The 72,089-nt window shown below is 36.7% G+C and overlaps 4 protein-coding genes across 4 annotated transcripts; 1 reads left to right on the top strand and 3 right to left on the bottom strand.

The window, feature by feature from the left end:
• Positions 1-11,679: 11,679 nt before the first annotated feature.
• Positions 11,680-12,278, bottom strand: LOC146954225 (uncharacterized). The gene is made up of 2 exons (XM_085743976.1): positions 11,795-12,278; positions 11,680-11,684 (listed from the first exon to the last, which is right to left on the bottom strand). The coding sequence occupies exons 1-2, from the start codon at positions 12,276-12,278 to the stop codon at positions 11,680-11,682; spliced, it is 489 nt and encodes a 162-aa protein (XP_085600102.1).
• A 26,383-nt stretch (positions 12,279-38,661) lies between these two features.
• Positions 38,662-39,216, bottom strand: LOC146954224 (protein OXIDATIVE STRESS 3 LIKE 4-like). The gene has a single exon (XM_085743951.1). It carries the CDS (start codon positions 39,214-39,216, stop codon positions 38,662-38,664), a length of 555 nt encoding a protein of 184 aa, XP_085600077.1.
• Positions 39,217-48,591: 9,375 nt separating this feature from the next.
• On the bottom strand, positions 48,592-51,888 carry LOC146954223 (large ribosomal subunit protein uL4z). Its single transcript, XM_085715339.1, has 2 exons — positions 50,756-51,888; positions 48,592-48,949 (listed from the first exon to the last, which is right to left on the bottom strand). Exons 1-2 carry the CDS (start codon positions 51,860-51,862, stop codon positions 48,836-48,838), a joined length of 1,221 nt encoding a protein of 406 aa, XP_085571465.1. The 5' UTR covers positions 51,863-51,888; the 3' UTR covers positions 48,592-48,835.
• A 6,715-nt stretch (positions 51,889-58,603) lies between these two features.
• LOC146954222 (glutamate--tRNA ligase, cytoplasmic-like) lies at positions 58,604-61,815 on the top strand. The gene is made up of 5 exons (XM_085715331.1): positions 58,604-58,749; positions 59,168-59,321; positions 59,471-60,591; positions 60,736-61,203; positions 61,442-61,815. The coding sequence occupies exons 1-5, from the start codon at positions 58,660-58,662 to the stop codon at positions 61,658-61,660; spliced, it is 2,052 nt and encodes a 683-aa protein (XP_085571457.1). The 5' UTR covers positions 58,604-58,659; the 3' UTR covers positions 61,661-61,815.
• Positions 61,816-72,089: the final 10,274 nt, after the last annotated feature.

The following is a 72,089-nucleotide window of genomic DNA, read 5'->3' as shown; positions in this document are numbered from 1 at the left end:
TCAATGAAAACGTTACTCACTTCATTACTCATCTAGCATGCTTATCTCAACAAGTACAATTCGTCATATCGAAGTTATAAGCAAGCCATCATCATTATCAAAGAACATCACCACATCATATATGTATATATACATATACAAATCTCACCTCATCATTATTATTAAAATAACCATCATCAATTGATTCACCAAGTGTATAAGCACAAACAATTAAGACATGCAATTAGAGCATAATACAATTAGTCACAACCATCCACAAAATTCACCAATGTACATATACACCAATCCACATAATCACAACATTCACCAAATTTCACCAATACACAAATTCACCAAGTCATATATTCAATTATGACACAACTCATCATTTATTCAAATGCATGCAATGTTCTAGACTCTTCTCTAGATGCATGTGGTACCAAATCACCTCAAGGTCGTCACCTTCGATGCAACAAAAACATCGTACTCACCTCAATTGGATATAAAATCCGCCACCATCAGTCTTGGATATAAAATCCACCACCATCAGTCATGAACGCATGAACATATGACTCAACTACAAATGCATATGTTCACACAAAAAATAATCACCTCACCATCACCAATACTTGTATATATGCAATCATCAACAAGTCACCACCAATTTAACATATATACAATCACCAACAATCATCAAAAATCACACAACATGAATTTGTCACATAATTATACCACCAACAATCAACATTTAACATGTTCAACAAACAACATAACATAAACATGTTCATCACCATTCAATTAGTATATATGCATTGACAACAATTCACCACCACTTGACATTTTTACAATCACCAACAACATCCACAATTCAATCAACATATAATTGTCACATATATACATCATCAATCATCTCCACATAAATCAACATATAGTTGCCACATTTCCACATAATTCCTTACAATCCAAATAAAGGAACAATTATAACATATGATCACAAACATCATATTCATCACTCAACAACCATTCATACATAATCTCATAATCATATTAATCTATTCATAAAGTGTTCATAAGCAATTGGTTCTAAAAAATCATTTTTCTACCAAGTTCGTCTCCAAAAATCACAACATTGAAAATAATTGAGCACCTAAGCCGAAACCAATTGCCTATGCCATGTATCCTCACAAATCACACATATGTGCAGTAGAGGTTACATAAGCATTTCATCGGCCAAATACGATGAATTCATAAAAATCACAAAGTTCGTCTCACCGAAACACTTTTCAAGAACTTTTCCATTTTCTAAGCAAAACAAGTTAAATCCCTCACCTCATCGTTTAAATACTACTAAACACCTTAATTGAACTCATAAAACATAAGTTTGAAGTTTGGAAACAATCCAAAGGGTTTGGGTCGATTTAGAAATAGTTATGCGGATTTTTCGTAAAATTTTCTCTAAGACCTCCTTGGAGTATTTTCCTCATAACTCAAAAACCAAAAATCATTTTCAAGTCAAACCAAAGCCATTGGAAATCTAACAAAATTATCTACAACTTTCATGTTTACACCAAAGACCAGATCAAAACAGAAACGAGGGAAAAAGACGCAAGAACGCGAAACAGAAAAGCTGTTTCTAGGTAATTTCGCTATTAGCGTAGTTTGAGCTATTAGCGCAATAACTCCAGACAGTTTCGCTATTAGCGCAGTTCTAGCGAATTTGTTCAGTAGTTACGGGTTTTTACACCATTTTCGCCCAAAATCCCAATTTGCAAACCCCCAACTCCCAAATCAACTTCCAGAAAGTGTTTATGGGTCAAAACTGGTTCAATACACTTAGACAAACATGATTCAAGCATTAAAAACAACAACATAGCTCATTTCATCAAATTCACAAAATTCTTTCAAAACACCAACATAACCACCAATCTCCTCATGAATCCATAAACAACGATTCCAGTTACACAATTTTGATTCTAACAGTTCAACAATCATCAACAACAACTAATGAACACAAATTCATGCACAATTCAACATCACAACCTCATTTTTCATCAAAATTGCTCAAGAACACAATATACCCACAAATGCACAATTCAACATGTTAATTCACATACTAACATGCAATTATCATACAAATCATGCTCTCAATCATAACAACAACAATTATGCACGAATTCAGAGCAATTAGATTCAATTTATCAATTTCATAAAAATGGGTATAAATGAAAAATGATGAAATTATGATCAAAAACTAACCCCCTTACCTCTAACACCAAGAATCTTTAATTCAAGCCTCAATTTAGCTCCTAGATGATGAATCCCCTCCTCTAGCTCTAGCCCTTGATCTTGTTCTACTCTCAAGCTTCTATCTCTTCTCTTCCCAAATGAAATGAAATGTGAAATGTTGTTAAACCTAATTTTCACCAACAACTAGAGTTTATATATGTGCTCTATTCAATTGGGCTTATCTCACAACCTTAATGGGCCTAACCCATTTCTATTCTAACACCCAAAATGCAACTACTCACTTAATGGTAAATTATAACACTAACGGTCACTTAATGGTAATTAAAATAATTACTACATTCTCTCTAGTAACTTGGTAAAATAATACTCTTACTAAGCACTAAAATAATTCTCATCCAAAATTACAAAATTACCCCTACTCTCAAAATGACCAAAATGCCCCTACGTCCAAATGACTAAAATACCCTTCTACACCGAATTCTACAATTCCCAACCAAAAATACACACAGAGGCAAATAATCACATAAGAGCACATATATCACACATAAATAAATAAATAATAAAATAAGACTAGCGAAAATCGGGCTGTTACAACTCTCCCCTACTAAAAAGAATTTTCGCCCTCGAAAATTACCTGAAGGAAACAACTCTGGATACGCAACCCTCATCCTACTCTCCGATTCCCAAGTGGCACTCTCACCGGTTGGTCCAACCCAAATCACTTTAACCAAAACGACCTCCTTGCCACGCAAACGCTTCACTTCACGATCCTCAATCCTAACTGGCCAAGTCTCAACGGTCAAATTATCCCTTACTTCCAAATCATCCACTTGAATCACATAAGACGCATCATACACATACTTCCTCAACTGAGACACATGAAACACATCATGAAGATTCAACAATGATGGCGGTAACGCAATCCTATACGCTACAACCCCAACCTTCTCAACAATCTCAAAAGGTCCAACAAAACGAGGAGTCAACTTCCGACACTTCAAAGCACGTCCAACACCAGTTACAAGATTCACTCTCAAAAACACATGATCGCCAACCTGAAACTCAAGGTCTTTCCTCCTCTTATCATGATAACTCTTCTGCCTACTCTGAGATGCTCTCATCTTCTCCTGAATCATCTTAACCTTCTTGGTCGTCTCTTGCATAACTTCCGTTCCTAACAAAGCACTTTCTCCTGACTCATACCAACACAAAGGAGTTCTACACCTCCGACCATACAAAGCTTCAAACGGTGCCATTCCGATACTAGAATGAAAACTGTTGTTGTAGGTAAACTCAATCAACGGTAAACATTCAATCCAACTGACACCTTGCTCCAACACACAAGCTCTCAACAAATCTTCCAAACTCTGAATAGTCCTCTCCGTCTGACCATCAGTCTGGGGATGATACGCAGAACTCAACCTCAACTTAGTTCCCAAAGCATCTTGGAAATTCTCCCAAAACTTAGAAGTAAACCTCGGATCCCGATCCGACACAATACTAGAAGGAACACCATGCAATCTAACAATCTGCTCAATGTAGATCTCAGCCAACTTCGCCACAGACATACCGGTCTTAATAGGAACAAAATGTGCCAACTTCGTCAACCGATCAACGATTACCCAAATAGAATCAAAACCCTTAGCAGTCTTCGGCAACGCTCCAACAAAGTCCATTGATATACTATCTCACTTCCACTTTGGCACAAACAACGGTTGCATCAAACCTGACGGTCTTTGATGTTCAATCTTAGACTTCTGACAAACCAAACAAGCATACACAAACTCTGCAACATCCTTCTTCATTCCAGGCCACCAAAACAACCTCTTCAAATCCTGATACATCTTAGTCGCTCCGGGATGAATACTCAAACTACTTCTGTGACCTTCTTCCAAAATCTGCCTCTTAAGCTCAAGAACACTTGGCACACAAACATGATCACGAAACATCAAAACACCGTTCTCATCCAACCTGAAATCTCCACCCTTACCTTGGTTAACTAACACCACACGATCAACCAGTTCCAAATCTTCCTTCTGACCATTCTTGATCTCCTCCAGAATATTACTTGTCAACTTCAACATTCCCAACCTCACACCATCCGGTGTCAACTCACTAACCAAACTCAAATCTCGAAACTGCTCAATCAACTCTAACTCTTTCACCATCAAAGCAGACATATGCAACGACTTCCTACTCAAAGCATCAGCAACAACATTGGCCTTTCCAGGATGATAACTCAACTGGAAATCAAAATCCTTAAGATACTCTAACCATCTCCTCTGCCTCATATTCAACTCCTTCTGGTCAAACAAATACTTCAAACTCTTGTGATCACTGAACACCTCAAACTTAGAACCATACAGATAATGCCTCCAAATCTTTAACACATACACAACGGCCGCTAATTTCAAATCATGAGTCGGATAATTCTTCTCATGCATTTTCAACTGCCTAGAAGCATAAGCCACAACCTGACGATTCTGCATAAGCACACCACCAAGACCCATCTTAGAAGCATCACAATACACGACAAACCATTCCTTCGGATTCGGCAAAATCAACACTAGAGCTGACGTCAACCTCTTCTTCAACTCTTGGAAACTCTTCTTACACTTAGCATCCCAAACATAAGCTTGTCCTTTCCGAGTCAACTGCGTCAATGGCAACGCCAACTTAGAGAATCCCTCAATGAACCTCCTATAATAACCTGCCAAACCAAGAAAGCTTCTAACTTCAAAAACAGACTTAGGTGATTCCCACTGCAACACTGCATCAACCTTCGACGGATCCACGACAATGCCACCTTTAGAAATCACATGACCAAGGAAACTCACTTCCCGCAACCAAAACTCACACTTCGACAACTTAGCAAACAGCTTCTTTTCTTTCAAAACTCCCAACACAATCCTCAAATGCTCAGCATGCTCTTCTTCAGACTTAGAATACCCCAAAATATCATCTATAAACACCACCACAAAACGATCCAGAAAAGGATGAAATATTCTATTCATGTACTCCATGAAGACACCTGGCGCATTAGATACTCCAAATGGCATCACAGAATACTCATAGTGTCCATACCTCGTTCTGAACGCAGTTTTGGATATATCTTCCGCCTTTACTCTAATCTGATGATATCCTGACCTCAAATCAATCTTGCTAAACACTTCTGCACCAACCAACTGATCCATCAAATCATCAATCCTCGGAAGTGGATATCGATTCTTGATTGTCACCTTGTTCAATTGCCGATAATCCACGCACAATCTCATGCTACCATCCTTCTTCTTAACCAACAACACAGGAGCTCCCCACGGCGAAACACTTGGTCTGATAAACTGTTTCTCAAGCAACTCTTCCAACTGTTTCTTCAACTCACTCAACTCTAATGCAGACATCCGATACGGCGCAATCGAAATAGGACTCGTTCCAGGCACCAAATCAATTGCAAACTCAACTTCCCTCTCCGGCGGTAACTCGGTAATGTCGTCCGGAAAAACTTATGGAAACTCTTGTACTACCGGCAAATCACCAACTCCTTTCTCACTTCTTTCCTTCAAGGAAGCAAACATCATGAATACACTAGCTTCACCATCCAAGGACTTCTTCACTTGCTCCGCGGTCAAGAATCTTCTACCTTCCTCAACTACTGGCTTAGAAAACGTTACACTCTTGGTCAAACAATTAATGTTAACACCAAAAGTCAACATCCAATCCATACCAAAAATAACGTCCATATGCTTCAACGGAAGACACACAAGATCCAACTCAAAATCAACAGGAACCTTAACACAAACCACAACCAACTGAGCCTCCGCAGCCAAAGATACCTTCCCTTGCCAGACCCAACAAACCTGAAACAACCTGCTACTCCCCCACTACGCTCAAACTCTCCTGAAAGAACGGAACAACACAACAAGTACCGACAGTACTTCCGTACATGTCGCACACAAACAGCAAATTCAACGGGTTTAGGTCTGGACAAGACCGACCAGGCTCTGATACCAACTTGTAACACCCTATTTCTATTAAGCGGTAAAACGCGCGAATACATCAGAAATATTCTAGAAACAGATGCTACATCTCAAAATAAAACCAACTAATGTCATGCATATATATAATATTTCAACGGTCACAGTGGAATTCAAATCATAAACTTCAACATATACATGCCATGGTCAAAATATATCCTCATAAGAAAATACTCCAAGTCCGACAAGTGGACAATAGCAACAACATAGCAACAGAATCCAAAACAACAAATAGACACTAAGCCTAATAAGAGCCTAGATACTACGACACTGACACGACAACGGAGAAAGCTCCCGTCGCCCAAAAATCCAACAAGCAAACTCACCAAGCGTCTAATCCTGCACAACGTCTACCCATCCATACAGACAGGTAGGCGGTCGAAACCACTGGGGGTAAGCATTACATTAATCATAATCCATACGAAAACATAGCATTCAAGGATTCATACATATCACACATACATAACCATCCCTCCTAGAATACTAGCATCACATGATCATTATTATCCCCCATCACTTACATTTCAAGCTATCACATTATTATCATAGCATAGCATGCATATTCAACCTCTAATCAAGTCATCAACAAAAGCTCATCATTTATCAACATCAATCAATGAAAACGTTACTCACTTCATTACTCATCTAGCATGCTTATCTCAACAAGTACAATTCGTCATATCGAAGTTATAAGCAAGCCATCATCATTATCAAAGAACATCACCACATCATATATGTATATATACATATACAAATCTCACCTCATCATTATTATTAAAATAACCATCATCAATTGATTCACCAAGTGTATAAGCACAAACAATTAAGACATGCAATTAGAGCATAATACAATTAGTCACAACCATCCACAAAATTCACCAATGTACATATACACCAATCCACATAATCACAACATTCACCAAATTTCACCAATACACAAATTCACCAAGTCATATATTCAATTATGACACAACTCATCATTTATTCAAATGCATGCAATGTTCTAGACTCTTCTCTAGATGCATGTGGTACTAAATCACCTCAAGGTTGTCACCTTCGATGCAACAAAAACATCGTACTCACCTCAATTGGATATAAAATCCGCCACCATCAGTCTTGGATATAAAATCCACCACCATCAGTCATGAATGCATGAACAAATGACTCAACTACAAATGCATATGTTCACACAAAAAATAATCACCTCACCATCACCAATACTTGTATATATGCAATCATCAACAAGTCACCACCAATTTAACATATATACAATCACCAACAATCATCAAAAATCACACAACATGAATTTGTCACATAATTACACCACCAACAATCAACATTTAACATGTTCAACAAACAACATAACATAAACATGTTCATCACCATTCAATTAGTATATATGCATCGACAACAATTCACCACCACTTGACATTTATACAATCACCAACAACATCCACAATTCAATCAACATATAATTGTCACATATATACATCATCAATCATCTCCACATAAATCAACATATAGTTGCCACATTTCCACATAATTCCTTACAATCCAAATAAAGGAACAATTATAACATATGATCACAAACATCATATTCATCACTCAACAACCATTCATACATCATCTCATAATCATATTAATCTATTCATAAAGGGTTCATAAGCAATTGGTTCTAAAAAATCATTTTTCTACCAAGTTCGTCTCCAAAAATCACAACATTGAAAATAATTGAGCACCTAAGCCAAAACCAAGTAAACGAGCTCAATTGCCTATGCCATGTATCCTCACAAGTCACACATATGTGCAGTAGAGGTTACATAAGCATTTCATCGGCCAAATACGATGAATTCATAAAAATCACAAAGTTCGTCTCACCAAAACACTTTTCAAGAAATTTTCCATTTTCTAAGCAAAACAAGTTAAATCCCTCACCTCATAGTTTAAATAATACTAAACACCTTAATTGAACTCATAAAACATAAGTTTGAAGTTTGGAAACAATCCAAAGGGTTTGGGTCGATTTAGAAATAGTTATGCGGATTTTTCGTAAAATTTTCTCTAAGACCTCGTTGGAGTATTTTCCTCATAACTCAAAAACCAAAAATCATTTTCAAGTCAAACCAAAGCCATTGGATATTTAACAAAATTATCTACAACTTTCATGTTTACACCAAAGACCAGATCAAAACAGAAACGAGGGAAAAAGATGCAAGAACGCGAAACAGAAAAGCTGTTTCTAGGCAATTTCGCTATTAGCGTAGTTTGAGTTATTAGCGCAATAACTCCAGACAGTTTCGCTATTAGCGCAGTTCTAGCGAATTTCTTCAGTAGTTACGGGTTTTTACACCATTTTTGCCCAAAATCCCAATTTTCAAACCCCCAACTCCCAAATCAACTTCCAGAAAGTGTTTAAGGGTCAAAACAGGTTCAATACACTTAGACAAACATGATTCAAGCATTAAAAACAACAACATAGCTCATTTCATCAAATTCACAAAATTCTTTCAAAACACCAACATAACCACCAATCTCCTCATGAATCCATAAACAACGATTCCAGTTACACAATTTTGATTCTAACAGTTCAACAATCATCAACAACAACTAATGAACACAAATTCATGCACAATTCAACATCACAACCTCATTTTTCATCAAAATTGCTCTAGAACACAATATACCCACAAATTCACATTTCAACATGTTAATTCACATACTAACATGCAATTATCATACAAATCATGCTCTCAATCATAACAACAACAATTATGCACGAATTCAGAGCAATTAGATTCAATTTATCAATTTCATAAAAATGGGTATAAATGAAAAATGATGAAATTATGATCAAAAACTAACCCCCTTACCTCTAACACCAAGAATATTTAATTCGAGCCTCAATTTAGCTCCTAGATGATGAATCCCCTCCTCTAGCTCTAGCCCTTGATCTTGTTCTACTCTCAAGCTTCTATCTCTTCTCTTCCCAAATGAAATGAAATGTGAAATGTTGTGAAACCTAATTTTCACCAACAACTAGAGTTTATATATGTGCTCTATTCAATTGGGCTTATCTCACAACCTTAATGGGCCTAACCCATTTCTATTCTAACACCCAAAATGCCACTACTCACTTAATGGTAAATTATAACACTAACGGTCACTTAATGGTAATTAAAATAATTACTACATTCTCTCTAGTAACTTGGTAAAATAATACTCTTACTAAGCACTAAAATAATTCTCATCCAAAATTACAAAATTACCCCTACTCTCAAAATGACCAAAATGCCCCTAAGTCCAAATGACTAAAATACCCTTCTACACCGAATTCTACAATTCCCAACCAAAAATACACACAGAGGCAAATAATCACATAAGAGCACATATATCACACATAAATAAATAATAAAATAAGACTAGCGAAAATTGGGCTGTTACAAACAGCAAACGACACCAAGTCGTAAGTATAACTACATCATCATTCCAAAGTTTTCATGTTACATTATTACACCAAAAGTTTGCCATATGGAGTGTATATACAAAACTATAACAACTCGTCTCATAATATAACATAGGCATTTCTAATATACAACAAGGCGAGTCCAAGAAATCACGATCAATCCAAGACTTTTTCTTTACCTTTTCCTTGCACCACCTGTGAACATGAACAAACAAGGAGTTGGGTGAGACATAATGCCTTAGTGAATTCTTTCTAGCCCTAGGCTAGTGATAACCATGGGGATACTTAGGGTTATCACGTGTCTACATTACAACCTGACGGTTGATTATACGTGTGTGGTCATATACCCTTAACGGTCATGCAAGCTAGATCCGTCTTAGGTTTTCTCCTAATTTGTTATAGGTTTGCTAACATCATACGTGCCATGGCAGTCAAAAGGTTCCTAGAACCGCTCTTCTAAGATACGCTAATGTATCTAAGCCTAAACAAGAAACAATCATGGCACAACCTATACCAGACGAATAGGGTGACCTAAGTTCGTCTTTGGCATACTTTCATAACATATTCATCTCTAACATCATATCATAATCATGCATGAATATAGGTTCATTAATCCTTTATGTTAGCGTTGAAAAATCAAACATTATCTTGATTCGTTTTAAGGAGAGTCCCGGGTGGAGTAACCCCGAGTACACTCCCATACATGACCGATGTACGTACATCGGACTCCCTCGGTGTCGTGTGGGTCCCTTACGGCTTGAACCGTTCCCTTTGAGTCGAGAACCTCCCGTATCCCCCTGACATGGATAACGAGAGGCACGAACACCTACATCTTGTATTAGCCTTGATCTTATGCATACATGAAAGGTTAACTACATGAGTTAAATACTTATAACTCGGATCCTTGATCGATCCCTTGGGGTAATAACATACAAGTTCATCTTATACATAATGTAGAATAAATTCTTTGCATTTCATGCACACCTAGACATTCATGCTAAACATTGTAAATCTCGACGTCTAAGTCAAGGCTCTAGTTTATCTTCCCTTGCTAGGTATTTTCTGGCTACCCAATCAATACTTGTTTCATTTTCCACAGTCCATACTTTACTATACGAATAAATACTTGCTTCACATTACAAGAGACTATTTTAAAACTATGCCTTGGAGACTTGTTATGAAAGGTTTACATTTAATGAAAAGTTGCATGAGCGAGAACTGAACCAAAACGACGGAAGAGTGAAACGAGCGAACAGGGCAGCAGCCACCATGTGCTCGCCTCGCGAGCAAGCTTACATGCAGTGGCGAGTAGCTACTCGCCTTGGCGAGCTTGGGGCGAGCAAACACCCCCATTCGGCTCCTCTTGCTCGCCTCGCGGGCTCTGTGCTCGCAGTGGCGAGTTAGTGCAGTTCTGCACCTGCACAAGAGTGGTTTTAAGTCAAAAATCCCCAACACAAAGTGACCCAAGGCATATGGTGTCTCTAGTATTCATATAGGACCTGTAGTCACACTTAAAGCAAGCATAAACAAGTATAGCAAACATAACAATGGAAAAAGGGGTAATAAAACACCATGTAAAACCCTAAAGGTTCAAATAATCTCTTGATAGCTTAATCTCACAACCCTTAGGTAAAACCTAGCCTAGAACTCACCTTAGAAAGTTTGTAGTGGCTGTCAAGCTTCAACACAGCCAAACCCTAGCTACCTCAATCTCTAACAAGCATGAAAACAAGTTGAGAAGTTGTAACCAAGATCCACTCTTGCAAGGACTCCAACTAGGAAAAGTTTGAAGCAAAGATTATGTGTGAAGAAAGTTGGTGAGGACCGATTTTCCTAGAGAGAAGGGAGAGCAAAGTTTTCTCACAAACCCTAGTGAGAGAAAGTGAAGAGAAGAATGAGGAATTTTGGGTCAAAAATCCTTTTATAGACAATCCACGAGTATTTACCAAAATACCCCTAGCCTGAAACGCGAATAATCTATCGTTATCAGGTAACTCATCGTATCTTAAAAAGCGGGATATTACATCCTACCCCCCTTAAAAAAATTTCGCCCTCAAAATTTGAAATATACCTGAAAACAAATGCGGATACTGACTCAACATCTCTGATTCAAGTTCCCATGTTGCCTCACCATCTGGCGATCCTTTCCATACTACTTTCACTATGGGAATCTCTTTGTTTCTGAGAGACTCGACATCACGATCTACTATACTGTCTGGTTCTGGCTGAAACGTCAAATCTGATCTTAACTCTATAGAGTCTAATTCAACTGGCTGAAAGGGATCCGGAACATACTTTTTCAGCTGCGACACATGGAATACATCATGCAATCCCGACATAGCTGGAGGTAAGGCCAACTGATAAGCTACTGGTCCGATTCGCTTGAGTATCAAAAATGGTCCCACATATCTAGGACTCAATTTCTTGGTTCTGAAAACACCTCTCAAACCCAGTTTAGGCATTACCCGTAGAAATACATGATCGCCTTCAGAAAACTCCAAAGGTCTCCATCTCATGTCCGCATAGCTTTTCTGACGACTCTGAGCTATCTTCATCTTTTCTTGAATTGACTTAATCTTCAAAGTCGTTTCTTGAATAATCTCTGGTCCCAGGATGCTCTTATCTCCAACCTCAGCCCAACACAAAGGGTTCTACACTTTCTACCATACAAAGCTTCATATGGTGCCATTCCGATACTTGAGTGATAGCTATTGTTGTAGGAAAATTCTATCAAAGGTAGATGATGGCTCTAACTTCCTCCATCTTCCAAAACACAAGCACGTAACATATCTTCTAAGGTTTGGATAGTCCTTTCTGATTGACCATCGGTCTGCGGATGATGAGACATGCTCAATTTCAATTTAGTCCCCAAAGCTTTATGAAAAGCTTTCCAAAAGTGTGAAGTAAATATTGGATCCCTATCTGAAACGATACTCACTGGAACACCGTGTAGCTTGACAATCTCGGAAATGAACAAATCCGCATATTGTGATGTCTTGTAGGTAGACTTCACCGGTAAGAAATGTGTTGACTTGGTAAACCTATCCACAATTACCCAAATTGAGTCATGACCTCTTTGAGTACGGGGTAAACCTCCTACAAAATCCATGGTAATGTGCTCCCATTTCCACTAAGGAATCTCTAACGGTTGCAACATACCGGCTGGTCTTTGATGTTCCATCTTGACTTGTTGACATACAATACATCGCCCTACAAATTCAGCAATATCCTTTTTCATGCCGGGCCACCAGTACTCCTTCTTTAAATCTTGGTACATCTTGGTTATACCAGGGTGAATTGAAAAACTACTCTTATGAGCTTCTTCCAAGATAAATCTTCTAAGCTCTTGGTCAATTGGAACACATAATCTTTCTTCAAACAAAATTGCTTCGTCCGAAGCCATAGAAAACTCTGGGTAACTACTTCGTCTCTGAAGTTCTGCATCGTCTCTTTGAGCTTGTACGATTCTGGATCGCAAGTCACACGAGACTAATTCCAAATTATGAAAACAAATACCATCACCGATTTCTGTGATTCCAAGGTTAAGATCATGAATCTTTTCATACATCTTACAAGTGTGCATCATAACTTCAGCTTGAGCTAAAGCCTTGCGACTCAAAGCATCTGCTACAACATTGGCCTTTCCTAGATGATACTTCAAATCAAAATCGAAGTCTTTAAGGTATTCCATCCAACGCCTCTGCCTCATATTCAAATAGATATTTCAGACTCTTGTGGTCACTAAACAACTCAAAATGTGTTCCATAGAGGTGATGCCTCCATATTTTCAAAACGAAAACTATAGCTGCCAATTCCAAGTCATGGGTGGGATAATTTGCTTCATGCGTTTTGAGTTGTCTAGATGCATAAGCCACTACATTGTTTTCTTGCATAAGTACTCCACCGAGTCCCTTAGACGATGCGTCACAAAATACCACATATTTCTTTCCTGGATCTGGAATCGTCAAAACAGGAGCTTGAGTCAACTTCTTCTTCAAGGTCCTAAAACTCTTTTCACATTCTTCATCCCACACAAAAGGTATCTCTTTCCTTGTGAGTCGAGTTAAAGGCAAAGCGATTTGAGAAAACTTAATGATAAAACGTCGGTAAAAACCTGCTAGCCCCAAAAAGCTTCGAACTTCAGAAACATTCTTCGGCCTTGCCCAATTTTGAACAGCCTCAACCTTAGATTAATCAACTGCTACACCACCCTGAGAAATGACGTGGCCCAAAAATTTGACTTCTGATAACCAAAACTCGCACTTACTGAATTTTGCAAACAATTGCTTCTCCCGAAGAATATCCAACACTATCCTTAAATGTTGAGCATGCTCTTGCGGATTCTTAGAATAAACCAGAATGTCATCAATGAAAATAATGAAAAAATTGATCTAGATAAGGTTGGAAACTATGATTCATATAATCCATAAAAACTGCTGGTGCGTTGGATGTAACAGCCGATTTTCGCTAGTTTTATTTTATTATTTATTTATGTGTGTTATATGTGCTCTTATGTGATTATTTGCCTCTGTGTGTATTTTTGGTTGGGAATCGTAGAATTCGGTGTTAGAAGGGTATTTTAGTCATTTTGGACTTAGGGGCATTTTGGTCATTTTGAGGGCAGTGGCAATTTTGTAATTTTGCAGAAAGTTATTTTTTTAGTGTTTAGTGGAAGTTATTATTTTACCAAGTTACTAGAGAGGGTGTAGTAATTATTTTAATTACCGTTAAGTGACTGTTAGTGTTATATTTTACCGGTAGGTGAGTAGTAACATTTTTAAGGTTGAATTGGAAATGGGTTAGGCCCATTAAGGTTTGTGAGATAAGCCCATTAAGTGAGCCTTTATAAACTAATGTTAGTGAGAAGAGATAGGGTTACAACATTTTCATTTCATTTTTCATTTGAGAAGATAAGAGATAGAGGCTAGAGAGAAGAACAAGTGCAAGGGTTAGAGGCAAGAGGGATTCATCATCTAGGAGCTAAATTGAAGCTTGGGTTAGAGAATCTTGGTGCTAGAGGTAAGAGGGTTAGATTTCAACCATAATTCACATCTTTTTCTCTTTACCCATTTTTGTGAAAATGTTGAATTGAATCTAATTGCTTTCAAATTCGTGTTCATGTTTTGATGCAATGTTTGAGTATGTAATTTGAATGTTAATTGAGTTGTTGATGATGAAATTACATGCTTAAGTTGTGGTTATATGTATACTTTGCATTTTTGCCCAAAAATGGTGATATGAGATGTTGTTGTGATGAATTGTTGGTGAATTCATGATGTTTAGCTGGTGTTGTTGTTGATAGATGTTGTTGTTGATGATTAAAACATTGGGTAATCATAATTGGAGAGTTTGATATGACTTTGTGTTGTTTTGTTTGAAGTTTGATGAAAATGGGTCAAATGGTGATTTTTGTTAGGAGAATGTTTTGAGGCAAATTTTATATGGAATTGGGTGTCTTTTCATGTTTAGAAATGTTTAAACAAACTTTGGGATCAAATTTGAGCTTTGGGAAGTCAAAATTGGGGTTTTGGGGTGAAAAAGTGAGTTTTTCTCGTAACAGGACTGTCTCAACTCGCCACAGCGAGTGGGAGGCGAGTTGGAGGCGAGCAGGAGGTGCTTTCGGTGATGCTTACTCGCCTCGCGAGTAGATTTACTCGCCACGGCGAGCTGCACAGTGGCAGCATCCCCTGTTTCGCATTCTTGCGTCTTTTTCCCTCGTTTCTGTTTTGAATTGGTTTTCGGTGTAAACATCAAAGTTGTAGATAATTTTGTTAGCTTTCCAATGGCTTTGGTTTGACTTGAAAATGATTCTTGGTTTTTGAGTTATGAGTCAAATACTCCAAGGTGGTCTTGGTGAAATTTTACGAAAAATCCGCATAACTATTTCTAAGTCGACCCAAACCTTATGGATTGTTTCCAAATTTTCAAACTTAGGGGGGTGTATTGGATTAGGATTTTAAAAGACTATTTTAATAAAAAAAGTCTTTAAGATTTTAAAAGACTGTGTGAGATTGTATTGATTCTGTGTGATTTTAAAAGACTTTTTATGTAAAAGACTTTATACACTCAAGATTTTAATGGATTTATCACACTGACTTTTAAGGATTTCAAAGGATTTTATGGGATTTTAAATTTTTAAAGGATTCAATGAATTTTAGGGAAAAAAAGAACAAACTTACAAGTGTGAATGATAAAAATAATGAACAAATAAATTCTAGCGTTTGAATAAAGAAAAATAAAACCAACAAAAAATTCTTTTACTATTGATTTTAAAATTTTAAGGATTTTATGGATTTTATAAGATTTTAAGGGACTAAAAAACACATTATTCTCCATACACATTTTTTATTTGTTAAAAATGTTATTATTCCCACAAAATTCAATTGTACATATTTAAAATTATGACAGCCCTTACAAATCTTTCAAAAAAAAATTATTGTGTCAGCCCTCATTTTGTGTTTGAAATTAGAGAAGTCGTTTGAGTTTTTCTAAGAGAGGTGAGAGAGAGAGAGAGAGAGAGAGAGAGAGAGAGAGAGAGAGAGAGGAGAGGAGAGAGGGAGGGAGGGAGGGAGGGAGGAAGGGAGGGAGAGAGAGAGAGAGAGAGAGAGAATGGAGAGATAGAGAGACGAAGAGAGAAAGGAGAGAGGGGGGAGGGGAGAGAGAGAGAAGGGAGAAGAAAGAGATAGTAACTTTTAAATGAAAAACAATCCCAAAAAATCTCATCTTTTCATGAAAGACTTTTTCTTGTTAAAATTACACTACAAAATCCCACAAAATCCATCAAAATCCAATTTATTAAACAATCCTTCGAAATTTGAATGATTTTGAATACCATGAGACTTTTTTTAAGTGATGAAAAGTCTTGATTGAATACCTCAAGACTTTTTTAAAATGACAAAGAGTCTTGATTGAATAACACAAGACTTTTTTTAAGTTGCAAAAAGTCTTGATTGAATACCACAAGACTTTTTCATAATTAAAAAGTCTTTTAAAATCCCATAGAATCCTAATCCAATACATCCCCCTTATATTTTATGAGTTCAATTAAGGTGTTTAGTAGTATTTAAACTATGATGTGAGGGATTTAACTTGTTTTACTTAGAAAATGGAAAATTTCTTGAAAAGTGTTTCGGTGAGACGAACTTTGTGATTTTTATGAATTCATCGTATTTGGCCGATGAAATGCTTATGTAATCTCTACTGCACATATGTGTGACTTGAGAGGATACATGGCATAGGCAATTGAACTCGTTTACTTGGTTTTGGCTTAGGTGCTCAATTATTTTCAATATTGTGATTTTTGAGACGAACTTGATTGAAAATGATCATTGAAGGCCAATTGCTTATGAACCCTCTATGATTAGATTGATATGATTATGAGATGATGTATGAATGGTTGTTAGGTGATTAATATGATGTTTGTGATCATATGTTGTAATTGTTCTTTTATTTGGAATGTAAGGAACTATGTGGAGATATGAACTATATGATATAGTTGAATGATGATTATAGCCGTTGACTTATAGCCGTTGATTATAGCCGTTGAATTGTTGTGAACATATGCATAGTGAATTGAGTCATATGTTCATGCATCATATGTCGTGTCGGATGTTATATCCATATTGCCGTTGACTATAGCCGTTGATAATGATGTTTTTGTTGCATCATGGGTGACGACCTTGAGGAGAATTGGTACCACATGCATCTAGATGAGTCTAGAGCCATTGCATACTTGTTGGTGAATTGAAATGCATTTGAGTTGATGATTGAATTTGTTAATTGTTGATTAAGATGGTTGATTTTGTGATGTGTGTATGTTACACTTGTGGGTATGAATTTGAGATGTTGATATTGAATGATGTGAATGTTAAGAATGCTTGTGAATACGTGTATGGTTTGTTATCCATCGTTCTTAAATGTATCTTTCATTCTCAAAGTTTCTTGATTAATTTTAAGTGGATTATGATGATGTAATGCTAACCCTCAGTGGTTTACCACCTACCTTTCTGTATGGACGGGTAGATGGAGTGCAGGATGCTTAGTTGTGCTTGTTGATGCCGAGGAGTGGAGTTCCTCTTTTTCATGCAAGTGTCTAGATTAGGGCTCTGATCTAGGATAGTCTTGCATGTTGTTTATTTGACTTTGTATTTTGGAGTTGTTGAGATATTCTGTTATTTGAGATTTGAAGGATACAGTTGTATTTAGTTTGAAGATCCAGATATGTTTATGAATTATATGTCGTTCCGCTGCTATGTTGTGTAGCATGATATTTATGCATGTATGATTTGTGGTTTATTCGAAGACGTAGCATCTATTTCTAGAATATGTTAGTATATTCGCGCGTTTTACCGCTTATTAGAAATAGGGTGTTACAAGTTGGTATCAGAGCCGTGGTCAGTCTTGTCCAGACTAGTAGACTAGTGTTTGTTGATTTACCCTGTTAGTATGCGAATGGTAATGAGTTACCTTCGGTACTTGTTCTTGTGTTGTTGTGCTGTTGTTCTTATCTGTTGGTTGGTTTTGTGTAGAAGTGAGATGGCTGGTGGTAGAGATGATGCGGCAATTGCGCAGGCTTTGGCTTCGATGGCTCAGGTGTTGGCTCAGGCTAATGAGCAGGCGGCGGTTGGTCATCGTGATCCTGGTGAGGCTGAGGAGCGAAGGTTGGATCGTTTCTTGCGAAACAGTCCGCCGACGTTCAAGGGTAGATATGACCCGAATGGAGCTCAGAGTTGGGTGCAAGCCATGGAGAGGATCTTTCGTGCTATGGTGACTAGTGGGGATCAGAAGGTCAGACTGGCTACTCACATGCTTGCTGAAGAGGCTGAGTATTGGTGGACCAATGCTAAGGGAAGGCTTGAGGCTGGTGGAACTGTGACTTGGGCTAGGTTCAAGACTGAGTTTTTGAGGAAGTACTTTCCTGAGGATTTGAGGACTAAGAAGGAAGTTGAGTTCTTGAACTTGAAGCAAGAGAACCGTTCAGTGGCTGAGTATGCAGCAAAGTTTGAGGAGCTTTCGAGGTTTTGTCCATACATCAATGCGGAGGATGCTATGGTCTCTAAGTGTGTGAAGTTCGAGAGCGGTTTGAGGCCCGATATCTATTAGTACATGTGTATTCAGGAGATCCGAGACTTTGATACTTTGGTGCATAAGTGTCGCATGTTTGATGAAGCTGGAAAGGTCAAGGTGAATCATTATAAGGCGATGAATGAGAAGAAAGGAAAGAGTCATGGATTTGGGAAGCCGTACAACAAGGACAAAGGAAAGAAGAGGGAATCTGGTGGAGGCTCTAAGCCGAATGTTGCTGAGGTGAGGTGCTACAAGTGTGGAATCTTGGGTCATTACTCTAGTGATTGTCGCAAGGGTGATAGTTGCTACAAGTGTGGACAGAAGGGTCACAAGGCATTTGAGTGCAAGAAGGATATTACTTGTTTCAACTGTGGTGAAGAGGGTCATCTTAGTACTAAGTGTACCAACCCGAAGAAGGCGGCGGGGAAGGTGTTTGCATTGAATGCGGAAGAGGTGGAGCATCCTTATAATCTCATCCGAGGTATGTGTTTTATCAATATTACTCCTTTGATTGCAATTATTGATACTGGTGCTACTCATTCTTTTATTGCGGCTAGTTGTGTTGAGCGTTTGGGTTTGGTTGTGACTCCGTTGTCGCGAGGGATGGTTATCGATACCCCGGCTAGTGGTTCGGTGACTACTTCCTTAGTATGTGCTAAGTGTCCTGTTAGTTTTGGTAACGTGGATTTTGAGTTGGATCTTGTGTGTCTTCCATTGAAGCATATGGACGTAATTTTTGGTATGGATTGGATGTTGACTTTTGGTGTTAACATTAATTGTTTGACCAAGAGTGTAACGTTTTCTAAGCCGGTGGCTGAGGAAGGTGGGAAGTTCTTGACCGCGAAGCAAGTGAAGAAGTCCTTGGATGGTGAAGCTAGTGTGTTCATGATGTTTGCTTCCTTGAAGGAAAGTAGTGAGAAAGGAGTTGGTGAATTGCCGGTAGTGCAAGAGTTTCCAGAAGTTTTTCCGGACGACATTACCGAATTACCGCCGGAGAGGGAAGTTGAGTTTGCAATTGATTTGGTTCCGGGAACGAGTCCTATCTCGATTGCGCCTTATCGGATGTCTGCATCAGAGTTGGGTGAATTGAAGAAGCAATTAGAAGAGTTGCTTGAGAAACAGTTTATCAGACTGAGTGTTTCTCTGTGGGGTGCTCCTGTATTGTTGGTTAAGAAGAAGGATGGTAGCATGAGATTGTGTGTGGATTATCGGCAGTTGAACAAGGTGACAATCAAGAATCGGTATCCGCTTCCGAGGATTGATGATTTGATGGATCAGTTGGTTGGTGCAGAAGTGTTCAGTAAGATTGAATTGAGGTCAGGATATCATCAGATTAGAGTAAAGGCGGAAGATATATCCAAAACTGCGTTCAGAACGAGGTATGGACACTATGAGTATTCTGTGATGCCATTTGGAGTGTCTAATGCGCCAGGTGTCTTCATGGAGTATATGAATAGAATATTTCATCCTTTTCTGGACCGTTTTGTGGTGGTGTTCATAGATGATATTTTGGTGTATTCGAAGTCTGAAGAGGAGCATGTCGAGCATTTGAGGATAGTGTTGGGAGTCTTGAAGGAGAATAAGTTGTTTGCTAAGTTGTCGAAGTGTGAGTTTTGGTTGCGGGAAGTGAGTTTCCTTGGTCATGTGATTTCTAAAGGTGGTATTGCCGTGGATCCGTCGAAGGTTGATGCAGTGTTGCAGTGGGAATCACCTAAGTCTGTTTTTGAAGTTAGAAGCTTTCTTGGGTTGGCAGGTTATTATCGGAGGTTCATTGAGGGATTCTCTAAGTTGGCATTGCCATTGACGCAGTTGACTCGGAAAGGGCAAGCGTATGTTTGGGATGCTAAGTGTGAGAAGAGTTTCCAAGAGTTGAAGAAGAGGTTGACTTCAGCTCCAGTGTTGATTTTGTCGAATCCGAAGGAATCGTTTGTTGTGTATTGTGATGCTTCTAAGATGGGTCTTGGTGGTGTGCTTATGCAAAATCGTCAGGTTGTGGCTTATGCTTCGAGGCAGTTGAAAGTGCATGAGAATAATTATCCGACTCACGATTTGGAATTAGCAGCCGTGGTGTATGTGTTGAAGATTTGGAGGCATTATCTGTATGGTTCTAAGTTTGAAGTGTTCAGTGACCATAAGAGTTTGAAGTACTTGTTTGACCAGAAAGAGTTGAATATGAGGCAGAAAAGGTGGTTGGAGTATCTTAAGGATTTTGATTTTCAGCTGAGTTATCACCCTGGAAAGGCCAATGTTGTTGCTGATGCGTTGAGTAGGAAGTCGTTGCATATGTCTTCTTTGATGGTAAAAGAGTTAGAGTTGATTGAACAGTTTCGAGATTTGAGTTTGGTTAGTGAGTTGACACCGGATGGTGTGAGGTTGGGAATGTTGAAGCTGACAAGTAATATTCTGGAGGAGATCAAGAATGGTCAGAAGGAAGATTTGGAACTTGTTGATCGAGTGGTGTTGGTTAATCAAGGTAAGGGTGGAGACTTCAGGTTGGATGAGAACGGTGTTTTGATGTTTCGTGATCGTGTCTGTGTACCAAGTGTTCTTGAGCTTAAGAGGCAGATTTTGGAAGAAGGTCACAGGAGTAGTTTGAGTATTCATCCAGGAGCGACTAAGATGTACCAAGATTTGAAGAGGTTGTTTTGGTGGCCTGGAATGAAGAAGGAGATCGCAGAGTTTGTGTATGCTTGTTTGGTTTGTCAGAAGTCCAAGATTGAACATCAGAGACCGTCAGGTTTGATGCAACCGTTGTTTGTGCCAGAGTGGAAGTGGGATAGTATATCAATGGACTTTGTGGGAGCGTTGCCGAAGACTGTTAACGGTTTTGATTCAATTTGGGTGATTGTTGATCGGTTGACGAAGTCGGCACATTTTGTTCCTATTAAGACCGGTATGTCTGTGGCGAAGTTGGCTGAGATCTACATTGAGCAGATTGTTAGATTGCATGGTATTCCTTCTAGTATTGTGTCGGATCGGGATCCGAGGTTTACTTCTAAGTTTTGGGAGAGTTTGCAAGTTGCTTTGGGGACTAAGTTGAGGTTGAGTTCCGCTTATCATCCCCAGACTGATGGTCAGACGGAGAGGACTATTCAGAGTTTGGAAGATTTGTTGAGGGCTTGTGTTTTGGAGCAAGGTGTCAGTTGGGTTGAATGTTTACCGTTGATTGAGTTTACTTACAACAACAGTTTTCATTCTAGTATTGGAATGGCACCGTTTGAGGCTTTGTATGGTCGGAGGTGTAGAACTCCTTTGTGTTGGTATGAGTCAGGAGAGGGTGCTTTGTTAGGACCGGATGTTGTGCAAGAGACTACGGAAAAGGTTAAGATGATCCAAGAGAAGATGAGAGCGTCTCAGAGTAGGCAGAAGAGTTATCATGATAAGAGGAGGAAAGACCTTGAGTTTCAGGTTGGTGATCATGTATTCTTGAGAGTGAATCCTGTAACCGGTGTTGGTCGTGCTTTGAAGTGTCGGAAGTTGACTCCTCGTTTTGTTGGACCGTTTGAGATTATTGAGAAGGTTGGGGTTGTAGCGTATCGGATTGCGTTACCGCCATCATTGTCGAATCTTCATGATGTGTTTCATGTATCTCAGTTGAGGAAGTATGTGTATGATGCGTCTCATGTGATTCAAGTGGATGATTTGGAAGTAAGGGATAATTTGACCGTTGACACTTGGCCAGTGAGGATTGAGGATCGTGAAGTGAAGCGTTTGCGTGGCAAGGAGGTCGTTTTGGTTAAATTGATTTGGGTTGGACCGACCGGTGAGAGTGCCACTTGGGAATCGGAGAGTAGGATGAGGGTTGCGTACCCAGAGTTGTTTCCTTCAGGTAATTTTCGAGGGCGAAAATTCTTTTTAGTGGGAGAGAGTTGTAACAGCCGATTTTCGCTAGTTTTATTTTATTATTTATTTATGTGTGTTATATGTGCTCTTATGTGATTATTTGCCTCTGTGTGTATTTTTGGTTGGGAATCGTAGAATTCGGTGTTAGAAGGGTATTTTAGTCATTTTGGACTTAGGGGCATTTTGGTCATTTTGAGGGCAGTGGCAATTTTGTAATTTTGCAGAAAGTTATTTTTTTAGTGTTTAGTGGAAGTTATTATTTTACCAAGTTACTAGAGAGGGTGTAGTAATTATTTTAATTACCGTTAAGTGACTGTTAGTGTTATATTTTACCGGTAGGTGAGTAGTAACATTTTTAAGGTTGAATTAGAAATGGGTTAGGCCCATTAAGGTTTGTGAGATAAGCCCATTAAGTGAGCCTTTATAAACTAATGTTAGTGAGAAGAGATAGGGTTACAACATTTTCATTTCATTTTTCATTTGAGAAGATAAGAGATAGAGGCTAGAGAGAAGAACAAGTGCAAGGGTTAGAGGCAAGAGGGATTCATCATCTAGGAGCTAAATTGAAGCTTGGGTTAGAGAATCTTGGTGCTAGAGGTAAGAGGGTTAGATTTCAACCATAATTCACATCTTTTTCTCTTTACCCATTTTTGTGAAAATGTTGAATTGAATCTAATTGCTTTCAAATTCGTGTTCATGTTTTGATGCAATGTTTGAGTATGTAATTTGAATGTTAATTGAGTTGTTGATGATGAAATTACATGTTTAAGTTGTGGTTATATGTATACTTTGCATTTTTGCCCAAAAATGGTGATATGAGATGTTGTTGTGATGAATTGTTGGTGAATTCATGATGTTTAGCTGCTGTTGTTGTTGATAGATGTTGTTGTTGATGATTAAAACATTGGGTAATCATAATTGGAGAGTTTGATATGACTTTGTGTTGTTTTGTTTGAAGTTTGATGAAAATGGGTCAAATGGTGATTTTTGTTAGGAGAATGTTTTGAGGCAAATTTTATATGGAATTGGGTGTCTTTTCATGTTTAGAAATGTTTAAACAAACTTTGGGATCAAATTTGAGCTTTGGGAAGTCAAAATTGGGGTTTTGGGGTGAAAAAGTGAGTTTTTCTCGTAACAGGACTGTCTCAACTCGCCACAGCGAGTGGGAGGCGAGTTGGAGGCGAGCAGGAGGTGCTTTCGGTGATGCTTACTCGCCTCGCGAGTAGATTTACTCGCCACGGCGAGCTGCACAGTGGCTGCATCCCCTGTTTCGCATTCTTGCGTCTTTTTCCCTTGTTTCTGTTTTGAATTGGTTTTCGGTGTAAACATGAAAGTTGTAGATAATTTTGTTAGCTTTCCAATGGCTTTGGTTTGACTTGAAAATGATTCTTGGTTTTTGAGTTATGAGTCAAATACTCCAAGGTGGTCTTGGTGAAATTTTACGAAAAATCCGCATAACTATTTCTAAGTCGACCCAAACCTTATGGATTGTTTCCAAACTTTCAAACTTATATTTTATGAGTTCAATTAAGGTGTTTAGTAGTATTTAAACTATGATGTGAGGGATTTAACTTGTTTTACTTAGAAAATGGAAAATTTCTTGAAAAGTGTTTCGGTGAGACGAACTTTGTGATTTTTATGAATTCATCGTATTTGGCCGATGAAATGCTTATGTAATCTCTACTGCACATATGTGTGACTTGAGAGGATACATGGCATAGGCAATTGAACTCGTTTACTTGGTTTTGGCTTAGGTGCTCAATTATTTTCAATATTGTGATTTTTGAGACGAACTTGATTGAAAATGATCATTGAAGGCCAATTGCTTATGAACCCTCTATGATTAGATTGATATGATTATGAGATGATGTATGAATGGTTGTTAGGTGATTAATATGATGTTTGTGATCATATGTTGTAATTGTTCTTTTATTTGGAATGTAAGGAACTATGTGGAGATATGAACTATATGATATAGTTGAATGATGATTATAGCCGTTGACTTATAGCCGTTGATTATAGCCGTTGAATTGTTGTGAACATATGCATAGTGAATTGAGTCATATGTTCATGCATCATATGTCGTGTCGGATGTTATATCCATATTGCCGTTGACTATAGCCGTTGATAATGATGTTTTTGTTGCATCATGGGTGACGACCTTGAGGAGAATTGGTACCACATGCATCTAGATGAGTCTAGATCCATTGCATACTTGTTGGTGAATTGAAATGCATTTGAGTTGATGATTGAATTTGTTAATTGTTGATTAAGATGGTTGATTTTGTGATGTGTGTATGTTACACTTGTGGGTATGAATTTGAGATGTTGATATTGAATGATGTGAATGTTAAGAATACTTGTGAATACGTGTATGGTTTGTTATCCATCGTTCTTAAATGTATCTTTCATTCTCAAAGTTTCTTGATTAATTTTAAGTGGATTATGATGATGTAATGCTAACCCTTAGTGGTTTACCACCTACCTTTCCGTATGGACGGGTAGATGGAGTGCAGGATGCTTAGTTGTGCTTGTTGATGCCGAGGAGTGGAGTTCCTCTTTTTCATGCAAGTGTCTAGAAATAGGGTGTTACAAGTTGGTATCAGAGCCGTGGTCAGTCTTGTCCAGACTAGTAGACTAGTGTTTGTTGATTTACCCTGTTAGTATGCGAATGGTAATGAGTTACCTTCGGTACTTGTTCTTGTGTTGTTGTGCTGTTGTTCTTATCTGTTGGTTGGTTTTGTGTAGAAGTGAGATGGCTGGTGGTAGAGATGATGCGGCAATTGCGCAGGCTTTGGCTTCGATGGCTCAGGTGTTGGCTTAGGCTAATGAGCAGGCGGCGGTTGGTCATCGTGATCCTGGTGAGGCTGAGGAGCGAAGGTTGGATCGTTTCTTGCGAAACAGTCCGCCGACGTTCAAGGGTAGATATGACCCGAATGGAGCTCAGAGTTGGGTGCAAGCTATGGAGAGGATCTTTCGTGCTATGGTGACTAGTGGGGATCAAAAGGTCAGACTGGCTACTCACATGCTTGCTGAAGAGGCTGAGTATTGGTGGACCAATGCTAAGGGAAGGCTTGAGGCTGGTGGAACTGTGACTTGGGCTAGGTTCAAGACTGAGTTTTTGAGGAAGTACTTTCCTGAGGATTTGAGGACTAAGAAGGAAGTTGAGTTCTTGAACTTGAAGCAAGAGAACCGTTCAGTGGCTGAGTATGCAGCAAAGTTTGAGGAGCTTTCGAGGTTTTGTCCATACATCAATGCGGAGGATGCTATGGTCTCTAAGTGTGTGAAGTTCGAGAGCGGTTTGAGGCCCGATATCTATTAGTACATGTGTATTCAGGAGATCCGAGACTTTGATACTTTGGTGCATAAGTGTCGCATGTTTGATGAAGCTGGAAAGGTCAAGGTGAATCATTATAAGGCGATGAATGAGAAGAAAGGAAAGAGTCATGGATTTGGGAAGCCGTACAACAAGGACAAAGGAAAGAAGAGGGAATCTGGTGGAGGCTCTAAGCCGAATGTTGCTGAGGTGAGGTGCTACAAGTGTGGAATCTTGGGTCATTACTCTAGTGATTGTCGCAAGGGTGATAGTTGCTACAAGTGTGGACAGAAGGGTCACAAGGCATTTGAGTGCAAGAAGGATATTACTTGTTTCAACTGTGGTGAAGAGGGTCATCTTAGTACTAAGTGTACCAACCCGAAGAAGGCGGCGGGGAAGGTGTTTGCATTGAATGCGGAAGAGGTGGAGCATCCTTATAATCTCATCCGAGGTATGTGTTTTATCAATATTACTCCTTTGATTGCAATTATTGATACTGGTGCTACTCATTCTTTTATTGCGGCTAGTTGTGTTGAGCGTTTGGGTTTGGTTGTGACTCCGTTGTCGCGAGGGATGGTTATCGATACCCCGGCTAGTGGTTCGGTGACTACTTCCTTAGTATGTGCTAAGTGTCCTGTTAGTTTTGGTAACGTGGATTTTGAGTTGGATCTTGTGTGTCTTCCATTGAAGCATATGGACGTAATTTTTGGTATGGATTGGATGTTGACTTTTGGTGTTAACATTAATTGTTTGACCAAGAGTGTAACGTTTTCTAAGCCGGTGGCTGAGGAAGGTGGGAAGTTCTTGACCGCGAAGCAAGTGAAGAAGTCCTTGGATGGTGAAGCTAGTGTGTTCATGATGTTTGCTTCCTTGAAGGAAAGTAGTGAGAAAGGAGTTGGTGAATTGCCGGTAGTGCAAGAGTTTCCAGAAGTTTTTCCGGACGACATTACCGAATTACCGCCGGAGAGGGAAGTTGAGTTTGCAATTGATTTGGTTCCGGGAACGAGTCCTATCTCGATTGCGCCTTATCGGATGTCTGCATCAGAGTTGGGTGAATTGAAGAAGCAATTAGAAGAGCTGCTTGAGAAACAGTTTATCAGACTGAGTGTTTCTCTGTGGGGTGCTCCTGTATTGTTGGTTAAGAAGAAGGATGGTAGCATGAGATTGTGTGTGGATTATCGGCAGTTGAACAAGGTGACAATCAAGAATCGGTATCCGCTTCCGAGGATTGATGATTTGATGGATCAGTTGGTTGGTGCAGAAGTGTTCAGTAAGATTGAATTGAGGTCAGGATATCATCAGATTAGAGTAAAGGCGGAAGATATATCCAAAACTGCGTTCAGAACGAGGTATGGACACTATGAGTATTCTGTGATGCCATTTGGAGTGTCTAATGCGCCAGGTGTCTTCATGGAGTATATGAATAGAATATTTCATCCTTTTCTGGACCGTTTTGTGGTGGTGTTCATAGATGATATTTTGGTGTATTCGAAGTCTGAAGAGGAGCATGTCGAGCATTTGAGGATAGTGTTGGGAGTCTTGAAGGAGAATAAGTTGTTTGCTAAGTTGTCGAAGTGTGAGTTTTGGTTGCGGGAAGTGAGTTTCCTTGGTCATGTGATTTCTAAAGGTGGTATTGCCGTGGATCCGTCGAAGGTTGATGCAGTGTTGCAGTGGGAATCACCTAAGTCTGTTTTTGAAGTTAGAAGCTTTCTTGGGTTGGCAGGTTATTATCGGAGGTTCATTGAGGGATTCTCTAAGTTGGCATTGCCATTGACGCAGTTGACTCGGAAAGGGCAAGCGTATGTTTGGGATGCTAAGTGTGAGAAGAGTTTCCAAGAGTTGAAGAAGAGGTTGACTTCAGCTCCAGTGTTGATTTTGTCGAATCCGAAGGAATCGTTTGTTGTGTATTGTGATGCTTCTAAGATGGGTCTTGGTGGTGTGCTTATGCAAAATCGTCAGGTTGTGGCTTATGCTTCGAGGCAGTTGAAAGTGCATGAGAATAATTATCCGACTCACGATTTGGAATTAGCAGCCGTGGTGTATGTGTTGAAGATTTGGAGGCATTATCTGTATGGTTCTAAGTTTGAAGTGTTCAGTGACCATAAGAGTTTGAAGTACTTGTTTGACCAGAAAGAGTTGAATATGAGGCAGAAAAGGTGGTTGGAGTATCTTAAGGATTTTGATTTTCAGCTGAGTTATCACCCTGGAAAGGCCAATGTTGTTGCTGATGCGTTGAGTAGGAAGTCGTTGCATATGTCTGCTTTGATGGTAAAAGAGTTAGAGTTGATTGAACAGTTTCGAGATTTGAGTTTGGTTAGTGAGTTGACACCGGATGGTGTGAGGTTGGGAATGTTGAAGCTGACAAGTAATATTCTGGAGGAGATCAAGAATGGTCAGAAGGAAGATTTGGAACTTGTTGATCGAGTGGTGTTGGTTAATCAAGGTAAGGGTGGAGACTTCAGGTTGGATGAGAACGGTGTTTTGATGTTTCGTGATCGTGTCTGTGTACCAAGTGTTCTTGAGCTTAAGAGGCAGATTTTGGAAGAAGGTCACATGAGTAGTTTGAGTATTCATCCAGGAGCGACTAAGATGTACCAAGATTTGAAGAGGTTGTTTTGGTGGCCTGGAATGAAGAAGGAGATCGCAGAGTTTGTGTATGCTTGTTTGGTTTGTCAGAAGTCCAAGATTGAACATCAGAGACCGTCAGGTTTGATGCAACCGTTGTTTGTGCCAGAGTGGAAGTGGGATAGTATATCAATGGACTTTGTGGGGTTGCCGAAGACTGTTAACGGTTTTGATTCAATTTGGGTGATTGTTGATCGGTTGACGAAGTCGGCACATTTTGTTCCTATTAAGACCGGTATGTCTGTGGCGAAGTTGGCTGAGATCTACATTGAGCAGATTGTTAGATTGCATGGTATTCCTTCTAGTATTGTGTCGGATCGGGATCCGAGGTTTACTTCTAAGTTTTGGGAGAGTTTGCAAGTTGCTTTGGGGACTAAGTTGAGGTTGAGTTCCGCTTATCATCCCCAGACTGATGGTCAGACGGAGAGGACTATTCAGAGTTTGGAAGATTTGTTGAGGGCTTGTGTTTTGGAGCAAGGTGTCAGTTGGGTTGAATGTTTACCGTTGATTGAGTTTACTTACAACAACAGTTTTCATTCTAGTATTGGAATGGCACCGTTTGAGGCTTTGTATGGTCGGAGGTGTAGAACTCCTTTGTGTTGGTATGAGTCAGGAGAGGGTGCTTTGTTAGGACCGGATGTTGTGCAAGAGACTACGGAAAAGGTTAAGATGATCCAAGAGAAGATGAGAGCGTCTCAGAGTAGGCAGAAGAGTTATCATGATAAGAGGAGGAAAGACCTTGAGTTTCAGGTTGGTGATCATGTATTCTTGAGAGTGAATCCTGTAACCGGTGTTGGTCGTGCTTTGAAGTGTCGGAAGTTGACTCCTCGTTTTGTTGGACCGTTTGAGATTATTGAGAAGGTTGGGGTTGTAGCGTATCGGATTGCGTTACCGCCATCATTGTCGAATCTTCATGATGTGTTTCATGTATCTCAGTTGAGGAAGTATGTGTATGATGCGTCTCATGTGATTCAAGTGGATGATTTGGAAGTAAGGGATAATTTGACCGTTGAGACTTGGCCAGTGAGGATCGAGGATCGTGAAGTGAAGCGTTTGCGTGGCAAGGAGGTCGTTTTGGTTAAATTGATTTGGGTTGGACCGACCGGTGAGAGTGCCACTTGGGAATCGGAGAGTAGGATGAGGGTTGCGTACCCAGAGTTGTTTCCTTCAGGTAATTTTCGAGGGCGAAAATTCTTTTTAGTGGGAGAGAGTTGTAACAGCCGATTTTCGCTAGTTTTATTTTATTATTTATTTATGTGTGTTATATGTGCTCTTATGTGATTATTTGCCTCTGTGTGTATTTTTGGTTGGGAATCGTAGAATTCGGTGTTAGAAGGGTATTTTAGTCATTTTGGACTTAGGGGCATTTTGGTCATTTTGAGGGCAGTGGCAATTTTGTAATTTTGCAGAAAGTTATTTTTTTAGTGTTTAGTGGAAGTTATTATTTTACCAAGTTACTAGAGAGGGTGTAGTAATTATTTTAATTACCGTTAAGTGACTGTTAGTGTTATATTTTACCGGTAGGTGAGTAGTAACATTTTTAAGGTTGAATTAGAAATGGGTTAGGCCCATTAAGGTTTGTGAGATAAGCCCATTAAGTGAGCCTTTATAAACTAATGTTAGTGAGAAGAGATAGGGTTACAACATTTTCATTTCATTTTTCATTTGAGAAGATAAGAGATAGAGGCTAGAGAGAAGAACAAGTGCAAGGGTTAGAGGCAAGAGGGATTCATCATCTAGGAGCTAAATTGAAGCTTGGGTTAGAGAATCTTGGTGCTAGAGGTAAGAGGGTTAGATTTCAACCATAATTCACATCTTTTTCTCTTTACCCATTTTTGTGAAAATGTTGAATTGAATCTAATTGCTTTCAAATTCGTGTTCATGTTTTGATGCAATGTTTGAGTATGTAATTTGAATGTTAATTGAGTTGTTGATGATGAAATTACATGCTTAAGTTGTGGTTATATGTATACTTTGCATTTTTGCCCAAAAATGGTGATATGAGATGTTGTTGTGATGAATTGTTGGTGAATTCATGATGTTTAGCTGCTGTTGTTGTTGATAGATGTTGTTGTTGATGATTAAAACATTGGGTAATCATAATTGGAGAGTTTGATATGACTTTGTGTTGTTTTGTTTGAAGTTTGATGAAAATGGGTCAAATGGTGATTTTTGTTAGGAGAATGTTTTGAGGCAAATTTTATATGGAATTGGGTGTCTTTTCATGTTTAGAAATGTTTAAACAAACTTTGGGATCAAATTTGAGCTTTGGGAAGTCAAAATTGGGGTTTTGGGGTGAAAAAGTGAGTTTTTCTCGTAACAGGACTGTCTCAACTCGCCACAGTGAGTGGGAGGCGAGTTGGAGGCGAGCAGGAGGTGCTTTCGGTGATGCTTACTCGCCTCGCGAGTAGATTTACTCGCCACGGCGAGCTGCACAGTGGCAGCATCCCCTGTTTCGCATTCTTGCGTCTTTTTCCCTCGTTTCTGTTTTGAATTGGTTTTCGGTGTAAACATCAAAGTTGTAGATAATTTTGTTAGCTTTCCAATGGCTTTGGTTTGACTTGAAAATGATTCTTGGTTTTTGAGTTATGAGTCAAATACTCCAAGGTGGTCTTGGTGAAATTTTACGAAAAATCCGCATAACTATTTCTAAGTCGACCCAAACCTTATGGATTGTTTCCAAACTTTCAAACTTATATTTTATGAGTTCAATTAAGGTGTTTAGTAGTATTTAAACTATGATGTGAGGGATTTAACTTGTTTTACTTAGAAAATGGAAAATTTCTTGAAAAGTGTTTCGGTGAGACGAACTTTGTGATTTTTATGAATTCATCGTATTTGGCCGATGAAATGCTTATGTAATCTCTACTGCACATATGTGTGACTTGAGAGGATACATGGCATAGGCAATTGAACTCGTTTACTTGGTTTTGGCTTAGGTGCTCAATTATTTTCAATATTGTGATTTTTGAGACGAACTTGATTGAAAATGATCATTGAAGGCCAATTGCTTATGAACCCTCTATGATTAGATTGATATGATTATGAGATGATGTATGAATGGTTGTTAGGTGATTAATATGATGTTTGTGATCATATGTTGTAATTGTTCTTTTATTTGGAATGTAAGGAACTATGTGGAGATATGAACTATATGATATAGTTGAATGATGATTATAGCCGTTGACTTATAGCCGTTGATTATAGCCGTTGAATTGTTGTGAACATATGCATAGTGAATTGAGTCATATGTTCATGCATCATATGTCGTGTCGGATGTTATATCCATATTTCCGTTGACTATAGCCGTTGATAATGATGTTTTTGTTGCATCATGGGTGACGACCTTGAGGAGAATTGGTACCACATGCATCTAGATGAGTCTAGATCCATTGCATACTTGTTGGTGAATTGAAATGCATTTGAGTTGATGATTGAATTTGTTAATTGTTGATTAAGATGGTTGATTTTGTGATGTGTGTATGTTACACTTGTGGGTATGAATTTGAGATGTTGATATTGAATGATGTGAATGTTAAGAATACTTGTGAATACGTGTATGGTTTGTTATCCATCGTTCTTAAATGTATCTTTCATTCTCAAAGTTTCTTGATTAATTTTAAGTGGATTATGATGATGTAATGCTAACCCTCAGTGGTTTACCACCTACCTTTCCGTATGGACGGGTAGATGGAGTGCAGGATGCTTAGTTGTGCTTGTTGATGTCGAGGAGTGGAGTTCCTCTTTTTCATGCAAGTGTCTAGATTAGGGCTCTGATCTAGGATAGTCTTGCATGTTGTTTATTTGACTTTGTATTTTGGAGTTGTTGAGATATTCTGTTATTTGAGATTTGAAGGATACAGTTGTATTTAGTTTGAAGATCCAGATATGTTTATGAATTATATGTCGTTCCGCTGCTATGTTGTGTAGCATGATATTTATGCATGTATGATTTGTGGTTTATTCGAAGACGTAGCATCTATTTCTAGAATATGTTAGTATATTCGCGCGTTTTACCGCTTATTAGAAATAGGGTCTTACATTGGATACTCCAAAAGGCATAACCAGGAATTCATAGTGTCCGTAACGTGTTCTGAAAGCCGTCTTGGACACGTCAGAAGATTTGATGCGTATCTGATGATAACCCGACCTAAGATCAATTTTTGAGAACACTGATGCTCCCTTAAGTTGACCAAGTAGGTCATCAATCCTTGGCAAGGGATACTTGTTCTTAATGGTTACCTTGTTCAGCTGACGATAATCAATACACAGCCTCATGATGCCATCTTTCTTCTTGACCAGTAATACCGGTGCACCCCATGGAGACACACTGGGTCTGATGAAATGCTTTTGGATTAACTCTTCCAATGGGGCTTTTAGTTCTTTAAGCTCCAAGGGAGACATTCTGTAAGGCGCTACTGACACTGGCTCGGCTGGAAAAACATCCAAATACTCACTAACTATAGGAATATCATTGGGGCTCAAATCTGATTCTGGAGTCACTGTGAGCATTACATAAAAACCTTTATCTTGTGCACAAATAAACTGAGCCATCTGATACGTGTGCTTAATCAGTTCTGACAAGGCTACTCCTTCCTCCGTGTTACTAGTAGGCATGTAAATAGTTTTCTCTGCACACCCTATATACAAATGATTTGCTGACAGCCAGTTCATGCCTAAAATCACATTTAATTGCTTCATCGGCAGACACACCAAATCTATATAATACGTCTTACTAGACACGGTAATAGGACAATTTTCACAAACATGATTTGCTACGATTCCTCCATCAGTAGCCGTAGTCACCATCATAGGGGGATTCAACAAGGAAACAGATAATTGAAGTGCCTCAACACATTGAAAAGAAATAAAAGAGCATGATGCACCGCAATCAAATAATACTTTAATAGGATGTTGACCAAGAAAACATATACCACCGATCAAATCCTCGTTAGCCTGTGCCTTCTTTCCATCAAGGGAATACACTCTACCCTTACTCATTGTAGTACTTACCCCCTTGTCCTTGTTTCCTCTAGTTGGACAATTTGCCACGAAGTGCCCTGCTTGACCACATGCAAAACAGTTGTCAGTGCCCATCCTGCATTGTCCATGATGAGCCTTGCCACACTTCCTACAAGTCGGATTAGTCCTGGGTGAACCTGAGTATTTCCCCCTTTGTGGAGAACCCTTGGGCTTCAGCTTATCATGATACTTGTCAACAAAGTTACCTCTGCTCCTACCACTTGCTCCAGAACTTTCTCTAGCTGCCTTATCGAACCCTCTTTCAGCCTCCAAACTGTTATGCACCATCTCATCAAAATTCGTCAACCTTTGCTGACTTACTACAACATAGAGTTCTCCCCTCAAAGCATGCTTGTATTGGTTAACTTTCCACATCTCATTACCCGCATACTCGTGGTGAGTAGAGTAATAAGATAACTCCTCAAACTTCTTTGTAAAATCTGTCACCGACATTTGACCTTGCTTCAAATGGAGAAATTCATGTTCCTTCCTGACCTTGTATGACAAAGGAAGATACTTTTCTTTCATCACTTGTTTGAAATTCTCCCAGTTCAATTCTAGCCCAATAGTCTCCATCCTACGCCGACCAGTTTCCCACCAATCCTGTGCTGCACCTCGGAATTGATTTGTTGCAAAAACCACCTTATCTTCCTCGGTACAGTTAACCATCAGAAAAATCTTTTCCATTTGCTTGATCCACCTCTTAGCTTCAGGTGGCTCACCGCTACCATCAAACTCCAGGGGATGGTTCCGGTTGAATTCTTGAAAGGTTGGATTTCCCACAATCGGAGGTGGTGGAGGCGGTTGATGTATTCCCGGACCTTGCTGCATAGTTACAGCCCACTGCTGCTGAGACTGAGCGTTCTGGTGAATCTGCTGCTGCATCATGTGCATCATCTGTTGATTTTGTTGCATCAGTTATGCCCACATCTGAGCATCAGGGTTAACATTCTCCTCCACATCCGGGTTAACTCTTGGCCGACCTCGGCCCCTTCGTGCTCCAGACATTTTCGCTCTAATTGTCATATTTAAGTCAAAGTGATCAATTTCAACCAATATAACAATGAGGTCAATATCTTAAACACAAAAAGAACGACTACTTGGATTGTATTATTAATGACCCAAGGCACGATCTGGAACGACCTGCTCTGATACCAAATTGTAACGCCTAATTTGAAAGTGTCTAGAATATTCAAGAAAGCGTTAAAAATTGATATGGGATACATTAATTATACAAACAGCAAACGACACCAAGTCGTAAGTATAACTACATCATCATTCCAAAGTTTTCATGTTACATTATTACACCAAAAGTTTGCCATATCGAGTGTATATACAAAACTATAACAACTCGTCTCATAAAATAACATAGGCATCTCTAATATACAACAAGGCGAGTCCATGAAATCACGATCAATCCAAGACTTTTTCTTTACCTTTTCCTTGCACCACCTGTGAACCTGAACAAACAAGGAGTTGGGTGAGACATAATGCCTCAGTGAGTTCTTTCTAGCCCTAAGCTAGAGATAACCACGGGGATACTAAGGGTTATCACGTGTCTACATTACAACCTGACGGTTGATTATACGTGTGTGGTCATATACCCTTGACGGTCGTGCAAGCTAGATCCGTCTTAGGTTTTCTCCTAATTTTTTATAGGTTTGCTAACATCATACGTGTCATGGCGGTCAAAAGGTTCCTAGAACCGCTTCTAAGATACGCTAATGTATCTAAGCCTAAACAAGAAACAATCATGGCACAACCTATACCAGACGAATAGGGTGACCCAAGTTCGTCTTTGGCATACTTTCATAACATATTCATCTCTAACATCATATCATAATCATGCATGAATATAGGTTCATTAATCCTTTATGTTAGCGTTGAACAATCAAACATTATCTTGATTCGTTTTAAGGAGAGTCCCGGGTGTAGTAACCCCGAGTACACTCCCATACATGACCGATGTACGTACATCGGACTCCCTTGGTGTCGTGCGGGTCCCTTACGGCTTGAACCGTTCCCCTTGAGTCGAGAACCTCCCGTATCCCCCTGACGTGGATAACGAGAGACACGAACACCTATATCTTGTATTAGCCTTGATCTTATGCATACATGAAAGGTTAACTACATGAGTTAAATACTTATAACTCGGATCCTTGATCGATCCCTTGGGGTAATAACATACAAGTTCATCTTATACATAATGTAGAATAAATTCTTCGCATTTCATGCACACCTAGACATTCATGCTAAACATTGTAAATCTCGACGTCTAAGTCAAGGCTCTAGTTTATCTTCCCTTGCTAGGTATTTTCTGGCTACCCAATCAATACTTGTTTCATTTTCCACAGTCCATACTTTACTATACAAATAAATACTTGCTTCACATTACAAGAGACTATTTTAAAACTATGCCTTGGAGACTAGTTATGAAAGGTTTACATTTAATGAAAAGTTGCATGAGCGAGAACTGAACCAAAACGACGGAAGAGTGAGACGAGGGAACAGGGCAGCAGCCACCATGTGCTCGCCTCGCGAGCAAGCTTACTCACAGTGGCGAGTAGCTACTCGCCTTGGCGAGCTTGGGGCGAGCAAACACCCCAATTCGGCTCCTCTTGCTCGCCTCGCGAGCTCTGTGCTCGCAGTGGCGAGTTAGTGCAGTTCTGCACCTGCACAAGAGTGGTTTTAAGTCAAAAATCCCCAACACAAAGTGACCCAAGGCATATGGTGTCTCTAGTATTCATATAGGACCTGTAGTCACACTTAAAGCAAGCATAAACAAGTATAGCAAACATAACAATGGAAAAAGGGGTAATAAAACACCATGTAAAACCCTAAAGGTTCAAATAATCTCTTGATAGCTTAATCTCACAACCCTTAGGTAAAACCTAGCCTAGAACTCACCTTAGAAAGTTTGTAGTGGCTGTCAAGCTTCAACACAGCCAAACCCTAGCTACCTCAATCTCTAACAAGCATGAAAACAAGTTGAGAAGTTGTAACCAAGATCCACTCTTGCAAGGACTCCAACCAGGAAAAGTTTGAAGCAAAGATTATGTGTGAAGAAAGTTGGTGAGGACCAATTTTCCTAGAGAGAAGGGAGAGCAAAGTTTTCTCACAAACCCTAGTGAGAGAAAGTGAAGAGAAGAATGAGGAATTTTGGGTCAAAAATTCTTTTATAGCCAATCCACGAGTATTTACCAAAATACCCCTAGCCTTAAACGCGAATAATCTATCGTTATCAGGTAACTCATCATATCTTAAAAAGCGGGATATTACAGCTATAGCAAGCCTATTACCTTTGATGCAAGCTTGTGTTGTCAAAAGCTTTTGTTTCCATTTTTGGGTGTTTGCGTAGTTGAATCAAGGCATTTCTAATGTATTAGGAATGGATTCATGATGATCGGTGACCAGAAAGGCAAGGTGATGGGTGGTACTTAGCTTACGATGAATAAAGTAATGAACAATGATATTTTCACTTGTGTATCTCAATCATCTCCCTTACCAATATTTACCGAGAAGCAAAAACATCTCTTTGATAACTAAGAATATTCTTAAGAGCATAGACCCTTCGATAATTCATGTCCATTCGAAATAAAGAGTATTTTTAACATCATAGTCCCTCATTTTGAGGTATAATGTCCCTTCTGAATTATGAATGATCGTATAGTCACATTCAATATTTTCTGCCTTTGGAGAAATTAAGGGTAATAATGGTGGTAACATTGTATTTGAGTGGTCGTAGTACCATAGTAGATTGGTCATAGTACTGCATTTGAGTGGTTTCGGTGTTAAATTTGAGTGGGCTTATCATCATATTGAAGGTGTATTCCAAGAACGGATCTTACAATGTAGTAGAACTCTGAGACAGATACAGCTGAATTGTTTTATCCTTCGGACGACATGGTTGATGATAGTCTGTTTGCACAATTTTTGGGCACTACCACTAGGGGTGTGCAAGTCCATTAACCAAACTGAACCGAACTAGATTTTATGGTTTAGTTCATTTCAGAAAATTGCTTTTACAAAAAACCGTTTTTACCCATAAAATCGGTCCGGTTCGGTTTGAAACCAGTTCAGAACCGGTTCATGCTGCCTGAACTGGTTTACTGCCCGAAACCTAAAATCATTTTTTTCATTGAAAACATTATTAAAAAACTGAGAATCGAATCTCACTCCTATACTGATTTGTGCAATAATATCATAATCAAATCCTCTTTCTACTTCTTTTTCTTCCATGGCATTAATTTTGTACTTTTTCTTCTTCCATGGAACCCTCTTTCTCTTAATCTCTGCAAATCAGAATCACGTTTTGTCAAAAAAAAATTGGTGCTATACAAATCAAAATCGCGTTTTCAGAAGAAGAGGGACAAATTAAACGTTTACACAGGTGATACAAGGAGTATGAAACGGTTTTTAGAATCGCGTTTTGAAATCAAAGATCTGATTTTCTCTTTCTGTTTCTTGTGAGAATAGCAGAATATGGATATGAAACGGGTACACTGGTTTTTGAAAACAGGGAACTAGACTGTTTTTAAATTTTGAAATTGGGTTGTGTCGGTTTTTGTAAATATTGGTTTGGACTTTTTGGATTGGTTAACCGGATTTGCACACCTCTAACTATCACAAAACGTTTTAAAGATAGGGGCATGATTGCGAGTCAACCCAATAATAACTTTGATTTTTTTATATTCAAAATAGATTTTAGAATCCAAAACAATAAATAATATATATTTTAAATAATTATATGATGTACCTAATTTTTTTTATGATCAAATAGAGTGTCTAAATCTTTGTATATATCCAAGAATTATTCTTATTTTCCACCGAAGCTATCTTCTTTTTCGCTAAAAGGATCACATAGAACTGACCTACTTTATATCCTTAAAAAGTAAAATTCTCGTTTAAATGATAACAAAAACTAAAAAAGTTAAAAGCTCCATCTATTCAATAAATGAAATTAAAAGTTCACTAAGCTACACAAACACACGTTTTTTTATTATTATCTCATCATGTTCTTGTAGGTCTGCAAGAGTAAAGCTCCTATACTTGAAGCTCCTAAAGATTTAGGGTTCTTGTGGATTCTTCTTTTCCTCATTAATTGAAGATGAAGACGAGGGTGATCCTTTTGTTGTGACTTTTTTGTCTACTCCTTGATTTTCATCATCTTCATCCATCGTAAAAGGTGGCATTGGTTTTGGGTTGAAACAAGAATGAAGAGACTTTCTAGATAACTTGGATGCAATCAAAAGCCTTCTCCTTTTGTTGAAGGGATGCTCTTGCTTCTTTAGTTCCTCCACAGTTGTCACCTGAGACATATCCATAAATGATCTTGATTTTCCAGTATAATGATTCGACAATCCCTTCTTGATGGGAAGAGAATCTTCTAAGGAATCAAGAGAGTTCAAACCCTTGAACTTGCTCTCAACCTCTTGACCATCTTCATCACGCTTTCTCTTCAGAGAAACATCGTCCTTTTCAATGTCGCTGTCATCCGGTGTTCCGAGTGACGACAAGCTCTCCGACGAGTCACCGGCAAAAAACATATTCCCGGTGGGATGGTTTTCAGCAAATGGCGGCGGTGATGATGGAGCGTCGTTGGAGAAAGAGGGGGACACCATAACTTCAAAGTGACAAAAAAAAAACACAAGTAAATAAAAATGAACAAAAAGTAAATCCTAAGAAAATTCACGAGGAACACAGACAAAGCAAGAGAAAAACCCAAGTTATTATTTTCGAACACAGTTAGAGTCGTCTCTTTTACTTAGGGTTAGGTTCTTTACTTTAAAAAATCTGGTAACATGAAAAGTAGTAATGTTGAGGCATATTTAAAACAAATATCCAACTTTTTTATTATTTAATAAAAAATTATAACAAGAAGAATTACAAAAAACAAAATGAAAATAATTAATGAGATTTTGAACTAATTATGAACATTTGACTTGATTATTTGTAATTGAATTATTATTTTAATATAAAAACTTATAATAATTGAAATAATTAATAAGATTTGCATCACTCTTACCTAAAAAAAAATATTAATTAGTCTAGAAGTACTAGCTCAACTGACAAATGCCGAAATTGCAAGTCCGGACGTCGTGACCCGGGTTTGAACCCGGGACCTCACAGCTATGTGTGGGTTTAATTTCAATGAATTACCACTTCATTTAAGACAAAAAACAAAAAAAAAATTATTAATCAAAAAGTTAAACTAAAATAAAATAAATAATTAATAAGATTTGAATTAATTAAGAATTGACTATGACTTGATTATTTGTAATTGAATAACTAGTTTAATATAAAAATTAGACTTATCCTAAACTTTTAGGTCTATCCCGGTAAACCCTTGTTCCACTGATTTGCTATGGGCTAGAGTTTGTTTTTACAATGCTTTTTCTTTCTTTGGTTTTTATGTTTGTAGGATAATTGTTCTCCTAGCCTCCCGGTTTGCTCAAAAGTCCTTCATATTTATCGGATTTTAAATTCTTAACATACAAAATCTATAGCAATTGACAATCCAATCATTATATTTTAGATCAGAGTGTTACTTTAAATCGGCTTTTTTTTTTTGACAAAAACTTTAAATCGGCTTATTTCGTAGATAAAACAATAAACGGGGCACATAGAACAATTTTCAATTTTTTCCTTTCTCAGTAGAAAACGGTAAGAAATTTTTAGAAAAAACTACGTACCAACTTCTTCGACTTTTTCTTGCTCAAAACAACTTCTTCAACTTCAATTTTTTCCTTTCTCAGTTTTTCCTTTCTCCCTTTTGTAAATTCTCTAAATCTAAACCCTTTATATGGTAATAATTTATGTTTAGTATTTTACAAAGACGACCCAAAATATTTAGAGGCTAAATCAATTTAATAGATCGTATTAAATAAACAAATAACACAATATTTATAAAAATAAAATAAATAAGGCTTAATTGCATTTTTAGTACTCTAACTATTTAATTGGTATCGGTTTGGTCCTCTAACTAAAAATTGAATTATTTTGGTCCTCTAACTTTGTCACCGTTACTGCTTTTCGTCCTTTCCGTCAGTTTTATTAAAAAAACGTTAGGGTTCTTTACAGTTCATCTTCTCTGTTCCTGCTGCCTTTTCTTTTCCAGAAACAACACAAACACAACACAACAACAAACACTACACAACAACACAACACAAAATAGCAACAGATTTTCATCTTCCATATCTAAACTCCCACCCTTTCACTCTTGCTTTGTTTCCTTCAACTCCGCTTCAATCACCGTCGTCTCCTCTCCAATTCAACAGCACCGTGGCCACCACAACTGCCGCCGTCGTCTCCTCTTCTTCTCTCTCTCTCTCTCTCTCTGTTAGCCTCCATCTTCTTTGTTGTTTGATTTCGTTTGTTGTCTCCTTCATCTTTGTCCCGATATCTATTTTATCGTTTTTTAAGCTCTGCCGCCATTGTTGTGAACTCTGTTGATTTCGTAAGCCTCGGATCCAAGGGGTAGATCGAAAACGTGAAATGAATTGGAAGCTTGTGGTTTGTATTGAAGATATGCAAACTAAGGTACCCAGATCCGGACTATTTGATGGAAACCTTTTAATGGAGTTTAGTTGGAAAGGTTCAAGCTTTGATGTTTGAATTGAAAAAAAAATGTGAAAAAAGATTGTGGGGATTGAAATTCGATGAAAAAGATTGTGGAAATTGAAATTTGAATTGTAAAAATGGCTTGTGAATTTTATCAAAGTAAAAAGAATGTTTGTCCTGGATTGTTTTTGGATTCCATTGTTGAATTGGAAGAGACCTTGTTGGGTGGGAGGATGATGTTGATGAACCCTAACAGAGTTTTAATAAAACTGACGGAAAGGACGAAAAGCAGTAACGGTGACAAAGTTAGAGGACCAAAATAATTCAATTTTTAGTTAGAGGACCAAACCGATACCAATTAAATAGTTAGAGGACTAAAAATGCAATTAAGCCAATAAATAAAATATGTTCAAGTACAATTTTCGAACAATGATCATTTATAAAAATAAAATAAATCAAATATTTTCGAGTTTAATTTTCGAACATTGATCATTTATAAAAAATAAATTAAATCAAATATTTTCGAGTTCAATTTTCGAACATTGATCAAGGAGAATATGATGTGATCATCTTGTCTAACTAAGTTTTTTTTTTACGTAACTTGTCTTTTTTTTTGTGGTGTTCAGGGTTCCAACCTCAGACCTTGCATATATTATGCATACCTTACCAATTGAGCTAAGCTCACAGGAACTGACGCAACTTGTCTAAGCTGAAAAAACGACTATATTTTCTTCTTCTTTTTTGTGAGCCTTTTTTTTAAGGAATTTTTTTGTGAGCCTTTTTATTACCTTGAATTTTGAGGGTAAAATCGCCAATTTGGGCTCTTGGGTCTACTTTAATTTTAAATTAATTATGTTAAATCAGCAAATTTATATTTCCTTTTTAAAAACATTCCTCAAGGGTCTAAAATATTATTTTTATATTGAAATAATTTAATAATAAATATAAAAAAAATTATTCTTAATTAGTGCAAAATATTATTTATTATTTTTATTTTTAGTTTGACAAAAAATTATTATTATCACTTTTTATTTTGAATTTAAAAGTAAATTAAGTTTGTATAAAATTTCTAAGTATGTCTAAACGTTATTTTAATTGTCCTCGTAAGCTTAGCTCAGTTGGTATGGACAATGTATAATATATGCAAGGTCCGAGGTTCAAACCCCGACCACCACCAAAAAAACGTTATTTTAATTATCTTAATAATAATTATTCTAACAACCATTTTACAACTATTTGCACTTCTTTCAAAAACACCTGTTTGTACTATATCCATAGATGTTTTAAGTTGATCATTAGTTTATTGTTATACCTCCGTCTTTAAATATAAGACTCTTTTCGTAAATCATAAAAATTAAGAAAGCTGATTATAGTGTTAATCTTGACATGTTGGTGTTTTGATTTTTTGCCGACCTGCTATGTTAAAAATGTGATTCCACGGAGGAATGGAAGAAATATGTGATGCCGTAATTTGACCCTATTAGTATACAAAATATTCTTTAAAAAAAAAAGGTATACAAAATATTTTTTTGACTAAATTAGTATACAAAATATGTGATCCTGTAATTTTGTAGATTTAGCGAAATCAACAATGACTGAAAAAGTTATTCAAAAAAAGAAACGAAGACTGAAAAAGGAATGAGAAAATCAAAACTTTGGTGATGGCAAAAGATTGAGGAAGAGGAGACAATAAACGTGGCATTGATAAAAATTACACAAACACTCATTTGTGTTACATGAAATATATGTATTAATTCATGTGTTTTCCTTACAACAAAAAAAAATAAGTATGCATGTGTTTTATTTTAGTTAAAAACATTACGACATGAGCCTACAGTAAAATAAAATAGACGTTTATACGCAATATTTTTAGATACAATTATTTAGCACCGTCTAATTATAATAATTTTTTTTTACAGGAAGAAACTTATTGCATTTCATTCATAATAATGGTAAAGATATAAGATGGAATCCTAATATGAACATAGCATGACACGAAACCATTCTAGCAAAGTTATGAGCGACTTCGTTGACTTGTCTTCGAATAAACCTAACATCAGAGGTTGTTAAATCAGAAGCTAATAGACGTCTACAGTCACTAATCAATGCGCTAAAATTAGAGACGTCACTTCTACTACCATAAAGTCTATCCACCACAGTTTTGGAATCAAGATCAAAGTCAACAATACCCAGCTGCAGATCACGAACCCAATACATTGCTGATAATAAACCTAAGGCCTCGCTCAAATCCACATCAAGGAGCGGAGTCATCCATTCAGTTTTGGTTAAAACATAACGACCTTCATCATCTCGGATACACACACCAATGCCGACCCAATTCAGATATTGAGAAAAGGACGCATCTACGTTACATTTAAACCTGCCGGGACTTGGTTTAACCCACTTCAAATTGTTCGGTGTACTGGGATGTTGAGGGATAGGATGACGAATAATCTGAGCATTAAAAACATTAACTAGATCCATGTTCCATTGTTTTTGAGATGCAACCAACAAGTCAGAAACAGTGATATGTGGCAACTCCAAATGATGATGAGTAGACGGTACAATTTGTGCAGCATTACTGAGCCATCGATGATGATCACATACTAGTATATGTTCTCCTGTACCTATACTCCACTGAAAACCACAACGAATCACATCTTTCGCACTCCAAATACTACGCCAAACATAACTAGGATTATGGCCTATACTAGTGCCAAAATAATCACTTCGAGGAAAATATTTAGCTTTGAGTAAGCGAGTGATTAGAGAATCTGGAGTAGAAACCAACTTCCAAGCCTGCTTGGCAACCATAGCCATATTCAAAGCCTTAAGAGCCTTAAGACCCTTAAAATCCATTCCGCCAAACACCTTAGGAACGGAAAGGCGTTCCCAAGATAGCCAGTGCAATCCTTTAGAGTTTGCTGAATTATGACCCCACCAGAAGGAGTTTAATATTTTTTCTATTTCATCAATGAGGGATCCCGGAAGAAGGAAAACACTCATGACACAAGAAGGAATGAATTGCAATACAGATTTAATGAGAACTTCCCTTCCATCCTGCGAGAGACATCTGCTGCTCCAAAAGTTGATTTTATTCCAAATGTGATCCTTTATAAACTTAAACGTTGCATGTTTGCTACGTCCAATCATAGATGGCAACCCAAGATATTTATCAGTACCTAATACTTGACGAACACCAAGAGTAGTAGCAATGAGACTCTTTACATCAACTGGAGTATTGCGACTGCAAAATAATTCTGACTTCTATAAGTTAATGGCTTACCCCGAAGCCTTTTCATAGGTAGTCAAAATATTTTTCATACAAACATCCTCGCGTTCACAAGCTCTAAAGAAAAGAAAACAATCGTTTGCAAAGAGAAGGTGAGATGTATTTGGTGCATCGGTGCATATCATAGTACCTCTAATATCATTTCGACGTTCAGCATCGCGAATAAGGGAGGAAAGGCCTTCAACACATGATAAAAAAAATAAGGTGAGAGAGGATCACCCTGACGAAGGCCGCACCCTAGCACAACAGGACCGATTGATGCTCCATTAACCAAGACCGAGTAATCAACCATCTCAACCATCTGGAGGAGAAACCCATTTGAGTCATGATATCTCGAAGGTAATCCCAGTCTAATATATCATAAGCTTTACTAATATCCAGCATAAGTGCAACATCTCCACTCTTTTCTTTAGCTTTTGCCTTCATATAGTGAACAATTTCAATGGGCACCATTGCTTTATCTAAGATCGATCTTCCTGGGATAAAAGTTGATTGATTAATACAAATACACTTGTCAAGCACCTATTTGAGCCTATTAGCAAGCACCTTGGCTACAATTTTTTACACAGCATTATAAAGTGCAATAGGTCGTCAATCCTTCATTGAATTCTGCGAATCACCTTTTGGTATAAGTGTAATATTAGTAGAGTTGACATGTGATGGGGAAGCACCACTTGTTATCCATTGACACCCTACCTGATAAACTTCATGACTACAAGTCTCCCAAAAGTGTTGATAGAAACCTGGGTTAAATCCATCTGGCCTTGGACATTTATTTGCCTGCATGGAAAAAGCTGCTTGTATGAACTCATCTGACATGAAAGCCGCAGTTAACATATCATTATCATCTCAAGTGATTGAAGTTGGAACCAAATTAATAACACTTGCACGAGAACTCTGTGATTTTTGAAAGAGATGCATGAAATAATCAGGCGCAATGTGTTTCAGACCTTCTGCAGACCGACATTCAAAGCCATTTTCATCTTCAAGATGTTCAATTCTATTTAACTTTCTTCTTGTGGTGGCTGCCGCACAAAAAAAAAAAACTTCGTATTAAGGTCCCCATCACGATACCAAAACGTCTTAGCACGCTGTTTCTATAAGATATTATCTTATAAAATTAAACATTTGTAATGTTGTATATAATAGGCAATTAAAATGAGGGAGTTTGCAAATTTGATTTGATTTTACAAAGTAGTTGAGTTTACTGTTGAAAATTAAAAGGTTTTGATTGCAAATTTTAGCAGTGATTAAGATTCTTTGCATCCTCTATTTTTCCTTGTTGGATTAACACAAACAATTTTGAGTTTTGAGTTATGAGATAAGGGTTCATATTTAAGCGGTTTATTTGTGGGATTTAAGGTTCCCCTATATGTCAAGTTGCTCCCGCTAATCACCTTAAGGCCAAACTTGCGATACGGAGTACAAGGTCGTCAAACCTATAAGGATCCGTATACGATTAGATAGTTATTAAGGTGAGGACCTACTTTCTCATAGGAAACATTGCAGAGTATGTCTTAGAGACTAAATTGCATATTGCATGTGTAATGTGTGCTTGTCTGAAAAAATTTCTTCCTTCTTTGGGAGCCTTCATGAATCATTTAGTTGCTACTGGATCTTGTTTATGGATGACTTTTTGTTTTGTGCTATAGATTTGTTTTCTGATCCTTATAAGTCAAGGTTTTCTTTGATATAACTTGTGCTAAAGAGTACATTGTGTTTATTCACATTGTTTTTATACGACTTTGTTTCCAATTGTAAAGCCAACTTGTAATAAACTTATTTAGACACCATCTTAGAGTGTGGCATTTAGCTTGCACCACCAATTACATTGGTGCAACTTGCACCACTAGGATAACCCACTATAGCAGGTATTCTCAAGTCAAAAGGTACGATGTACCGCTATAAGGTGTACACATAATATTAAAGCCTATATCTTCTGAAATTAAATTATAAGTCTTTATTTGTTTTTTTCCTTTGTAACTCAAGCGTTTATCTTCTTCTTCCTTGATTACCCACCATCAAAGCCAGAAATTCATCCCTAAATTCAATCCCAAATCCAGAAAATTGTCTCCAAATTCATCCTCAAACTCAAAAATTCATCCTTAAATTAAAAAATCAGTCTTTTACAAAGCCAAACTCATCTTCATTCCTAAATTTTTTCTTCTTATCTTCAAACTACAGGTACCCATCGATAACTCCCCACTTTGTCTCCCCCTCTTTTAATTTTAATTAATGATTTTTAACAAAAAATTGTTATTAAAATGTAATTAATTATTAGATATGTAACGACGTGAATCAATGGTGTTGGTGGCATATGAAGAAATAGATGAAAATAATAAATGTCTTTCTTCCATAGTTGTGACTAGAGAAAGATTTGTATATTGGTTTGACTTTTACACACGCCTCTTGCAATGCATGAATATGTAATTGTAATCTTTGAGACCAAAAGTTCTTCGAGAAACATAATGAGTTTTTTTTTTTTTTTTGAAGAAGCCAAAATGGAATTAAATTGAACAAGAGTGATTCATCTCGCACAAGGTGTGCAAAAGAGAACCACCCAAAAGGAATACAAGGTTAAATGTCTGTTGCCTTATAGCACAGCAAAAAACACAAAAAGAGAACTAATTCCCAACACCCATACATACTAAAGGGTGCCGCCACCAGTCAGTGTAACTGAAAGCAGAAGTGAGAAACTTAGCCTTTAACCAAGAATAAGACATAAATTTGACTGTGTCTAATAAAAGAACTACATCCTGTATTGTATTGTTGAAAATTCTGTCGTTTCTTTCCTTCCAAAGAACCCATACAGTAGCATGCCAAATGACTTTGAGGAAGATGTAAGTACACCGCGGCAAACCCGCTAGCTCACCGAATTGATAAAGGTGGTCCGACACCGACCCTGGAAGAATGAAAGAGATACCAATCCACTGATAAATAAGATGCCACAACCTATCAAAAATGTCGCATCTAAAAAGAAAGTGAACCGCAGTTTCCTGAGCATCACACCCTCCAACACAAGTTGTATCGTCATGAAGAAGTACCCTCCTACGCAAGAGATTATCTTTAGTGGGAAGTCTGTTATGTAGGAGTCGTCACACGAACACTGACACCTTCAACGGAACTTGCTTCAACCACACCATGTCTGATAGAACGCGTTCCGCATGATCTGTCGGCGCCGTAAGGTACTGATACGTCCCCTTAACAATATAACCGTTGATAGGGTCAAGAACCCACCGCCTCCTGTCATTATCAGTATCCTGCAAAACAATATCAGATAGCAAAGCAGCACACTCCATAACCATCTCCTCCTCCCAACCCAACAATCTCCTCCTCCACTCCCAACCTCCTCCACCAACCGCTCTACCCTCCATCTCCCTCATCGTCACCTCTTTATTTTCAGCTAAATCAAAAAGTCGAGGAAATTGCTCTCGTAACGGTGCTCCCCCCACCCAATTGTCTAACCAAAAATAGGTACTACCACCTCCACCTACAACCTTACGGACACTATCCTCAAACCAGTCAACCGCCCCCACCCCTATACCTGAACGAATGGCTGACAACATCCTCCACCAAACCGAACTCTCCCTCCCTCCTTCCTTCAACCGACCCCCTTCCTCCCCGTTCAACACTCGATACCACAACCCCTCCTTATCTACCAACATACGCCAGCACCACTTACCTAACAACGCCACATTAAATTCTCGTAACCTCCTAACACCAAACCCACCCTCCTCCTTCGATAAACAAACAGTATTCCAATCAACCCATGCAATTTTTCTAATGTCTTCACCACCCCCCAAAAAAAAAATTTAAAAATAGATTCAATGGAAGAAATAATACCTGTGGGGGCCAGGAGAAACATAATGAGTTGATTAACATTTAAAAAACATTTTGAAACTTTTTTTGGTACAAACATTTTGAAATATTATTAATAATGGCAAAATCTAAATTGGTAGAATCATACAATTTCAACGAGAAAACTGGGAATTTACTCTTCACTGGCATTCATCCGAGAAAAGGAAAAAAAATCTAGTTGTGAACAATTGTGCCACTGCCCTTGTGGGTGATGCAAAGTCAAAACAATTATGATTTTGGAGAAAACAAAGATGATTATAACAACAACAAAATAACATACAAATAATTTCTATATAAAAAAACAAATATAATAAGATTATTAAGCTGCAATAAAAGGACAAAAATGTTTTCACTTAAATAAGACGAACAAAATTTAACCGCTGTCTGGAAAATGTGCAATGACCTCAACTCGCAAAACAATAAAACCCCAAAAATATTCTGTTCAGGTAACCATACAAAACAAAACACTAATACAAAAGGGGCGATGCTACATCCAGCGAATACAATGATCATGAACATCAAGATGGATATCACTGTGAAACACCCAACCACTTGGAGAAGTTGTCAAATTCTGTATAATCTGAATCCGAGACCATAGTGTTGTACCAAGCTTTTCCAGCTGCCTTAATGGCAGAAGCTTCCTCCTGAAACAAAGGAAAATAATGTCAATTTTAAACCATGAACAATATTGAGACAAATGCCTAATAATAAAACATAAAACAATTACAATGCAGGAAATAGAGCAAAGGCATCAGAGAGAACACATAGAAACATCATACAAAAAATCTTTCATTTCTCGAACACAACTTATATCTACATACATGATTAAATCTATATAATACTAAAGTACATTTGATCATAAACTGCAATTCAATAGAGGATAATCAAAAGTGGAGCATCGGTTGCAATTAAGGACACAATTGAAATGCACCAAAAGTTGTCATAAAGACATAAACTTAGTTTTATGATATAAGAATACAGTGTATGCTTATATACCAAACAGAAATGTAAATGGAAATATGATACAACAACACCAACAACCAATCCTTATGTGACTAAGGGGGATCGGCTCCATTGATCAAACGACGTTATAATGTAATATGAAATACTCCCTCCGTTTCAAAATGAGTGTCGCTTTAGCCAAAAAAAATTGTTTCAAAATGAGTGTCGCTTTCAGTTTCCAATGCAATAATAACTTTTTCTTTTCAATTGTACCCTCCAATTAATACTCTACACACTACTTCCAAAGTATTATTAAAACTAACCAATAGTTAATAAGGATAATTTGGTAAAATAACCATTCTCATTCTCTTAATCATTGCATTTCTTAATATGTGTGTAAACACCTAAAACGACACTCATTTTGAAACGGAGGGAGTACCATATTTCTATCTAACTTACTAATCTCTGGACCTTTTGTAAATGGAATATGATTATATGATATGACATAAAAAGTCATATTTGAAACAATGATTGATCCTTAATTGCATCATTTGAAGAAAACACAACAGAACGAAGCACATTGGCATTGCTATGAAACCGGGGCCATCAGATTGTATGATGTAAATCGTAAATTATAGAAAATAGAAGTTAGTTCAAATTCCACTACGATACAGAGCAGTAGCACCACTAGTTGACAATACTTGGAACTAAATCACACCGTAATAGCAGCCTATTCTATAGCCACCATCTATTTGACAGCACTAACTATCATCATAAATTTTACATTGCATGATCAGACCTAAACACATGTCAATGATAGAAATTAAAACAAGGTTACATCTAAACCAAACAACATTACACTATGCACAGCAGAATAGGTACATAGAAACCAGCAAAGTAAAACTCAGTTCAAAGCACAATACAAATAAAGTGCTATTGAGATCAAAATGCAATTAGCATGTAATTCAACATTTAACATAATACTAATATTAAGAACAAACATACATCAAAATTCCACTGTGATACATAACACTAGAGGTAGTCTTGCTTGGACACAAGCTTTCGTGAACATCATTTAGGTGCACACAGACAAATACATTTCATTTAATTAGTTTCAAAATAGACATTTATTTTACTATGTTCTCGTTGCATTTTCTCAATTATGTAATTTTACTATGTTCTCGTTGCATTTTCTCAATTATGTATGTGTGCCCAAATAGAGTGTCCAACTGGTTGTGCATGCATGTACAATTCAAATCAAAGTGCAATTAGCACATAATTTCCAAGGTACATAGAAACTAGCAGAGAACAAATCAAATTATAGTACGATTCAAATCAAAGTGCAACTAGGCTTAGCACATAATTCAACATTTAACGTGATACTAGAAACGAAATATGTGAAAATAAACACCAAAATCAAAATGAAAATATGCATACAAGTAACAAACTATATTCATGAAAAACACGATTTGAACAAAATATTCAATTGATTGATGTAAAAGCATCACCTTAGAAACAGTCTTCCTCTTCTTATCAAGCTTCTCCTTCTTAGCCTTAACCCTCTCAGCCTCAGCAAGCAAAGCCATTCTCTTAGCAGTCTTAGCATAAGGATTAAGTCTAAGCATAACATTAAGATTCTTAAGAGGATTCTTCTTAAGCGTAGCGCGCTTAACATCCTTCTTAATCGGCCTCACAACACTCTGCACCTCATCACTGTTAATAATCCTAGTCAAATCAGAATTAACCATCTTAGCCCTAGGTAAAACATACCCTTTCTTCTTCTCACTACCCTTATCAAAAGTCCCGTAAATCGAATCAAGTTTCTCAAATGCCGATTTAGTCCAAACAACAAACCTACCCAAATGCCCACCAGGTGCAAGTTTCAATAGATTCAACCTCTCAACATTAGTAATCTCAACACCAGGTATATTCCTAAATGCTTTCACAGCTTTCGCGCCTTCGGTACCATAAACAATCAACGGTCCTTTTCGCGATATATACCTACGGTTACGCATCTTACCTTTCCCCGGTCGAATCCCAAGACTGGCTTTTGCTTTCTCAGCATCAGCAAAAGCACCAATCTTCTTCAAAACACTAATAGCTTCCTTAGTTTTCTCAACTCCTTCAGCTGAATCACCTACAACAAGAGGAAACTCAGGAACAGTTTCAATCCTATGACCACGAGCAAGTACAAGTGATGGAATCGCCGAAGCAGCGATAGCCGAAACAACGGCGAAACGCTTCTGATTCACATTGATTTTCCGGTGCCATTTACGCCAGATTCTGGTCGGAGCAAACATACGACCACCACGGCACATGTTACCGAAAGCAGCTTGACCAGCACGGTGGGTCCCACCTCCGGCAACACGAGGAATACGGGAAACGGCACGACCGGTTCCCCATGACTCGGCGGAGGTTTGGTGGCCGGCTTTACGGCTGACGGCGTACGGTTGTCGGGAGTTTTTGGAGATGTTGGAATGGACAAAGTTGACGATATCGGGACGGATTGAAGCTCGCATTACATCGGGGATTGGGAGGGAGGTTGATGAATCGGTGGCCATGTCGGAATCGAGTGTTTGGACGGTGACAAGGGGTCTTGCGGCGGCGGAAGCCATTGTTAGGGTTTCTTCTATGGTGTGTGCAAAATGTTTGTGTCTGAGAAATGGGTTTATATATGTTAGGTTTTATTGGAATTGGGCTTTGGGCTAAAATTTTGATAACTAAGTATTGATGAAGAATTTTTATCCCGCATCCCTACATTTATTTCTTAACCCCAATGTTAGACGCAAACTACTCATTTTATCCACTTATCCTTATTTATTAATTTTATTAGGTATGCAGCAACTTAACCTAATAATTTCCCTCTAAAATGCTGCATTAGGTTAGCAGCAATTTAACCTAACAAATTTCATCTAAAACTAGTTTATTTACCCGGTGTTGCCCGGGTTAGACATATAATTAAGGATGAGTGAAATTCGGTATGTGTGGTATCCGCAAATAAAATTGACCATTGACCAGTACATGACAAATATGTTAATAGGTAAACACAAATAGAATAAAAACATATTTTAAGTACATGTAAATCAATAGATGCATAAGCGGATGAAAGTAACTGGATTTTGTAAAATTATTAAAACACATAAAATAAAATAAACATTTTTTAAATACCCCGACACGTAGGAATTCGTACTCGTACGGTATTCAGTTTGTAAACGTATTAAATAAGTGTACAACAACTTGTCAAAAAAAGTCTACAGAAACAATAGATATATACAAACGATGACACAACATGATAGGAATGAAAAACTCATCAGTGATGAGAAATAATAGGGATTGTTGGGAATTTGTTAGGTTAAATAAGGATTCATGATTAATAAATAAGGATAAGGATGTTTGTAAACGTATCAACTACGTGTAGAAAATATTGTCAGAAAAAAAGGCAAGAGGATAGGAATGAAATTGGTGCGGTGCATTTTTTAGATGAAATTTGTTAGATTAAATTACTGCTAACCTAATACAACAAATGAACGGGAAAATATTAGGTTAAATTGCTGCAGACCCAACAAAATTAATAGAAAGGATGTTTGTAAACGTATTAAATAAGTGTAAAAAATATTGTCAAAAAAAGGCAAGAAGATAGAAATGAAATTGGTGCGATGCATTTTTTTTAGATGAAATTTGTTAGGTTAAATTATTGCTAACCTAATACAGCAAATGAGCGGGAAAATATTAGGTTAAATTGCTGCAGACCTAACAAAATTAATAAATAAGGATAATGATAAGGATTAAGATATCTATTAAATTTTTGCTTCGAAAAATATTCATGGCGGTTATCAGAGAGAGAAATGAAAAACATATATGATGCAAATTTAGAGCCGAAATTTTAGGATAGAGTTGTTGCAAACCTAATAAGGGATTAATGGAGGGAAAAATTAGGTTAAGTTGCTGCAGACTTAACAAAATTAATAAATAAGAATGCAGCGCACCAATTTAACCTAACAAATTCCCTTTAAAATGCAACAATCCCTAATATTTCTCCTCACTGATGAGCTTTTCATTCCTATTCTGTTGTGTCATCGTTTGTATATATCTATTGTTTCTGTAGACTTTTTTTTTGACAAGTTGTTGTTGTACACTTATTTAATACGTTTACAAACAGAATACTCTAATTTCCATGCAAACTTGGCTACCCTAATTTCCATGCAAACTCGGCTATATATAGCAAACCATAAACCGTGTTTTCTTGGTTAAAAGATTTCAAACAATAACACGGTATGTCTGTTAATGATTTTTATTTGTAAATTTATATCATTCTAAATCAAATATGCTTATATATGTGTCTATGCAAATGACCTTATTTAATATGTCTAACCTGGGCAACGCCGAGTCTCTAACCTAGTCTTATTCACAAAAGTTAAGTCATTTAGACAACTTTGTGGAGCCAAAAAAGTTGTTGCACATTTCCTTCCTATCTTTTGCCGTTTCTTGGTTTTTTAGAACATCTTATTTATAACAGTTCTTAAATCTCTTAGAAATCTTTTTGGAGGCAAAAAAGTTGTTGCTCTATTCTTTCCTAATTTTTTGTCGTTCTCTATTTTTTTTCCGAAAATGGTCGTGTATCTTATTTATAAAAGTTCTAAAGTCTTTTAAACAACTTTTTGGAACCAAAACAGTTGTTGCACTTTCCTTCCTAATTTTTTGTCGTTTCTCTATTTTTTTTTTCCGAAAAATGATCGCGTATCTTATCTTATTTATAAAAGTTCTTAAGTCTTTTAGGCAACTTTTTGGAACCAAAAAAGTTGTTGCACATTTCCTTCCTAATTTTTTGCCGTTTTTATGTTTTTTGAGAAAATCTTATTTATAAGATTTTTTACATCTCTTAGACAACTTTTTTGAGTCAGAAAAGTTGTTGCACATTTCCTTCTAAATGTTTTGTCGTTTCTCTATTTTTTTGGGAAATGATCATGTATCTTATCTTATTTATAAAAGTTCTTAGGCAAAATTACATAAATGGTCCCTTAACTTAATTTTAGGTAACGTTTTAGTCCTTTATCTTTTTTTTTCCCCCAATTTAATCCTTTATCTTTTTAAAACATTACATAGTTAGCCTTTAAGTAAATTCTGTTAGATTTTTGATAAAAAAAAACCCAAGTTATCTTCTTCCTCCATGTCAAATAGCAAGAACCTGCAACTTAAAATAAAACTCAAAAATTGAAATTCATCACTCATAAGAGGCTTTCTTTTCTGGACTTACTATAAAGCTTTCGCCTATGTTATTGAGGTTAGACACCCGCAAAGCTAGCTCAGTCAAGACATGTCAAACATAACAAAATTAATTTAGTTGTTTAGTACATAAGCATATTATTCGGCAATAGCAAGTTATTGAACAATAACTCATAATTGAAGCATATCAGAACCATAATTGAAGCATATCGGAATCAAAATAGAAGCATTTCATTCATGAGTAAAGGATTGTTTTCCCTTTGTGCGTTTACCTCCTCTACTGCGTTTTCCTTTCTTCTCTTCTGTGTTTCGTGTTCTTTTGTTTTTTCCCTTACCTGGTTTTCATGTTTCTGGGTTTTCCAGAATGTGTTTCGTGTTCTTTTGTTTTTTCCCTTACCTGGTTTTCATCTTTCTGGGTTTTCCAGAATGTGTTTCTACTTTCTAATTTGTGTGAAAGATTAAAGGGTTAAAGGGTAAGTGTCAAGAGAAAATAGAAAAATAAAAGAATAATATAAATTGTGTTTTTTTTAACAAAAGTGTAACGGAAGGCTAACTTTGAAACTATTTAAAAAGATGAAGGACTAAAATGGGACAAAAAAAAGATAAAGGACTAAAACGTTACCTAAAATTAAGTTAAGGGACTATTTATGTAATTTTACCAAGTTTTTATGTCTTTTAGACAACTTTTTGGAGTCAAAAAAGTTGTTGCACATTTCCTTCTTAAATTTTGAAGCTTGTTTGCCAACCGTTATTTTGATGATGTTTTAATTACGAGCTTGTTTTTGCTAGCATAAAGTTTCCCTCTTTGTAGCTTAGACTTATAATATGTTAAAGCACCTTACTAATCTGAGGCATGATGTTCATTATACCCTTTTGCCAAAATTTTCTTCATTCACTATGAAAATTCACTTTTTGCACTAGTAAATCGATTCACTGTTATCTAAATTGTATCGACTCACTAGCCCATAGTTTGCCTAAAACACCAATAAACAAATTGGCACGCTCAGTGAGACCCTGTTTGTGCAATTGATTTTCAAATTTTTTTCATAAAAAACTGTTTTTCAAAACTCATCTCCTTGAGAGATCCGTTTTTCGAATTTCGTTACTATTTTCGGGTAACTTTATTACTAAAAACACCAAATTGTTTGTGTATGCATTTGAGAAGCGGTAAATCTATGGCTCGTGTCAGTTAATCCTCTTCACAACCGTCTTCACAAGCACAATATTTATAAGCGACTACTCCTTTAGGTGATTTAAACGTGTCGACCGCCGTGGGGGCAACCATGGTTATGCCAGTTTCGACGGAAACGAGAGTAACCAATCCCTCAACCATTTTGACGTCCACTCCAATGACACGACCGGAGATGAGAATCTTTGTGCCCCCATTCACTGCTGGTGTTCCTTTGACTACCAGTGTCCCAAGTTCTCCTGTAGTCAGGTCTAGGCTTGATGACTGAAACACAAATGTGCAGAACTTTCCTAGGGAACAACCGTATGGTATGCCAACTTTGATGATGGAAAATGTGCATAATAGTGTGTCCGCATTTGCAGACCAAGCAAATCCGTTCACAATTCACAACACACATATTCCCTCAAGTTCTAGCATTTTTGGTCGAAATACTCTATCAGTCTTAACAACTGATTCGATGAATTTGTTAAGATAACAAATGGATGATAGTAATCACGAAATGGTAATTTGTTGACACAACAATTTGGCACCGTGTTTAACCCTTTGATACGGGATACAAACTGGAGTTACCAAGTCGTAACCACACAAATGGGGGAGGATAGCAGATTTCTTTGCTCCTCCACAACCTGTTTACCAACCGGTTCCACAAATCCAAAACCAACAACTGTTGCAGTTGATCGAACCAATGGTTTAGAGGCCACAACATGTGCCTCAACCCCAACCTGTCGAACCAATGATTCAAGGTCAACCTGAAGTGGTATTAGTGGATAGAAACCATGATGTCGATGAAGTTGTTAGGAATGTCCAACAACAAAACATAGGAGCAAACAACTTAGATCAATACTAGCAATTAACCTTCCAATTATTCAATTAATCACATGCAATAGCAAAAAGTAAAGAGGATAGGGGAAGAGAGATAACACCGATATTTTTATAGTAATTCACTCTTTCTCGTCCTCGCTAGAGCTACGTCTACTCTTCTTGATGAAGTACGCCTTCACCAAGGTCATCCACTACGTAACAAATTTTAAATAGAATGTGTTTACAACAGTTCCTTGAAATTAAACCTAACTCTTCAACCCCTATGCAAACACTCCCCAACTTTAAATAACCTTTGAATTTGGTGCTCCTTGAATCTTTGAACCCTTGAATACCCGTGCACCCCTTCGAACTCTTCACTCTACCCTTCAATGCTACGTCCGGTAAGTGAATCCCCTTCGACTTCAAAAACGGTTAGAAAGACCCCCAAGACCTTTGGAGGTGGAATGAGATTATTCACTTCACTTTAGAACCTTAATTAATCCCAATCAATTTCCTTGAAAGAACCAAATTACAATCCCTACTAGCTAGCACCCTAGCAAATCAATGTGACTCAAAGAACAAAGTGATTCTAAGAAAAAGTGTTTAATCTTGAAGAATTTATGTGCAATGAGTTTTTGAGACCTAGAGAGAATAGTTGCAAATGGTTCAATAATTTTGGTATCAAGAAGATGAGAGTTTATTTATATAGTAAAGGAGGAGAAGTGTAAATTTTCGAGTGAAACTAACTGTGTGAATCGATTTAGACCATATAAGACAAAACGGGAAAAGAGGAGAATGCAAAGAAGAATGATACGTGTCAAACTAAATTTCAATCGACTCAAAATACCCAGAATGAAGATTGATACAATTCATTTCTAACATGAATCGATTCAGACAAAGTCAAAGAGTTTGATGAAACGATTCAGACAAATATGCTATGTTTCAAGAGCCTGTGTGTCGATTCACCTAAAGATGACACTCCTTTTCTAAGACACATGATGCACAAATTAACAAGAAATGCAATGAATAACTTTGTTCATGAATGCTTGACTTGCTAGGGTGTTATTATACATACTAAGAATCTATACACTAATCAACAAGATAAAACATAAAATCATTTTGACAAAAATATCATCAAAACTATAGCTAGAGGCTTCAATAACAATGTGAAATTGTTGGTGTTATCGAAAAAGATAAGAATTTATATTATATTTGTCATATCATTGATAAAAGATAAACCTAATTTGTTACAATTTGAAAGGGAATTTTTTTTTTTTAGGGATAAAGTAACAAATGTTTGTACCTATAATTTTAATCAAAATCGAAATTTATAAAGAATATTGCTTATAGTATACAAGCATTAGTGCGGTTAAAAAACTTTTAATGTATTAGTAACACATGTACATACAAAATAAATGACAAAATTAATTTTCCCTAAAAAAATGAAAAAAATTGATTTAATTTAAATAATTGACTTATGTTAAAACAATTGGTATAATATTTCAAAATCAATAGAATATATAAAATTTAAAATTTTAACTAAGTTATAATATTTTTTTCGTGAAATTGATATGATGAAAATTTAAAGAAAAATTGGAATGCTTATAAAAAACTGAAAATCAAAAGTTAAGAAAATCAATTTTAAAAATATTAACAAATTTGAGAGTTCGAAATCTAATAAAAGAAATTATTATATTTATTGAAATAAATTATGTTAAAATTAAATTAGACATTAATTAATTCTACTAAAAATTAAATAAAATATTTAATGGATAGGATTGAAACTACTATACGTAGTTTGTTGAGATATTTATACAAGATTTGAAAACTACTAATTAGAAATTCAATAAAAATATAAAATAAAATATTAGTGGATTAGATCAAAAGTTTGTTTTTTTTGAGGAATAGATCAAAAGTTTGTTGAAAAATTTATGTCTAATAAAATATTTGTTTTTTTAAGGAATAAAATATTTGTTTTAAAAAATAATAAAAACATAAATATTAAATGCAATGCACACATTCTAATAAGGTATTTCTATATTTGAATCAGTAACTTGTGCCCCAAGGCACAAGTTAACCTTTCCCTATATATACACACTATTGATGGATTCTACTATTTCTGCGAAAACCTACTCTAATCTTGACCTAGAAGCAACACTGCACATAGCGACGCCATCATTGCAATCGCACGAACCCACAATGGATATCAAAACTCTTTCTTTGCGTTACCTTGGAAGAACTTCAACTCTTTCTAATTCCTATGGCCAAGATGCTTTTCAAACTAGCCAGGTTATTTTTTCTGATATATAATAGCATAAGATGTTTTAGTGAAATTATTTGTTCACATTGAATAAGTGATGTTGTCTAAAACTCGAGTTTTTAATTGTCTTTTAAGGTCCTGTTTGGTTAAACAACTTATTTGCAGCTTATATCACAAGCACTTATCATGATAAACACTTACGTATTAGGGTCTGTTTGGTAAGACATAATTTTGAGTTTATACGTTGGTATTATAAGTTAGTTTAACCGTTAATTTTAGGGTTTAGGGTTTATAGGTTGACAATAGTTTAGGGTTTGTTAATTAGAATTCTATAGTTCAGAGACATAGTTCGAGGGTGAGTGATTGTTTAGGGATCAAATTGAAGGTTTGCTCGTTTTTCTTTTGTTAGTTGTTGTTAACTTATTTCCTGTTTCTTTGACTTTTCAGATTGATGAATGGCTAGAGTATGCACCTGTACTCTCATCAGGCCCTGCTTTTGAAAATGGATGCAAGTATATTGATGACTACTTGGAGAAGCGTACGTTTTTAGTTGGTTATTCATTATCAATCGCAGATCTAGCTATCTGCGCAGGTCTTGCAGGTAAATAAGTTGGTTATTCGTTTTTAGTTGGTTATTCGTTTTTATGATACCTATACCTATTCATCTTTACCTGTGATACTACTACTAAGTCTCTTTTAAACAACCTTCCTATGGTTCATGTCATCTCCATCTACACTATGCCTTTTCAGGTGCTGGAAAGAGATGGGAAAGCTTGAGGAAATCAAAGAAATATCAAAATCTTGCACGATGGTACAATTCAATAGTGGCAGAACATGGTACTGCATTAAATGAATATATTGAATATATTGGCAAAAAAGGATCGGGAGAGTCATCTGCAACCGAGCCAAAAGACCAGCCAGTCGTCAAGGATAAAGTGAAGAATGTGAATGGGGATTTTTCTGATAACATTAAGGGAGGAGGCAAGCCTTCGGCAGAGATAGATCTTCCAGATGCTGAAGTTGGAGAAGTTCGCTTGCGATTTGCACCTGAACCCAGTGGCTATCATCATATTGGACACGCAAAAGCAGCTCTGTTGAACAAGTATTTTGCTGACCGATACAAAGGTCAGGTTATTTTGCGTTTCGATGATACAAATCCTGAAAAAGAAAGTAATAAATTTGTGGACAATTTGATAAAAGATGTTGAGACGTTGGGTGTCAAATATGATAAAATTACATATACATCAGATTACTTCCCTGAGTTGATGGAACTTGCTGAAAAATTAATTAGCCAGGGTAAGGCATATGTTGATGACACTCCAGATGAACAAATGAGAAAGGAGAGAAGGGCTGGCATAGAGTCTAAATGCAGAAACCATAGTGTAGAGGAGAATTTGAAATTATGGAAGGAAATGATTGCAGGATCAGAGAGGGGCGTGCAGTGTTGTGTCCGTGGGAAGTTGGATATGCAAGATCCAAACAAATCACTCCGTGATCCTGTTTATTATCGTTGCAATACAAAGCCTCATCATAAAATTGGATCCAAGTATAAAGTGTATCCAACTTATGATTTTGCCTGTCCATTTGTTGATGCTCGTGAAGGTATCACTCATGCCCTTCGGTCAAGTGAATACCACGATCGTAATGCTCAGTATCACAGGATTCAAGAGGACATGGGAGTTAAGAAAGTTCTCATCTACGAATTTAGCCGGTTGAATATGGTCTACACTCTTCTCAGCAAACGAAAGCTTCTATGGTTTGTTGAAAAGAGCAAAGTTGAATCATGGGATGATCCACGATTTCCTACACTGCAAGGAATTGTGCGTAGAGGCTTGAAAATTGAAGCGCTAATCCAATTTATTGTTGAACAAGTAAGTACAAGGTTTTGCTTTCTTTTATACATCTAAAAGAATATGGCGTTTAGTTGTCATACTCTTTTCTTCTTTTTTACTTTTTTGTTGTATATCCATATTCCATGCTTAAAATGTTGATCACTGTTCTCTGTACTTGTACAGGGGGCATCAAAAAATCTCAATCTCATGGAATGGGACAAGCTCTGGACCATCAATAAAAAAATTATTGACCCTGTATGTCCCAGACACACTGCGGTCATTGCGGATAGACGTGTATTGTTAACCCTCACTAATGGTCCTGAGAAATCATTTGTCCGCATCATACCTAGGCACAAAAAGTATGAAGCTGCTGGGAATAAAGATACCACATATACAAAAAGGATATGGATTGACTATGCTGACGCAGAGTCCGTATCAGCAGGTGAGGAAGTAACCTTGATGGATTGGGGAAATGCCATAGTAAAGGAAGTAGATAAGGACCAAGATGGGAATGTCACAGGGTTAAGTGGTGTTTTACATCTTGAAGGATCTGTGAAGACCACAAAACTGAAGCTCACTTGGCTACCTGAGTTAGATGAACTAGTTAGCCTGACATTGACGGAGTTTGATTACCTCATTACGAAGAAAAAGGTATGTGCTTGGCTTCTGTTTGTTTCTGTCATTAATAAAGGAAAATATATAATATGTGAAAATATATAATAAAGGAAACCATATTGTCCTTATTATTGTCCATCCTTATCCCATTCTCTTAAAAGTGCAAACCCTATGCATAGACACTTTGGTTCAGTGTTCATTTCATCTACTCATACTTAATATACATCAAACCTGCTTGCTTCCCTGTTTAAGTTTTTATTTGCTTTGTTTGCAGCTTAAGAAAGGAGAGAATTTCGTTGATGTGCTTAACCCTTGCACAAAAAAGGAGATTCTAGCATATGGAGACTCCAATATGCGATATCTTAAGCGTGGAGAAGTATTGCAGCTGGAGAGAAAGGGATATTTCAGGTGTGATGTACCCTTCGTTCGGCCTTCGGAACCAATCGTGTTATTTGCAATCCCAGATGGCAGGCAGCAGACATCTTTGAAGTAAAAAACTTTTGTTTTTTAATGACAAGTTGGTAATTTGGATAGCTTTGTGGAATTATTTTATTGTGTACCATCACTACAGTGTTATGCTTATAAGCAACCTTGTATTTGGGTTGTCGACTAGCAGTTTGAATATATTCTGTGTTTTTTGTGGACAAATTGTGAGTATGTTGTTACCTTGTTATTTTAGTTTATGCTTTTGCCGAATACCAAGTGAATATGATTCAAGTCAAAGCGATATGGAATCAATAATAGTAATGAATATGATTCAAGTCAAAGCGATATGGAATCAATAATAGTAAAATGAATAACCATATTATTTCTGAATTTGTGTGTTTTGTTGTACCGTGAATGTCACTCTCTTTGCTGCTATCACTTAAAATTATTGTATTTATAGCCAATCTATTTGCAAGAATTTTTGTGACAATGTTAAATTGAAAATTCGCTAGAGCGATTGGACGAACATCACTCATGCCTTTTGCCCCTGGCACCTTAGGAATAAGAACAATTAAATTATAGTTAATTAGGAGCTAGCACGCCTGAAAGAAAAAAAATCTTGCACCGACTGCACCACATCAGTCTTCACAATGTCCCAAAAAGTCTGAAAAAATGTCCACCAAAACCTTCCGGACCCGTTGCCCCATCCCCATTCAAATTAAAAATCGCTGCTTTGATGTCATCATGAGACGATAATTTAAAGAGCAATTGATTATCCTTGTCATCAACCATTGAAGAGCAACATTATCCATTCCAAACCTGCCATTAGACCAAGTATAAAAGGGACTCGAAGATGGTAAATGAATTAGCAAATTAGCATTTGTCCAATATTGCAAAAAAATCAGCACATGACAAAGAAGGAGGTGGTCAACCGCATTAAAATCCCCAATGAACAACCAAGGCCCATAAAAACAACCTTGAAGATGAGTATGATCAGCCCATAATTGACGTCGAATTATGTAATCAGTACTGTCATAAACAATGCCGACATAAACAATAGATTGTTGAATAGAAATTTCCATAGCAATACATTGAGCAGATACATAAAAAATTATTGGATTAATATCACTCCCCCATAGTGCCCATAGATTTGGCAACAAAGGACCTCTATCATTTATGCAATATTTAGTTATCCCGACACTATTCCAAAACCAAGGGGGAACTTGAGTAAAAGAAATCAATGGAAAAATTAAAATCGGCTTGTGAGACATAGAGTTGAAATTCGAGTATAAATGGAAAATAAATGGAAAAAAAATTCAAGTATACTACAAAATAAAAGATGAAAAATGTCATCAGCTGCATCTATAATTTTTAAATAGAATTGAAATTCGAAACCATAGAGTTTTCAAGGACAAGCAATTCGTTTGGTGCAAGAACATTAGTGCACCAAATGGCCAAGACAGAACTCAATTATGCAGAAACGCGCAGAAACAGAAATGCAAAATCGATATTGTGTACAAACAGATTGCGAAAAATCAGAATTATGACAGCAGTTCATTCACAATCTTTCAAAAGAAAAGATCAGATCTCAAATCAAAAATAAAATCATTTTAACAACGGCATATTTATCATAAATTTGATATGTATATATATTGCCTACGGTTGAATTTTGAGCAAGTAAATGATTGCTTTTATGCACATGTAGATGGTTTTGTCACGCACTGGAAACAATACTGAATTCAGCAGCAATCCATACGAAAACTTGTCATGATAATCGGCTTGCACTCTCAATCTCAAAGGAAATCGTCTACGCATTCTATCTTTGTTAGTTTTTTTTGTTATGAGATCGATGAAATATGTAAGAATACTACTCGTGGAAAATAACTAGAATTCGACACATTTATTCTGTCATATTATTATTCTTTCTTATTTAAATCTTAAAGAATTTTTCATTTGATAGTTTAAGCTTGCATAATCTATTCCTATAGTATTACATGCTCCTATTACTGTTTCACTAATGGAATTGAAATTCTATTAGTGTGACTCATGTGTTATATATGTATGATGTCTTTTTCATTAGTTATCTATCACATAACCATATGCTTCCTAGATAAACTACCCAGACTCTCTTTGGCAAGTCAGGGGTTGAGCAGCTCAACTGGTTTGACCGATGGATAAGTAATAAATATTAGTCTGACAACTACTAACATTTGCCGTTAAAGAAAATGTTTATAGTTTCAACCTTTAAAAAAAATGTTTATAGTTTCAATTAGAGGGTTGGTTAGCTCAACTATTTTGAACCAATGGGTAATGAGTAAATATTAGTCTAAAAACTACAAACATTTGCCATTAAAAAAGATGTTTAAAGTTTCAGTTTAAAGATACAAAAACATGTTTAAATTTGAACGTTTCATTGGATCGTATTTTCCTGTATTGTCTGCAATCTCTGAGTAGAAAGTCGACTTTTTAATCATCACTATGCTCTCTTGCATGTTTCCGATCAATCTAGATACAAATGAATGTTATGTATTGATGAGTATGATAACATAAAAGCATCATTAATTAAATTAAGGTGTAGTGAAAACATTTTTTTCAATGCAAGTCTAATTACTGATAACACTTTCTTTTGATATGCTCTTGACTCATAGTACTCTGATCATGACATGTTGCCCTTGTTCTCTCTTCTCCCTACCAACTGTTTGAGCAATTTAAATTCATGGTTCTGCTATGTTTGTGAGAAAAGAAAGATGAACTCTTCTTATTGTTAAGAGAATTGCTCAAAAGATGGTTAAATCACAAAGAAATGGTTTGTCCACTCTCAAAGTTTTTCAGTTATCTTGATAGATATCATATCCCAAGATATCTTGATAAGTATCATAAAAGATTTGAATCTATTCATAATCCCCAGGATGGAGGTTGACACAATTCAAATTATTTTGAATCGATTCAAAACAAGTCAAAAAGATTATGTGATACGATTCAAAATATCTTGAAACGATTCGCCCCAAGTCAGAGACTTTGGGTGATACGATTCAAACAAAAATGACCCAATTCAAACGTTCAAAAAACAGTTTTGTCAGCTGAATGCAAGTTACTTGGGACACAAGCAAGGCATAGCAATGAGAAAACATAGGGATGAAGATGAACCAGTTATGCTAGGTGCTTTAACAAAAACTAATCTAAATTAACCAAAGTAAAAACAACGTAACATACATAATGCCTAAACATCAAGACATCATAAAAAAAAAAACTTAGGACACAAGCAAGCTTCATTCTATATTTGAGTGTTTAATTGCATTCTTCCCAAAACATAGCAATTTTAGGGTGTTTTGTTGTAATTCACAAAGAAATCATGCAAATTGGCAAAGCAAGACATCTTAAGATTTGTAAAGACCTTAAGAAGATGAAGAATGAAGATTCAAGAGGCCTTGAAAGACGTTAATGAGGGATGAATTATGTTCCCAAGTTCCATCCAAGACATCATATATGGAAGCAAACACACACACACAAAAAAAGCCGAAGAAATAGGCATTCTAGGGCCCAGACAACACTCACTTGCGCCTGGCACAAGTTTTCGTGTGCCAAGGCATATGCTAAGGCGCCTGGAGCATGCATGTAGGCGCCTGACGCACAAAACAACACACACATATTATGGATTGATTTATGAAGCAATGGGGTTTCTTGGTAAACTTTTTAACGAGGCCGTTATATCGGATATTATACTCTTTTTCCTTCAATATGATTTTTTTTCCTACAAGGTTTTTTTTAGTAAGGTTTTAACGAGGCATGTCTTACATTCACATCCAAAGAGTGGTGTCATGAATAATATAAATATAAGTGTGTATGTCCATTTTCTCTACACTTTCTACATTCCTTAATTAACTTTTATGAGTAAATTCCGATATTCATTGGCATTTACTCTTATAACTCTTCATGTAAATAAATAAATAAGTCAAACTTTGATCCTTAACTTTTACATTGGCATTAATTTGCAAGTATTGAAACACAGTAAATAAATAAATAAATAATTAAGTCAAACCTTGATGTTTATGTTGTTTTGATGTTTATATATGTAGGAACATGTGTGGAAATTAAGAGTTAAAAGACTAAACATAATTCGTAAGTTTGGTAGAATTGGTGTTGTGTGAATTGAAAAAATGGAAAGTTTTGTGTTGGATAGATCACACATATTAGTAGTGTTTATATAGCGAGGATGTACCTCTAAGGGGTACATAAGTATGAGAAATGTTAAATTATTTGAAAATGTTAAATTAAATAATTAATTTAAACATTATCACAAACAGCTTTCTTAGTCTTCATGTTTTACAAAAATATTTTTGAATGTAATCTAAAATATTTTAGTATGCCTAATATATTTTGGTATTTGATCTAAAATATATTTTGGTACATAATATATTATATTTTTTAGTACTCGATATGATATATTTTGGTACTCAATTTGAGATACTTTTTTACTAGATCTAATATGTAAATTACTTGTTGCCAAAGTTTCTCACATATTAGTTTTAAAATTTTCTCTATAAATAGAGAGCTCATATAGTTCATTCCACACACCAAAACATACTCTGAAACTTTGAATCCTTTTCTTCTCTCTCCCTTACTTTCTCTCTCCCTTACTTGTTGCCAAAGTTTCTCACAATTATATGTGAATTACTTGTATGGTCTACTAAAGCGTGGTTAATGTTATAAGAGTAACCTTGAACTCTTTCCAATTGATAAGAGTAATCTTGAACTCTTTCCAAAATTCCCTTAACATAGTATCTCAAGACTCTGGCCTTCATCAATATAAACCTCTTTAAATTCCCTTTACAAAACAAACTAATTACCAAATTCATTCTTTATCGTGGTGGCAGCGTGTAATGAATAGAACCTATATTACTTGTCTAATATTTTGTTTATCGTTATTTTCCTCTTGTTTGAATATAATGCCGAGCATGGGATTTAGGGTTTAGGGATTAGAAGGGCCCATTGTTAGAAAGACTTATTTTCAAAGGAAATAGTGGTAATTAGGAGGAGTTCATGACTGTTGCGAACTTGCGACCTTATTTATGATTTCATATTCAGAAATATAATTTGATACTACTTATGGCCTTGTCTTTTATTTATGACTTCATGTTGAAGTGACAGAATAATGGATTCAAGTGGCTCTGCAAACATCCATCACTTCAACCAGGTACCGCTTCTATTTACCATGAACAATTCATGATGTTTGATTATGTCTATTTTTAATTACTGATGAATCATCCTTGTTAAGATGAGATATCATGATAAATAGAATTTAGAATGGAAGTGAAATATGCTTCTTTGTTGATTTGATTTTATCTTAATTGCTCAAAATCTTAGGGTTCTTGAAACCAACCAGTTCTTCACCTGTAGTTGATTTATGAGAATTTTCTGTACTAAAAATCACTATTATGTTGTGTGTGAATTGTGATGAACTTGTTTTTGTGCATTACATGTGCATTCTTTATTCTATTCTCCGCCTTCCTTTCTCCATCTCTGAAGACCCTCTCATGGCTTGGGAAATCCAACCTCATAAAGAACCCAAAATCTCATCAGGTTGGTTTTTCAAATTTACCTTGAAAAACAAAAATCGAATTTTAAAATACTGATATTTTACTTGTTAAATCTTGAATTCAATGCTATTGTAGTTTAGCATTATTTCAATTTGAGTATCATTACCATATCATATTCTCTCAAAAAGTCCCATGTAGATTTGGCAAAGAATAATGGTATTCAACCTAAACATCTCGCTAATATCTTCCCCAAATCCATTAGTATTAGCTTAAACATCAAAAACTCCAGCACCAGCTACGACGTCGTTTCGTCTACTACTTCCAGGAAAGAATCTTCCAAAACCTACAAATGACGATCACTCTAGAAAGACTATCAACATAATCCTTCAACCAGTTACCTTCACTGACCAAACTCGCCTAAGAAACCACCGGAGTCTCCACCTGCACTGCAAGTACCACCACATCGTCTTTTTTTTTCATCGAAAAATATTCTCCGATTACTGTTTCCAACTGAAATCTCAACTTCTTCGTCTATTAAATATTGCCGACGGAGTCTCCAGCGACATTGTTACAGTCCGTTGCGATGGCTTCGCGGCGGTTGTTGATGTTTCTTATCTCCAAACAAAATTTGTTGTTATCGGTTGTTGATGATCGATATAACGGACATGATTGATTCGATCATCAGTAGATTTTCCGTCCCTCCTCCACTTCTTCTGGTAACAACAACTTTTCTTTGGAGATAAGAAACATCAGCAACCACCGCGTAGCCACCGTAACTGACAGTAACAAAACTGACCGGAGGACTTACTCAGTCGGCACGTTTGAGTATTCAAACAACGGATAATATTTTTCGATGAAAAAGACGATGCGGCAGTGCTTGCGATGGAGGTGGGGACTCCGATGGTTTCTTAGGCGAATTTGGTCGGTGAAGGTAACTAGTTGAAGGATTATGTTGATAGTGTCTTTCTAGAATGATGTCGTTTCGAGGTTCTTGTTAGATTCTTCATTGCAAGTAGTAGACGAAGCAACGTCGTAGCTGGTGTTGGAGATTTTGACGTTGAAGCTATAATACATGGATTTGGGGAAGAGATTAGCGAGATGTTTAAGTGGATTTCGAGGTTCCAGAAATTGCGGCATACTTTCTGAAGGTTATGCAGCTTTCAAAGAGCAACCTCTAGGCCAACATAAAATAAGTAATCTTCACCCAGGGGTTCTAGTTTCCATGCGTGAAGCAAATTGCACATCATTGAGAGTGCAAAAAGTGATTTGTGAGAAATTTAATTCTACTCAAACAAATCCAACAACAAGAAAGAGAGTAGAATTTGTCTTTATGGTTCAAAACTTTTAGTTGGATTTGAAGCTAAGTTGATGAACATCCTTGTCTCATATAGAAAAGTTCCAACTAGAACTTTTTTAAGAGGAGACAAGGATGTTCATCAGCACATGTTCAAATCCAACTAGATGTTTTGAAGCTTGACGAAGAATCCGACGCTCTTTCTTGTTGTTGGATTTTCTTAAGCTGCATTTAATTTCTTGCAAACCACTTTATCAACTTCCAACCATGACAATTTGTTTTCTAAAACACAAGCTTCAAAGGTCAAACCATAACTGCACAAGGATTATCTAGAGATGATAATTCATCCCTGATAGTCTTCGTTGCAACCTTGAAGTTTGTAATCTGGAATCCCTATAAGTGAAGAAAACTAATTTTAGTTTCGCCTTGTTTTTAATTATATCAGTATCAGCTGATGGTGCTGCTCTCTGAAACAAGCATATCCCTGAAACAAGCATATCTGAAAGGGTTGTACTTTTACTCAAGTTTTCTTTTGGGACGTTTTGAGATTGTACATTAGTCAGCTAGTTCGATTCTACCCTGCTAAAATATTTTGAAACATAATGGTCATGGAAGCAATCTGGCTTTCCATTCAGGTGAAGAATTTTGTTTGAATATGCTCATAGTAAGTTATCATTAATTTGATTACATTATTAAAATTGAAGTTCAGCACTCCCTTGCAATATATTGTTTCCCAACTTGTTTTAATCGACATCCCATTTTTCTAGAGTAATGTTAATTTATATTTGGTTTATTATGAACTCTATACATTGCAGAATATCCACTATTCAAAAACATAAGATACAACTATAAATATGTTCATATTATGAAATTCAGTGGTGGACATGCTTGTGCCATTGCAGCTCTTGATAAGCGCCAACAAATGTCTAAGAATTCTGTAAGATCCAATAATGAAAATACATCATTATTTAACATGCCATCGGGTTCCAGAAGGTTTTATTACCGGATTGGTAGATATATGTTTAGTTATTCACCCGCAGAAAACCTAGATGAGGGTCAACTTGATGATGCTATGGCAACAACTAGGAGTCATGATCAATTGGAGCATATCTCATGGATCACAGGTAGCTGAAACGACAACTAGCTACGCAAACTCTATTGAAGCAGAAGATTATAGTGAACTGTCATCTTTGTTTGTCACATTCTAATGACATTTATGAAAGTTTTCAAAGTGCCACAAACCCTACTGTTCTCGAGAGTTTTGAGGAGCAGATGATGTTGGCTATGGCTGTATCTTTAGCTGAAGCTCAAGCCATATCAAGTTGATAGAGTGCTTTCATAGCAATAGTTTTGGTGGTTAAGGTACTGCTTCAATCTTTCTTAAATTGGGGATGCTTGCTTTGGCTAAGTGGTCTGCCAGGTTCTTGAGTTTGGAGTTTGAGCAAAAGTTACACGTGTCCAATTTTGGTAACCATCGCCAATTTTGCTCAAACACTAAATACACGACCGTGTAGGCCACATAGTCAAACTCCAAAATTGCACACAACGTCTGACTTTTACTCAGACTCCAAATATAGGACATGGCAGACCACATAGTCAAGGCTAGCATCACCAATTTAAGAAAGATTGAAGTAGTACCTTGACCAAAACTATTGCCATGAAGTGCTTTGTCCATTCGACAAGCTCGAGCTTCGGCTATATAGACAACCATAGCCAGTATCATATGCTCTTCAAAACTCTCGGGAACAATAGGGTTTGTTGCACTTTGAAAGCTTCCCGTCAACGTCATTAGACTGTTACATAGATGACAGTTCACCACGATCTTCTGCTTCAATAGAGTTTGCATAGCTAGTTGTCGTTTCAGCTACCTGTGAGCCTTGATCTATACTCCATTGACCATGACTTCTAGTCGTTGCACCATAGTATCATCCGGTGGCTCCTCATCCAGGTTTTATGTGGGTGAATAACTAATCATATCTCTTCCAATCTAGTTATAAAACCTTCTGGAACCCGATGGCATATTGAATGATGATGTATTTTCATTATTGGAGCTTACAAATGATTCTCCAGACATTTGCTAGCGCTCAGAAAAAGGCTCATGAGTTATCAAATTTTTTCTTCTATTCTCCCCTTGGCTTGTGTTATCGAGTTGTTCTTCTATTCATCTCTTTTCTTTAGTCCCTTCAGTTTTGAGTGATATTCATACAATTTATAATTGATGTTGTAATTATAGACCAATTTTCTAGTAGATCAAGACAACGTGGTTGATAGTCTACCTTGCATATTAGTTTCAAGATATTTTCAAATTCTATAAACAACATGACGTACTTCGAATTCTATTTTTCCAATTTATGAAAATTAAAATCACAAGATAGGTTGTTTGTATCTTCAGAGCTGCACTTTCCATATAATCCTTACACTTCCCTTTCGAACAATAATTACGTGGCTTTCGGTGTTCGGTTCTCTTTGAGATTCAAAATTTGTGTTTTTTTTTTAATCTTTATGTTTCTTTTCTCACTTTATGTTTTTCTTCATTTATTTATGTAGGTAACCTTCTGTGTCTGAGTTTTTGTTTGATCTTTTAAAATTGTGTATTATATAGGGTTTTAATTATGATTGGGATTCTTAAAAAAAAAAAAAAAAACTATATGATTGGGAGTGATATAAATTGTGTATTGTTACAGGTTAAAACTACATATCCAAACCAAAAAAAAAAAAGCGACATTTTTAGAAGAGTTAATTGCTCTGTTTAATTACAAGTGTACTTTACAACTATGATCATCACCTATCAGTCAGGAAGAAAAATTACATAGTTGTTACCTAAGTCTTATAGAAAAAGTCAGCATGAAAATATACTGCTAAAAAAAGAAAGAAATAACATAGAAAGCAATAATGAAGTTATTTATCTACTCTTCTTTCAACATATGTGAAGGAACAACATCTTGAAGTAGCCTATTATCCCTAAGAAATACAGTTGTTCCTGGATTACAAAGTTGTACTCTCTCTTGAGTAGTAAAAGGTGAATTATTGAATGATGAAGAATTGTTATAAGGGTGACTCAAAGAGGACAATGTATTAACAAGTAGTTGTTGATGTTGATGAGGTTGTTGATGATATTGTGATAAGTAGTTCCCTTGCAAATCTTGAAAAATATATTGTCCTCTTTGTTGATGATATTTTTTCTTTTTGTGAACTACTTATCACAATATCATCAACAACCTCATCAACATCAACAACTACTTGTTAATACATTGTCCTCTTTGAGTCACCCTTATAACAATTCTTCATCATTCAAGAATTCACCTTTTACTACTCAAGAGAGAGTACAACTTTGTAATCCAGGAACAAATGCATTTCTTAGGGATAATGGGATACTTCAAGATGTGTTGTTCCTTCACATAGGTTGAAAGAAGAGTAGATAAATAACTTCATTATTGCTTTCTATATATGTTATTTCTTTCTGTTTTTAGTAGTATATTTTCTTGCTGACTTTTTCTGTAAGACTTAGGTAACAACTATGTAATTTTTTTTCCTGATATGACTGATAGGTGGTGATACTAGTGATGATCATACTTGTAAAGTCCGCTTTATCTTTTTCCATGTAGCCCACATAATTATGATTATTGTACTGTACCATGATGGATCATGATCCAATGCAGGGTCTG

Source organism: Medicago sativa, chromosome 1 (genome assembly GCF_051527215.1).
Source record: "Medicago sativa cultivar Bolivia chromosome 1, Bolivia_mono, whole genome shotgun sequence".
NCBI lineage: Eukaryota > Viridiplantae > Streptophyta > Magnoliopsida > Fabales > Fabaceae > Medicago > Medicago sativa.
Note: the sequence above shows the minus strand (reverse complement) of the source record. Positions and strands in the feature narration are given on the sequence as shown.

Coding starts and splice junctions, on each gene's coding strand:
- LOC146954222 (XM_085715331.1), top strand. CDS start 58,660: ATGGATATCAAAACTCTTTCTTTGCGTTACCTTGGAAGAACTTCAACT. Junction 59,322..59,470: donor TATCTGCGCAGGTCTTGCAG/GTAAATAAGTTG, acceptor ATGCCTTTTCAG/GTGCTGGAAAGAGATGGGAA. Junction 60,592..60,735: donor TCCAATTTATTGTTGAACAA/GTAAGTACAAGG, acceptor GTACTTGTACAG/GGGGCATCAAAAAATCTCAA.
- LOC146954224 (XM_085743951.1), bottom strand. CDS start 39,216: ATGGTGTCCCCCTCTTTCTCCAACGACGCTCCATCATCACCGCCGCCA.
- LOC146954225 (XM_085743976.1), bottom strand. CDS start 12,278: ATGAAGATAGCTCAGAGTCGTCAGAAAAGCTATGCGGACATGAGATGG.
- LOC146954223 (XM_085715339.1), bottom strand. CDS start 51,862: ATGGCTTCCGCCGCCGCAAGACCCCTTGTCACCGTCCAAACACTCGAT. Junction 48,950..50,755: donor AGAGGAAGACTGTTTCTAAG/GTGATGCTTTTA, acceptor CCTTTGTTTCAG/GAGGAAGCTTCTGCCATTAA.